This window comes from Setaria viridis, chromosome 3 (genome assembly GCF_005286985.2).
Source record: "Setaria viridis chromosome 3, Setaria_viridis_v4.0, whole genome shotgun sequence".
In the NCBI taxonomy this organism is placed as follows: Eukaryota; Viridiplantae; Streptophyta; class Magnoliopsida; order Poales; family Poaceae; genus Setaria; species Setaria viridis.
The window spans coordinates 41,008,759-41,074,777 of NC_048265.2; the positions used below are offsets into that span (position 1 = coordinate 41,008,759).

At 45.5% G+C, this 66,019-nt stretch overlaps 4 protein-coding genes, 1 long non-coding RNA gene, 5 other non-coding genes and 1 pseudogene across 11 annotated transcripts; 2 read left to right on the top strand and 9 right to left on the bottom strand.

Moving 5' to 3' along the window:
• Positions 1-1,095: 1,095 nt before the first annotated feature.
• LOC117849532 (protein spotted leaf 11) lies at positions 1,096-4,562 on the top strand. The gene is made up of 4 exons (XM_034731105.2): positions 1,096-1,460; positions 2,284-2,400; positions 2,492-2,926; positions 3,020-4,562. The coding sequence occupies exons 1-4, from the start codon at positions 1,167-1,169 to the stop codon at positions 4,211-4,213; spliced, it is 2,040 nt and encodes a 679-aa protein (XP_034586996.1). The 5' UTR covers positions 1,096-1,166; the 3' UTR covers positions 4,214-4,562.
• A 6,870-nt stretch (positions 4,563-11,432) lies between these two features.
• On the bottom strand, positions 11,433-13,790 carry LOC117846898 (uncharacterized). Its single transcript, XM_034728020.2, has 2 exons — positions 13,152-13,790; positions 11,433-12,793 (listed from the first exon to the last, which is right to left on the bottom strand). The coding sequence occupies exons 1-2, from the start codon at positions 13,200-13,202 to the stop codon at positions 11,831-11,833; spliced, it is 1,014 nt and encodes a 337-aa protein (XP_034583911.1). The 5' UTR covers positions 13,203-13,790; the 3' UTR covers positions 11,433-11,830.
• A 2,633-nt stretch (positions 13,791-16,423) lies between these two features.
• LOC117847195 (heat shock 70 kDa protein 4) lies at positions 16,424-20,542 on the bottom strand. The gene is made up of 2 exons (XM_034728356.2): positions 20,199-20,542; positions 16,424-18,411 (listed from the first exon to the last, which is right to left on the bottom strand). Exons 1-2 carry the CDS (start codon positions 20,410-20,412, stop codon positions 16,676-16,678), a joined length of 1,950 nt encoding a protein of 649 aa, XP_034584247.1. The 5' UTR covers positions 20,413-20,542; the 3' UTR covers positions 16,424-16,675.
• Positions 18,589-18,725, bottom strand: LOC117851079 (small nucleolar RNA F1/F2/snoR5a). The gene has a single exon (XR_004639445.1). It is a non-coding gene; the product is annotated as a small nucleolar RNA F1/F2/snoR5a (small nucleolar RNA).
• On the bottom strand, positions 18,783-18,866 carry LOC117851103 (small nucleolar RNA Z196/R39/R59 family). The gene has a single exon (XR_004639468.1). It is a non-coding gene; the product is annotated as a small nucleolar RNA Z196/R39/R59 family (small nucleolar RNA).
• Positions 18,932-19,013, bottom strand: LOC117851102 (small nucleolar RNA Z195/SNORD33/SNORD32 family). The gene has a single exon (XR_004639467.1). It is a non-coding gene; the product is annotated as a small nucleolar RNA Z195/SNORD33/SNORD32 family (small nucleolar RNA).
• LOC117851100 (small nucleolar RNA Z195/SNORD33/SNORD32 family) lies at positions 19,222-19,304 on the bottom strand. Its single transcript, XR_004639465.1, has one exon. It is a non-coding gene; the product is annotated as a small nucleolar RNA Z195/SNORD33/SNORD32 family (small nucleolar RNA).
• LOC117851075 (small nucleolar RNA Z194) lies at positions 19,438-19,544 on the bottom strand. Its single transcript, XR_004639442.1, has one exon. It is a non-coding gene; the product is annotated as a small nucleolar RNA Z194 (small nucleolar RNA).
• A 13,609-nt stretch (positions 20,543-34,151) lies between the features above and the next one.
• Positions 34,152-35,210, bottom strand: LOC117847693 (osmotin-like protein). The gene has a single exon (XM_034728944.2). The coding sequence runs from the start codon at positions 35,143-35,145 to the stop codon at positions 34,426-34,428; it is 720 nt and encodes a 239-aa protein (XP_034584835.1). The 5' UTR covers positions 35,146-35,210; the 3' UTR covers positions 34,152-34,425.
• Positions 35,211-42,002: 6,792 nt separating this feature from the next.
• On the bottom strand, positions 42,003-44,361 carry LOC117849290 (uncharacterized; annotated as a pseudogene).
• A 2,179-nt stretch (positions 44,362-46,540) lies between these two features.
• LOC117850280 (uncharacterized) lies at positions 46,541-49,168 on the top strand. 2 transcript variants are annotated; one of them, XR_004639221.2, is made up of 4 exons: positions 46,541-47,477; positions 48,151-48,274; positions 48,385-48,481; positions 48,582-49,168. It is a non-coding gene; the product is annotated as an uncharacterized lncRNA (long non-coding RNA). The 2 variants fall into 2 exon arrangements; XR_004639220.2 differs by having other exon boundaries at positions 48,083-48,274; positions 48,582-49,165.
• The last annotated feature ends 16,851 nt before the right edge of the window (positions 49,169-66,019 follow it).

Genomic DNA, 66,019 nt, shown 5'->3' on the forward strand with positions numbered 1-66,019 from the left:
AGAAAAGTTAGTTCTCAGAATAAATCCACTTATCATTGCACAATGGGCTCTTAGGAATGGTGCTACTCCTCTTCCTCTTCACCTAGAACAAGCTAAATTCACCTGCTCTCCTTGCAGAGTTATTCACACATTTTGCTTTCAACCTAATGGCTATACTATCATATTATGTACCATGACTCCGAGTATACAAAAAAGTAATTGTTGTCAAATGATCTGGCTAACTATTTAGGCGTGTTGCCATTTCTTTCTCGGTAGAGTAAATCACGACATGCAAGGTGGTCATACTTCGTAAATCTGTTTTCACCACTTGATTTGAGTAATTAAGCCCTACTTTTCCTCAAAATCCTAAGGGCATGATTGGTTTTCGTACCGGCACGGCCAAGCTCTCATGACACATGCAGGTTCCGCTGGCCTGACTCGCCAGATGCGGTAATGTTTTGTTTGATTCACGCATGCGTCTAATCAAGCCGGTCTCAGATTTTGATTAGTTGCCCAGCCAACACTAGGTGCATCTACTTTTCTCCTCAGTGTACGCTTGCCCACGCGCTCACCTTGCATCGCACGAGCTCGACTCAGCGGGAACGCCGAAAGTTCCCGCATCGCGCCAGCCAGGCTGCGAGGCGCGTAATGCATCGCGAGGGTCTGGCCCAATACTTGGTGCAGGCGTCCAATCCGAAGCTGGTTGCATCCAGCCATGCAATCATCCAATCTACTCTTTTTGTGGTTTTAAATGATAAAATTGTAGTTTTGATGAGACAACAAGAGTGCTATGTATGGTTAGGAATGGTTAGAAGACAACCAAAACACCTTGTACACATTTTTTCTCCTTGCATAATTGATCTCACCAACTTTTCCACGAGTGACAAGCCGGGTCGCGGTCAGTGGTCGCCGGTCGGCTCGGTTGGCCGCCGGCCGGTGCACCCACGCCCAGCAGCCTGCCCAACCGCGGAGACGCGAAAATCTGGTGCTGCCGTGGAGGAGCGGGCAACGCCGACGACGGACGACCCCGACCCGGCCCGCCCGCGACGCTGACCCAATTAGACGCCACCACCCCTCCCCTCCCGCCGATATTTACCTACCCCTGCCACTACCACTTCCCCCCTTGTCTTCTGTCTTGCCGCGACGCGGTCCGTGGTTCACGCGGCAGCAGGTCGCCTCGCCACGCCATGGCCGGCGGCGGCGGCGGTGGCCGGGATCGCGGGGCCGCCGCGGAGAGGGTGGCGGCGGCCGTGGAGGCGGCGGCGTCGGGCGGCTGGGAGTTCCGGAACGCGTACCGGCGCCAGCTGCTGGCGCTGTCGCGCCGGATTCGGCTCCTCGGGCCCTTCGCCGAGGAGCTCCGGGAGGCGCGCGGGGGAGCCGCGGAGGGGGAGCAGGAGCGGGCGCTGGCGCCGCTGGCCGACGCGCTGGGGACGGCGCTCGACCTGCTCCGGCTCGGCCGCGACGGGAGCAGGATCTTCCTGGTACGCGCTGCTTGCGTGTTTCTCTCTCAGCTAGCTACTAGTTCCTCATTTTCTGCTAGATTCGTGACGCTTCGCTGCCTCTGCGAGCAAAGATGAACTGACGGCTTGAATCTTGGTAGTAGTGTTATCTGATTTCTGGATAAGAATTGCGCCCTTGTGCTTGACTTACTCTGTATTGAACGTGTAGATCTAGATGTTCGAATCAAAATCCTGGTTTTGAGGTGCCTGCCCTTTGTGTTAGTCTTGGTTAGCAGCTTCCGTCGTGTTACATTAGATGGCCTGTAGTTTGCTCTTCTGCTGTAGATAATATATTTTTTTAAAAAAAAAGTGTTCAGGTTCTAGCTTTACCTTCCCTTTAGGATCGAAGTTGTTTGCGCTCGTAGACTTTGTGTTGATGGTCCTGAAATGTTATATTTTGGTTTTGACTTGAAGATTATTGAGTTGTGCGGTGTAAAATATATGGATTAGTTTCTTAACTCTGTGCTGCACCATTGCTTTTAGATTATTGTAATGCATATCAAAGGTGCAGTAAGAAGATAACCAAGTGTAGTTTATTTTCATCTTCTTATTGAATCACAAATTTCTTGAATCATTTAACCTACAACTTCAAACATTTATTTACAGCACCTATTGATGTTCTTGTTATTTTGTTGCCAATACTATTTTCTTGTTGACCTTGCAATAACCCCTGACAATTTTATAGTTCATGTTCTCATGAGCATGCTTTTCAAAACACTACCTTTTTTTTTCCACTCTCCAAAAGTCCAACCTGTTCCTTAATTAAATTGACTTTCTATTTTCCTTCGGTGTATGCTTTTTGCAGGTCCTTGAGAGGGACAATATAATGAAGAAGTTTCAAGGAGTAATTGCTCAGTTGGAGCAAGCTTTGTGCGATTTTCCATACAATAAATTGGATATATCAGATGAAGTTAGAGAGCAGGTAACAATAATAGCGCTACTGAAAAGAATTATTTGCAGTTGTTGTTAAGCACTTACATCCAGGAGATACTTAGCCAAAAATCACTCTACAGGTTGAGTTAGTGCATGCACAGCTCAGAAGAGCAAAAGAGCGCGCAGATATGCCCGATGATGAGTTCTACAATGACGTGCTGTCTCTGTATAACAAGAGCTATGACCCAAGTGCTGAACTGGACATCCTTAAAAGATTGTCAGAAAAGTTACACCTGATGACCATCACTGATCTCACACAAGAATCACTTGCTTTGCATGAGATGGTGGCATCTGGTGGTGGTCAGGATCCAGGAGAACACATTGAGAAAATGTCCATGCTATTGAAGAAAATCAAGGACTTTGTGCAAATTCAGAACCCTGAGATGGGGCCGCCAATAGGTACCAAGCTAATGGATTCAAACGGGGAGCCAAGACCTGCAAACATTCCTGATGAGTTCCGCTGTCCAATTTCTCTTGAGTTGATGAAAGATCCTGTTATTGTTTCTACTGGCCAGGTGGCTATATCTGATTCAATTTTTTCATACTTAAAGTACAATCCAACTTTAATGCATAGTCTGAGATAGTTGTCCTTTGTTTGTGTTTTGCAGACATATGAGCGGGTGTGCATTGAGAAGTGGCTAGCTTCTGGGCACCATACTTGTCCAAATACTCAGCAGCGGATGGCAAACACGACACTGACACCAAACTACGTTCTTAGAAGTCTTATTGCCCAGTGGTGCGAGGCCAACGGGATTGAGCCACCCAAGCGTTCATCGCAGCCTAACAAGCCTACATCAGCATGCTCATCGAGCGAACGTGCTAACATCGATGCTCTTCTGTCCCAGTTATGCTCTCATGATCCTGAGGAGCAGATGTCAGCTGCTGCAGAGCTACGCCTCCTAGCAAAGCGGAATGCAAACAACCGAATTTGCATTGCTGAGGCTGGTGCCATTCCATTACTACTGAGTCTCTTGTCTTCATCTGACCTGCGGACTCAAGAACATGCTGTTACTGCACTTCTAAACCTCTCCATACACGAGGATAATAAGGCAAGCATCATATCCTCTGGTGCTGTACCGAGCATAGTTCATGTTCTGAAGAATGGCAGCATGGGGGCACGGGAGAATGCTGCAGCTACGCTTTTCAGCCTCTCAGTGATCGATGAATACAAAGTAACAATTGGGGGAACAGGGGCTATCCCTGCCCTTGTAGTTCTATTAAGTGAGGGCAGCCAGCGGGGAAAGAAAGATGCAGCAGCAGCTCTATTCAACCTGTGCATTTATCAAGGGAACAAGGGTCGTGCAATACGAGCTGGCCTTGTGCCGCTCATCATGGGGCTGGTGACCAACCCCACGGGAGCTCTTATGGATGAGGCAATGGCAATACTCTCAATACTGTCCAGCCACCCTGAGGGGAAGGCAGCTATTGGGGCAGCAGAGCCTGTTCCTGTGCTTGTGGAGATGATCGGGAGCGGGTCACCAAGGAATAGAGAGAATGCTGCAGCTGTGATGTTGCATCTTTGTAGTGGTGAGCAGCAACTTGTGCATCTGGCCCGTGCACAAGAGTGCGGCATCATGGTCCCACTGCGGGAGCTGGCCTTGAACGGCACGGAGAGGGGGAAGAGAAAGGCGGTGCATCTGCTCGAGCGAATGAGCAGATTCCTGGTTCAGCAGCAAGAGGAAAAGGAAGCCCAGCTGCTGGCATCGACACAGGCCATTCCTCAGATCCCTGAACAGGTCCAAGAGATCGACATCCCTGAACAATTGGACAGTCCTTCATCTCAATATCCCACGGTCGCATGATGACATGAATATCTTCACGACTATACTACCAAAAGGTTGAGCAAGTAGTGTCTGAGTCACTTGGCTTCCAGATCCATGGTTCAGCATGCTGAACAAGAGTTCTTTACGCTGTCGGATTCGCTTTTCAAATCGGTGATGATCTTTCTCTTCCATGCTCGTGTCGTGTGCTGAAGATCCCATTGCGCCACCTGTTTCTGGGTATGTAAATTAGCCCAGAATGTTGAGATGTGTACAGTCTAGTAAAGATGCAGCTCCAAATGTCATGTAGCTATGATACTACTAGTATATGTACATTTTCACTATGATACTATATAAAAGAGAAGTTCTAGCGACGGACTTAATCAGTAAACCTTTTGCCTGCTACTGCATGTTGCCGTGAGTTTCAAGTTTCAGAACTTTTATGGTGACCTCATATGCATTTGCGATTCCAACCCTGGCAGCACCGCAGCACATGGTAGTCTACGTCAGTGCTACTTGCATTATTGTAAGCAGAATGCCATTTCATGCCCTCAGTGAAATGTGGGAATTTTACTCATTCACTTGAAATAGAACTGTTTAATATTGAATTTACGTGAAATACATCTGGTTTAAACAGATTCTTGCAAACATCTGCCTGACGCGTTTTTCCAAGAGAAGCACATATACAGAGAGCGGCAGTGCCCAAGTAAGAGCGTCAACACGCTCCATCCCTTCACAGGGTCAAAAATAACTGTTGGCATCAGAGATTACTACACTACACAAGAGGAAAGAAGTGTTTCGAAGCAGAGAAGGGCTTTTGTTTTGAAGTGGAGACAGGATTTCGAGCCCATGGGCCATGCAGCCGTGGCATCCTCAAATTATTTCAGTTAGCGATTCTAATTTTCTTGGGATGATTCAGAACTGTAGGAAGGTAATTTTTTGAAAAGAAAATATTCCTTCCAATTTGGCTCTTCATAAATTTTTATACACCAATAAATTTGGGAAATGCTAGCAGTCAGTGGCTGTTTTTTCATTTTTGTTTTGGCGATCAATTTCCACCATTGGATGCCTATCCGATGGCCCATACCTCATTTTCAACCTCCAGCCATTCTACATCATCTTCTTTTGTTAAATTCGACAGATACACTGCAGCTCGCCCAGCTTCCCTGCCTCCCGTCCACCTGCTCGCTTCCCGGTGGCATCACCAATTCACCACAAAACATAGGTGATGGTTGCAGGTATACAACGTGAACATGATGATCCACCTCAATTCCTCACTGGATCCGTTTGCTCCTAGGTTTATTGAAAAGTAGAGGGTCACCACGCGTTGATGCAGGCACACTGGAAATAGTACACAACTCAAACAATGGGCACTCCAAAAGATACTATACCATCATGTGAGTTCACTGAACAGCATTTTAAGATAGAAAAAAAATTGCATTTGCTCTTTGGAGATATTCTATTTTCAGCAAGAGATTTTCTTAGGTGGTGGAGGTAATCGCCGGTCTTTGCACCAACCAAGGATGCGCATGGTTATTCATCTTCTAAAATATATGCACCGGAATTCATGAGAGTTGGTTCTTTGTTAAGCCCAACTTGTCAACACTACTAAAGCATCCTTTCACAATGGTCACGGAAAATCTCGGCAGCAAGAACAGCTCACCAAATGGAAGAATAAGTAAAAGATCCGAATCAAAAAAAATTATAAAGCAGACAATTTAAACAATTTTACAAAATAGCTTCATCTTTGCATGCTATTAAAATCAAGCACATGTATTAGCAAGAAAGGAAACTGTACAGACATAAACCAAAAAGATTGCCTCTTGGCTCTTGTGCAGCTTCTCCATGAGAGACGGGACATCATCCACTCGAAGAGAATCAGAGATAACACAATTCAACCCGTGCCCTACTTGGAATGCTAGAATTTTTCATATTCACTTGCGATGCGAATTCAACTGTTTCATGTCGAATTCACACGAAATATTCACGTTTCAACATGATAAATTCCTGCAAACTTCTCCCGTGAGTTTTTTTTCCCCAAGCTAAGAGAAGCACTCCTGCATGCGTATCGAGAGAGCAGTACGGTACGGGACAAGGGAGAGTCCCTCTGCTGCTCCATAGACCATAGGGTCAAAAGCACTGCTGGTGCCTAGGTTACCACTACATGACAGCACTTATCTGGATTTCTCTGACACCAGCAAACACGCTCGCAAAGACGTCGATAGGCCGTCACATGGCGACACCATCTGAGGAGATGCAAAACTTGAAGCTGAAGCTGCCGCTGCCGCTGCTTTACAGGACTGGACCAGATCGCCCGGCCTGTCTCAGATTCTTCAGAGATTGACGAGCACATGAATGAAAGAGACGAACAACGAAAATTTTGAAAGAAAAAAATGTGTAAAGAAGGAACTGGAATTGTTTGTTTGGCTGCGCTTTTTGTTTTGTCGCGAGCAGGCATCTCCCTGTCTGACAGGCGCAGTCATCGGCCGGTATGCTTCGGAGTCCGTGCTCGATCCCCTTGCATGCTGCAACAGCTCTGCCGTAGGCTTCTATTTGGTCTCGGTGCACTGTTGCTTCCTTTTTTGACTGGTTTATGTGTATTCTATTCATGCATGGGATGGAAAGGAAGGTTACCACTGCTAGCATCACAACCTTAGCCCAGTGTTATAGAAATTCCCCGACCACCCATCAGCAAATACACGTATAGCCAATAGTTTTATAATTTCCAATTGTACATCTTCTATCCTCAGCTATTGTATAGAATGAGCGACGCTTTTTCATGGCTATCCGGCGGCTCAATTAACACGGTCGGCTGTTACTAGAAGTGACCGACAGTCCATTGAAAACCTCCACGAAGTGAGCAGCACCCACGTTCTAAGTATAAAACTTGTTTATTTTTATTATAATAATCAAGTAGCCTTAATCGATTGTAGTGGTTATATGAGGATGATCTTCTCCAAACCCTGTCCATCAAAGCAAAAGCAGGTCAAACGCCGCCGTACTAGTGATTCTGATCTGCATCGCAAATTCGCCACCAACGTTCGGTGCTCCGCCCAACACGGCCATGACCAAGTCATATGGAGCTCCGTCACCGGAGGCAATTTTGAGGTGAGGCAATTGGTGTCGCTACAAGCAGCACTCTGTGTCGCCGACTTGATAAGCACGGCGGCCCCTACAATGGTGCGTATATCTTCCTGATCTCTGCTTCCATATCGTATTCCTCATTACAGATCGTGCAGGGCTTCCTGCCATCGCAGCATTTAATTTGCATCTAATTTGCATCCATGGGATCAGATGTACGTATATTAGGGAAAACCTGCTTCAATAGTCATTGATGTTGATCCAACTTCCTCAATTACGAGAAGGTACTCCTAGATCTAAATCTCTTCCACATTTATGTTACATGTCTATCTGCGTCATTTTTCTAATCCATATACTTTTTTGCATCCAGAATTCCAGATTACCTTGGCGCCAAAAATAGCCATGTGATAAGCTACAATGGTATAAAGTATAAACAATGCATGAAGACGTGATACTTCACGAAGAGATGGATGAACGGTGGTTTCCTCTTATCATTTTTGTTTCCTATGTGATGACTTGTATTAGCGTCCTGTAATTTTTCCTACAGTAGGAGCAACTTTAATCGTTATCAAAGAGTTGAACTTCATGAAGATGGATTAACTGCAGTTTCCTCTTATAATTTTTGTTTCCTTTGTGATGACTTGTACGTTGGAGTCATGCAATTTTTCCTAGAGTAGGAGCAACTTTGTAACCATTATCAAAGATTTAGACTTATATATTGAACAAATGCATGTTTCAGAGCTACTGTACATTCTTTTTTTTCTATATCCTGGAAACAAAATATCTGAGAAAATGCCAAAAGTTGAATGCGGTTAATATTATTGAGCACGTATTATCCTTTTGGAATTGTAACTACCCAAATAAAAAAAGGAAATATATCAGAATATTTTATTTATAAAATAAAATACCATGATGGCTAAGAGTACCACAACAGTAGGCAAATTGGACATATGTCCACATGCCAGTGCAGTGGTAGCTCCGCCTACAAAATAGGCGACTGTGGACGCTCGGACATTTTCCGTTGGCAACTCAAAGGCCGACTACCTATCGGTGATCGGTCAAATGGCCGACCAAGAGTGGCCGAGGGAAAGTCCCCGATGGTATACCGTCAGCTATTAAAATCCCCGAGTGTGTTAATATATAGCCAACAGTATAAAAACACTCTGTTAAAGTTAGGATTCTAGTAGTGCAGGAGGCTATGGAGATTGAACTGATCTCAAAATTATCTCAGGATTTCAGTAACTCCTCCTAGTCATTGGGGATCCTAAAGTTTGGTCAGAGGATGATCTGTCTCTATGTGAAATTCATGTAAATTCCCTGGAAACAAATTAAAACTCACTGCATTTGAACATTGGCCTGAAATGTAGTGTTTTCTTGCTTTGATCAGAGTAGTGGATCTCGGTGATCGAAACCTATCAAGCAGCAGCTGCACGGTAACTGCAAGTACCCAAGGCCGTGCCACTGTAGTCCAAAGCATGTGCACCTGAGTTAGCAAACTTCCAGCCTACAGCTTTTGTCAGCACATTGTCCCTTCCAACACATCTGCTGCTGATGATGCTGGTAGCCATCATTGTGTGTGATCCGTGTAGGCGGATAGGGACGTGGGCCCGGGGGAGCAGGGCTCACCTCTTTCTCTTTCTTTGATGTGATATCTTGCATAGGCTTGGGCCAGCCGCTTTATTCCCTGGACCTGGCCGGCCTCCTCCTCACTCACCCCAGGAGAAGAGAGAGGGTGGCTAGACTGCATTGGAGTTTGCAAAAGCAGATCTCTCAAAGCACACCAGATTCCCTCTGATGGTGACTGCAGCTGCATCACTCACCACTCATCTTATTAGTTATAAGGTTTTAATTAACACAGTCTTTCCAAATTGTAAATTGTTAGAGGCATAAATGTTGCCAAACTTCTAGGCAATTTTGCCACCATACAAACATGTTTTGTAATATGCAAACGGCATGCAGGAGAGCCTTTGGCATCTCATGCATATATGTACATATATGTACTCCCTCCGTTTCAAATTGTAAGTCATTTTGTTTTTTCTAGGTTCATAGATATTATTATGCATCTAGATATAGTGATATAGTGATATATTATTATGCATCTAGAAAAGTCAAAACGACTACAATTTGGAACGGAGGGAGTATATAGACACACACACATACATACATAGCTGAAAGCTGATTTCAAGCAATGATGTTCATGTTGTGTGTACAAGCAAAGAGAATCATTTCCTGCATCACCTTTGCATCTCCTACCAAACATGGCTCTCAAAGCAAGTGATGATTCTGTTAAGCCATCCCTGCCTGTCTCTACACCATACTACCTTTGCAAATACCAATTAGGGGTCCAGAAGTGCAGTAGTACACGTCGGTCAGTGATCGACCAGCTACCTGATTGGTGTGAGATCCGATCGACGCCACCATCATTTGATGCGAAAAGCAATATTCCTCAATCGCCTGACCTCACCCTCATCGAATGCCCGGAATTTCATGCATGTCCCCTCCTCGATCGGCCGCGGCACATTGGCACTTGTATTTTTATACATTCTACATAGTTTATATGCATCTTCTTTTCGAGTGTATGCCATCTTCTTTTCGAGTTTGGACGATCAGTTCGTTGCTGGCAGCAAGCACTGACATTGACTGCTTTTCCACTGGTAGTTTATGTGCAGTTCTTCCAGCTAGAGGGCTGCATGAAAATGGTCTCTTGCTCGATCTGATCAAGTTGAATGGATGTACATAGCATTGCATTAACATAATAGTGAATTGTACCTGCATTATCTGAAGAGTGAGACATGCAAATCTTGGCAGCACACTCCCCAGATAAAGTGCTTCCATGTCCCTCCCTCCCTCCCTCTCCCTCTCTCTCTCCAGCTTTAATTTCTCTCTCGTTTACACACACCATATGTCTCAAACAAGCTAGAAACGGGTTGGTTCTTGCTTTCCATAGGGAGCAAGTGTCAGATCTTGCAGCAAAGGAATTGCTTACAGCAGCTAGCTGACCACACAGCCTTGATCAAGATGCCATCGTCCTATCTGCATGTTGATCTGATGAATTGTTTAATATGATGATCGGACTGAGATCATAGCTAGTCATCATCACCAACATCAAGAAAGGATTTTAGGGGCATAAATAAATATGCAGTGAAGATCACGAGGAACAGGAGAGACACCATAGCTAGTTTATTGGGATCTTAGGAGTAAACATTAGCTGCTAATCATGTGATCGGCTGCTTTATACCACCTGCACCTGGAACATATTGTCTAGCGTAGGGAGCAGCAAACTCAGAGTACTGTAGCATATATTAGCCAGATAATTGGAGGTGCTGATCTACTTGTCAATTTATACCACTAGCAACGGAATCTAGAACGCTAAGACTAAATAATATTCAAACTTAAGAACATGATTTTGATGGATTCTGCACAAAACACGATGAGTGGTTAACTTTACATAACCTTAAATTTGTTATATTTAGTTTCTGTACCATGTTTAATTAAGCATTGCAGATGAGTACGAAACGTAGATTATATTCCAAATTATTAAAACCATTATAAATATCAGCACAATTGAAAATTTCTTTAAAATTACGCACTTGAGTGCCTTTAACTTTCTCTGATATATCAGAACTAATAAGGGAATTGTCAGTCACACATCAAGAGTTGATATATGGGATGAGAGTTTATCGAAGTAAGACTCAATTTCGACGAAATGAAATATGTGATCTTAACCACCAAGACATCACATCTGCAAATTTGAACACGAGAATCCATGCCCATACGTCATTTTTTTCAGTTGTTCGCTGGAGGCTATCAGAACTAAGGGATTTCATTTGCTTTATTTGAGAGGTGGCGTGGATGGAGCGAATTTCATTGAATTAAGATTTAATCTTCAATATACAACACTTTAGAATTTGAACGCAAGGACATAACCATTTATGCTCACACACAATTTCTCAATTGTCCTCCGGAGGTTATTGGAGCTAAGGGGATTAGAGGGATGGAGCGAATTCCATCAAATTAAGATTCAAAATCGATGAAAATGAAAAGGGTTAGTCTTACTGCCAAAACATCACACATTGATCAAAGAGTGCTCTTGATAAAATTTCCAATGTGAGGCCATAGCCACTCATATGCTCACACACCAATATAATCGTTCCATGACATTTCAGTCGACAAGCAGAGATGAAAAAATCCAAACACACATTTGAAATTTTGAACTCGCACTAGTACAACCATGATCAAGTTCCCATTGTAATTAATTAAACATAGTATATAGTTAAGTAACTTGACACATATCACCTCCATGAGTTAACACATGCATGCACCTCCCACCACTACATGCAAAACTACCAACTACACGACATTAACCAGCTCGAAACTCTTAAAATGAGAAGGAAAAGAACATGTAAAACCCCAACACATGATTGATCACCATCCTAATTGACGAAGAACAACTCTGATCAAGTCCCCAAATCACATAAACCCTAGAACTACTTTAAGGGTGAGCCAGTTCAGTTTCAGCAACTAGCATCCATGCATGGCCCCCATGCATGCATCCCCATCTGGACGGCCACATGCAACTCACAACACATTCCCCGACGACGACGAGCTGAACCCCGACAGGAACTCCGCCGGCCACCCGCTGCCGCCGCCGTTGCTGCCAGCCCAGTACGGCTGCTCATGCGCCGCGACGGCGCCTCCGCCGCCGCCGCCGCCGCCGTGCTCCTCCATCTTCACGGCGGCGAGCTGCGCTAGCAGGCCCGAGGCGACGACGCCCCTCGGGAACCCGTCTGCGAGGACGCCGCTGCCGTCGTCAGCGAAGTGGTAGCCGTGCAGGCCAGCTTGCTGCAGGAACTGAGGCTGCAGCTGGAGCGGCAGGTAGTGGTGGTACCCCTCCAGCGACGCCTCCAGGGCGGCGGCGGCGGCGGCAGGCGGGAGGCCGAGGTGGGGCAGCTGCGCCTGCATGCTGGCGATGGCCTCGGCCGCCGCCATGGCTGCGCTCGTGGTGGCGGTGGTGGTGGTGGCCGTGGTGGAGGTGGAGGTTGTGGAGGAGGAGGACGTGGCCGCCGTGGCGCCCGCGCCGCCGCCACGGGAGGACTTCTTGCTGGAGCGCTTGGTGTTGCGGCGGCACCCGCCGCCGACGGGCACGTTGCGGAGCGCGCCGCCGCGGGTCCAGTATCGGCGGCACGCCTTGCAGAAGTGGCGCGGCTGCGAGAGCGAGTAGTTGTTGAAGTAGCAGAACTTGGTGTTGGTGGAGTCGCAGCGCGGGCACCGCAGCGTGCCGGGCTCCGGCAGCGGCACGCGCGCCAGCCGGGCGCGCTCCGCCATCGACACGACCGGCCGCGGCTGCGCCGCCGCCCCCGCAGCGGCCTGCATCGAGGTGGACGAGCCGCCGCCCGCCGGAGCGCTCGCCGCGGTGTCAGCAGGGCCGCCCGGCAGCGGCGCCAGGCCGGACGGCGGAGGCATCAGGTGGTGGTGGTCGCTCCCGCCACCGCCGCCGCCGAGGAGACACTGGAGCGGTGGCTGCTGCTGCTGCATCTGCATCTGCATAGCAAATCGAAGGAGGAAATTATGTTAACAAAGACTGGAATCCAAAGCACGGTATATTCAAGAACATGCCTCGAATCATGCCCTTCTCTTTGTGTCTACCATCAATTGGGTGCGAACAAAGGCAGTAAACAAAAACGGATTCAATCAAAAAAAGTTTGAGGTTGATACTAGAAGAAAACCCCAGGATTCACTCTCGAAAAAAAAAAAGAAAAGGTAACCAGAGATACAAGAAAAGATGCACCAGTTCATCTTGTTTGTGCACACATAATACATGATGAAACTAAAAGTAAGGTGATGAGAAGTTGAGAACTAGCAGTAGTAGAGAGGAAGAGCAATAGGGTAAATCGATTACCTGGCCCCAATTGGGAGGGTCTAGGAAGATCGGGAGGGAGGAGAACACCATGATGATGGACCGACCGACGCGGTGGAGAAGAAGCTCTTGCCCTCTTCCTTCCTTGCACTGACCGTGACTCTTCGAGGGGGAAGAGAAGGCACGAGGAGGAAGAAGAAGAAGAAGAAACCACAACTTTCCTTGGCCCCTGCCCTCAAGTGGCGCCTTTTATAATTTATGTGGCCTTCCTTAGCTGCTAAGAGAGAACGATCGAGCCGGAGCTATACCAGGAACAGTGCAAGCCAAGAGAGACAGAGGCCGAGAGAGAGGGTGCTGATGAGGATGGGGCTAGAGAGCTAGTGGGGATGGATGTGTCATGAGTCACCACAGAGAGAGAGAAGGGGGGGAGTAAAAGGCGATGGCTCAAAAAAGGAGAAGGGCCATGGGCAAACCCTAGCTGCTAGCAGCTAACAGTAGGAGAGAGAGGGAGGGAGGGAAAGAGACAGGGAGGGAGGAAGAGAGAGAGCTCAATCAGTGTGCAGGAGGAGGAGACATGGACGGCGCCACCAGCGAAAGCGAGGAGGGCTCCAGCAACGAAATGGAATGGGGGAACGAGAGGGCTGGCTGGGGGACTGGGGCGATGAGCGAGATGAAGGCCCCCTGCTGGTGCCCCGTATTTATACACCTCCGAAAGCGAGAGAGAGAGAGAGAGAGAGAGAAAACAAAGTGAAAGCGAGCTGGTCTCTGGTCTGACGATGCATGGTCCGCCTGCCTGCGGCCTGAGCTTGACGACCCAGTGTTTGTTCGCTGGGGCCCACCCCGAGCTGGTAGCATGGCGTAGTACTGTAGAATTATATTCGTATCCATGTACGAACGTGCTGATGCTTACGTGTGATTGTGCAGGGAGAATTTGGCTCAGGCACATTAGGTTAATTTCTGATTTTCTCATGAACCATACGATGTATGGTGAGTAATTAATACCGAGCTATAGGCTCAGATAATTGGGGAAATCTAAACCATGCTCGAGCATTTTCTTGACTTCCCACACTCAGAAATTTTATGGGCAGCGATTGGGTGCCAACACCTCCTCCTCCGGTAGCCCAATTTAATTCATGAAACCATCCATGTGTTCATCACTGGAGCACCAATCCTGAAGTTGTTTGCTGTCTAGGAATGACCTGAAACCATTCCTGTGCTCATCACTGGAGCACTTTCTGAAGTTGTTAACATTGTCTTGGTCTTGTATCTGATTAGCTGTGGTCTGGTGGTACTATTATCTTTTCGGAACGTGGTGAAGAAATATCCATATCATTTTGAGTTATATGATTTGGAATTTTGATGGGCCTTTGGCAAAACTAACAAAGAGGTTGTGCTCCGGTCTCTGATCTAAAGTTTTTTTTCCCTGTTACCTTCTTAATTAAATCTATCCTTTTATTTAAATCTCAATCTTCTCTATATAGTTGCATTTTTATTCTATTCTACTATCTTATCTTCTCTTAGATAATCTGTATCTATTTGTTTTACAACACTGTACTTTCCACAGGTGACACTAATTCTATAAAACTCAATAGAAGGCCGGTGTGTATTCTGTTCAAAATCTGATATGGGTAAAAATATGATTGACCATATATGGTTACCAGAGGGCAGGACTAGCTTAGCTCAGATGCTCTGCTCTGCAATCGATTCTCAAAGGTGCTGGTGGCGCAGACATTGCCCAAAGTTTTGTGCAGCTATCAATTTTCCTGAAGAATGGAATTCATGGAATTGCAAGACCATAATCCTCCACTCTTTCTTGTACAGTACCAAAACAATGTAAAATTATCTCCTTTCTCATTTTAGTTGAAGAGAGTATTTCCTTCCGCACAAGGTAATTATTTATTGACCTCAATTCATTTCACTTCCAAAATGACCAAACTTTTGCAAAAATCTATCTCAAGTTACTACTACATTTCTATGGACCAGAGCTCTGTACCCTATTATATGATTAGGTCTCTTCTCAGAAAGAAACTATGCTGCTATTTGTGTGTGTGTTTTCCCTTGTACACCAGAGTGAAGGTGTAGGTGAGAGCCCAAACTCAAGCCTGAATGTCACGCTTCTACCCTGGCTCCAGCTCTCTGAGCTCGTCAGCTTCACTTCTCCTGATTAACGTTGCTACTGCCTGCTGGGTGTGCTTCATCAGTTTATCGACCAGCTAAAATTCTAACATAATAACCACAAACGAGGTCCTTTGGTGGCATCATTAGTGCAGGACAGGGGAACAGAGCAATTGCTTGATGAATTTCTTGACTGTGACACAAATCTTTCTTTGCTCGCTTCGGACGGCAACAAATCCGGGCCGGCGCCTCGCGTGTTCAGACGGCGGTGTGCATCACGTATTCACGTTGATCGTTTTGATCGGGGACGACGGCACTATCTCCTTAACAGCTGCAACGTTTAACTCTGGTAAGCAAACATCGAGTTGATTGACCAGCAGACACCTAAACTTAACTAAAGGCAGTCAGCCAGCAACATCACATCAGGCAAAGCCGAGACATCAGCGTCGCAGATATTCCCCCTCCCTCCCTCCCTTGATGCCACCTACTCCTACTACCCAGGGGGGCAGGGGGAGGCGTCAGCGAGCACTCGGCCGCCGGCCGGCCGCGGCCAGCGAGCGCGCGCGGCGCGACGCGCCGAGTCAGCAGCCACCCCCAGCCAGGAGCCAGGAGCCAGCAGCACGGCACCTCCGGCTGCGGCAACGTGCGCGCGCGTCTTGGCCTCCCGTCAGATTTGTATAAGCGCAGTCAAAGATGACAAAAACTAAAGGCGACCCTGCGCCGTTGCGCGGCCCATGTGACGCCGACGCGATGCGCGGCCGGCGACGGCCGAGGCGCGAGAGAAACATCACGGGGCTCCCCCGGCTTCGGCACGTCTGACGCGCACCCCGAGGCCGGCCGGCTTTGGCGGGTGCCGGGGCTAATTAGGCTAAAGCGCAAGCGCCGGCCGGCCAGGCCAAGGAAAGCGCGAGCCGAGTGCCACTGGCCGCGCCCAGCACAGCCTTGGCCTCGCATGCTTCGAGGCCAAGCAAAAGCGCGGCGCCGAGCTCCTCTTGGCTTGGGTCTTGGCCGACGTGACGCCGCGGGCGCCACCGCGCCGACCGCCTCATGCCTAGTCCTGACAAACACCCCTCCCCGCGCTGACCGCGTGAATCCATCCACGTCCAGTTTGGCACAGGCCATGACATAAGTGTTCAAAGCAGCAGGAAGCGACAGAACAAGAAATCCCAAGCACACAAACAAAACAAAAGGGACAAAGGTAAACAAATATCGTATCACTTAGACGGCTCGACTGGTACAACACAATCGAGCCACCGAGAGACATAGTTCACCATCCAACAGACGCTACTAACCAACCGACCGACCGACCGACCATCACGAGGTCCAAAAATTTACCACCACAAAGTACCAACCGAACCGACCATATATTAAGTGCGATAAAACAGAGCAAAGATAACTCGCGGCAGCAACCTCCACCTGGCGCCACCGCAGACGACTCAGAAACGAGTCGCTTAGTCGACCTCCTCGATCTTGGGGCCGGGGCCGCCGCTTCCCGCAGGCGCGTCCTCGTCCATTCCCGCGGCGCCGCCCATGTCCGCTCCCGCGCCCTGGTACATCTTGGCGATGATGGGGTTGCACAGGCTCTCCAGCTCCTTCATCTTGTCCTCGAACTCGTCCGCCTCGGCGAGCTGGTTGGCGTCCAGCCAGCTGATGGCAGCGTCGATGGCGTCCTCGATCTTCTTCTTGTCGTCCGCCGCCAGCTTGGACGCGATCTTCTCGTCGCGGATCGTGTTGCGCATGTTGTAGGCGTAGTTCTCCAGAGAGTTCTTGGACTCCACCTTCTTCTTGTGCTCCTCGTCCTCTGACTTGTACTTCTCAGCGTCCTGCACCATCTTCTCGATCTCCTCCTTGGACAGACGGCCCTTATCGTTGGTGATGGTGATCTTGTTCTTCTGGCCCGTGGTCTTGTCCTCAGCGGAGACGTTCAGGATGCCGTTGGCGTCGATGTCGAAGCAGACAGTGATCTGGGGGACACCACGGGGAGCAGGGGGGATGCCGGAGAGCTCGAACTTGCCCAGGAGGTTGTTGTCGCGGGTCCTAGTCCTCTCACCCTCGTACACCTGGATCAGCACACCAGGCTGGTTGTCCGAGTAGGTGGAGAACACCTGCTCCTTCTTGGTGGGGATGGTGGTGTTCCTCGGGATCAGCACAGTCATCACACCTCCGGCAGTCTCCAGACCAAGGGACAGAGGGGTGACATCCAACAGAAGCAGGTCCTGCACCTTCTCATTGCCCTCACCGCTCAGGATGGCGGCCTGGACAGCAGCACCGTAGGCAACAGCCTCATCAGGGTTGATGTTCTTGCACAGCTCCTTGCCGTTGAAGAAGTCCTGGAGCAGCTGCTGCACCCTGGGAATCCTGGTGGAGCCACCGACAAGGACAACATCGTGCACAGTGCTCTTGTCCATCTTGGCATCCCTCAGGCACTTCTCAACAGGCTCCATGCACTTCCTGAACAGGTCCATGTTGAGCTCCTCGAACCTGGCACGGGTGATGGTGGAGTAGAAGTCAATGCCCTCATACAGCGAGTCAATCTCAATGGTGGTCTGGGCAGTAGAAGACAGGGTCCTCTTCGCCCTCTCACAGGCAGTCCTCAGCCTCCTGAGAGCCCTCGGGTTGCCAGTGATGTCCTTCTTGTTCTTCCTCTTGAACTCCTGGACGAAGTGGTTCACCATCCTGTTGTCAAAGTCCTCACCACCAAGATGAGTGTCTCCAGCAGTGGCCTTCACCTCAAAGATACCTTCCTCAATGGTGAGGAGGGAGACATCAAAGGTACCACCACCCAGGTCAAAGATGAGGACATTCTTCTCACCAACACTGGTAGCCTTCTTGTCAAGACCATAGGCAATAGCAGCAGCAGTTGGCTCATTGATGATACGCAGAACGTTAAGTCCAGCAATCACCCCAGCATCCTTGGTGGCCTGCCTCTGTGAGTCGTTGAAGTAGGCAGGAACGGTGACAACAGCGTTCTTGATGGTGCTGCCAAGGTAAGCTTCAGCGATCTCACGCATCTTGATCAGAACCATAGAGGAGATCTCTTCAGCAGCAAACTGCTTCTCCTCACCCTTGTGCTGGACAACAATCATGGGCTTCTCACCCGGTCCAGAAATGACCTTGAAGGGCCAGAGCTTGATATCACTCTGGACAGAAGCATCACTGAACCTCCTGCCGATGAGACGCTTGGCATCTGCATGAGAACAAATTTGTCAGAGATTGCAACATTTCAAATGCTACAGAAGCATACAAATAAATCACACTGTACATAACTGAACCTAACTAATCAAATGTGTGCACATCAGTTTTGCAGTCAACACTACAACAACATATTGCAAAGATCTGACCAAAGATATCATAATACTAGTATTAATGTAAACGGGCATATAGTAACTGGAAGCTCATAAATGAGTGACCAGTGTCGCAAGATCCGTTCCCCCTAGTTTTTTGCCATGTTTCGAGACACACAGCCAAAAAAGACTGTGCATCAGATACCAAATGGCATTGATTGCAAAATGTAAAGAAACAAATAGCATGTAATTTAAGACAATGTAACTTAGGTTGTGCAATCTCAGCCGAAAGATGGTGATTTTTTTCATAATAATCACAGTGATTCATGTAATGGGAATAGTTGCATCACAGATTGCACATAAAAATGAAACTTTTCAACTCAAGTATTAAAAAATTAATAATGGAAGTAATATGGACAAACAAGGATATCAGATGGTAGTGCATGATGTGATCATCATAATGAATGCAGATATCTCGTGTGGATATGGTATCATCATTTCCCCATTAAGATTGAACAGCAATGTGTGAGTACTATCCTAGTAAACTTTGAGATGAATGTCAGACTCACAAGAACATTTAAACCAGAGAACTTATTAGGAAATGTGGTGTTGCAAACCACATAAGCCGAATACCCTTTAAATTTACTGGTCAATATTCAAAGAAACTAGGGAATCAAAAGTTTCTAATGAAACCAAAAAATTAAAACAGTGATGAGAGATCAGATGGTAGTGCATGATAGTGATCATCATAATGAATGCAGATATCTCGTGTGGATATGATCTCATCACTTCTCTCATTACTGAACCCAAGAGATTCCAAACATTATACTAATAAACTTAATTTTGTTTGACACAAGAGGAAGAAGCAAAAAAATACTAGCATAACATCAAAGGAAAAAAATTGAAAAGTTAAGTAATGCTTGAACTGCAGATGTTTCAGATTGAAAACCACAAAAGCTATGATAACATAGCTTTCCATCACACTGAAATCAGTGGAATAAAGCGCTTGGGGTAATTGTTTCATCATTAATCTGCCAGCTCAAGAGTTGACAAATAAAATATGCTACTCTTTAAACAACTGATCAAATGCTTTTATAACAAATCGTCTACATAATCACCGAAATGCAACAAATCCGAGTCAACACAATTGGTGGTGGACAAATCATTCAGACAAGAAATAATCTAATAATGATGCACTGATAACTGTCAACTTTTATCAAGGAAGCAAGCATAACAGACAAAAACAAATGCTTTAACAAAGTATCAGGCTACGTGGTTTAAACTTTGCTTAAGATAAGATATGGCAGCCCTTTAAGTATTAACAGATCTAAAATAAGAGCAGCATAGGACAAACAAATTTCACAAGATCTACTGTAACAACAGATTGAAGTGTTGATGTCAGGTACTATAAAAAATTATGGCATCTGACCACACACGACTAGGTGCTACAGACTACGGATCTCGATATCAACACAAACTTAATCCAAGTAGCAACGGATCTAAGTCAAAAGGAACTATGCTAGATCCAAGCAAAAACTATATTGGATCTGACCAACAGCATAAACAAACCTAGCACTAACACAGATCCAGCCAAAGCAGCGACAGATCGACCAGATCGAAGTACAAGTCGCGCCAAACAAAACAGATCTGACGAAGAGCAAGTAGCGAGGGGGATCGAGGAGGTGCTCACCAAAGACGGTGTTGATGGGGTTCATGGCGACCTGGTTCTTGGCGGCATCTCCGATGAGGCGCTCGGAATCGGTGAAGGCGACGTACGAGGGGGTGGTGCGGTTCCCCTGGTCGTTGGCGATGATCTCGACGCGGTCGTGCTGCCACACGCCGACACACGAGTAGGTGGTGCCGAGGTCGATGCCGATCGCCGGCCCGTCGCCCTTCCCCGCCATCTCTTCTTCTCACTACCGGCGGTCGCGGAGCTGCAGCGGCTTTGCGAGGGACCGGAGGGTGGGGAAGATGGGACGCGGAGTTGTGGCGGCGGCGGGTGGAGGACTAGGGTTTCGAGAGGGGGAGAGACGGACGCGGGGGAGGGAGATTTTATAGCGGGGCAAGGGCGCGTCAGCGCGTGGGCAGTGGGGTTCTAGAATGTTCCGGGCCGCGGCGCGGGGAGATCCGAGCCGTTGAGATGCGATCCTGCGGCGAGGGGCGCGTGGCGGTGTCCTTTCCGCGGGCGCCTTTCGGCTGAGCTGGTTCAAACGGCTCTTTTTTCTGATTGGGTTTCTTTCAGATGCCCAAAAAGGAATCTTTGACGGAGGAGGGGTTGGGCTGTGATCAGATCTCAGCCCATAGCACGAGGGCGGCCTTAATAAAGCACAAAGAGAGAGAGCCCAAACGAAACTCGCAAAAGTCCTGCTTGGGCTGAAACATGTACCAGTTTCTGGCCTAATCTGTGTTCAAATTTCCAACAAATCCCACCCCCTCAAAAAAAAAATCCCACCCTTCCTTCGTGTCTCCTTGATATAATCGAGTAACAGTTAGGAATTCCGTATAATCAAGGCAAGCACATTGATAATGTGCTATATACGATCACATAGTGCCGTGCCACGTAAGTTTAAGATGATTTAACGGACAATCTCAATATATCACGTTACTCTTAGAGTTGTTACTCTTTAGAGTTGTCTTATAGGTACTCCACAATTCCGTAACATACGCATAAAAAGGAAGGAATGACGTGAAAAAAATCTTCTTGTAATTTTGAAGTTATATTAGCTTATAAAGTATAGTTGCTTCACGAAACAATGGCTTCTCCTCTCATCTCTCTCTTTGTTCTTATTACATGGTCAAAAATTACATGGCACCAACTACCACTGCTCCCAGCAGTCTATAGGTGGTACATTTTTATGTGATTTTGTTCAATTTGATCTAGCTCAACTTCCTAGCTTTTTCGTGGGTTTGCTTTCTTTATGTCTAGGGTTTCCATCTGGTCATTAAAACTAGCTAGGTCTAGTATATATGCACGCATTTGTCTAAATAGTCGTTTAGCCTATTTACATACTATACTCTATCCAACGATTTTCACTTAATCATTCTTGTAGCCCGTTTAAATGGTTGTTTAGCATGACAATTGATTGACTGTTTTCCGTTTGCCATTTAGGATAATACCGAGTATGCATCATCAAACTCGATAACCCTAAGCACTCAAGGTCAAGCTACTAGATCTCTATTGATTGTGCTGGCAACAAAGAGAAATTAGACCTAGCTATAAGAGTCATACCTCCAAGGTTGCTTGTCTAAACATGCCGGACATTATATATATCTTTGTGAAGATACCCGTAAACATGTTAGTTCCATTGATCATGTTGACATGAATCAGACAAACCATGTATGTACATAAACTTGGGTCAATGAGCTTACATGGGAGATGTACGGTGGTATGGCAAAGTCGATGATTCATCAAAGTATAAAACCACCGGTTTCCTTCCTCCTAGGAGAACAAAGCATAGGACGGGGGTATTACTCCAGGGTTGTAAAGATTATTGGTCCAGTGCAACACAACTTTAAAACCTATTAGGTCTATTTAGCACAACCATTACAACCCATCAACCTTCCTCTACATATACTATTCAACATTTCCTTATACTTAGATTCAAAAATCCGTAAATTCTATGTCAACATTTTGAATAGGCTAACTCAACATTGCACGGAGATGAGATATGTATGTTTGACTTGCTCCCCCCACCTCACCAAGATTTTTTCACGTGTGATGCACGCTTCAACATTTTCTTACAACTGATTCAACAAACCACAAACTTGATACAACATTTCAAATAGACTAATTCAACATGTTTTTATTTATAGTTGGCTTGGGAGATGTGTGTTTGTGTATAGCTGGATTGCCCCTCTACCTTATCTTAGCCATCCATATACTATAGCACGGATCTCAAACACAAACACTGGAAGCCATGTAAAAAAACTTGTGGAAGCGATATAGACCTTGTTTGGTACAGCGGTGGGAGAAGCGCTTCTCAAATTGCACTAATATGACAAAAAGCACTTCTCTGATAATCGGATATGGTCCGGCTTCTGTGTTTTGGTACAAATAGGAGCAGTGGAAAGAAGCGCGGTCAGTAGAAGCTAAAATAAAGCACGTCGTTTGGCTATTAGTTTCAGTTAACAGGGCCATAGATTTCCCGGCATAGGACTGCAACCCAAATGTCAAACGGCCCGCAAGGGATGGCTGGGCCAACACCTTTGGGCCTAAAAATTGCTGCTTCTTTTTTGCTCGAGTATTTTCCTTTTAATTTTTTTAAAGATAGTTTTTGTTCTGTTTTGATGTTTTCATCTCAGATTATATTAAACATTTAAGCGTCGATACATGCGTATACACGAACAGTACACTGACACGCTATACAGACGCACACGTACGATTCGCGCACGCATATGCAATTATGCATGCGTTATTCCGTTGGCACGTACACGGCCGGACGACGAGGACACGACACGTACGGCAACCGAAGCCAACCAAGACCACAACACACCCCCACAAGCTACCATCCGTCCATGGAGTGCTCGCCGCGCCAACAAGCTAGGCGACGGCGACGGCGGCGCGGAGTGGTTTTCGGGCAGAAGATGACCTTGAGCTCGCCGGGCGCGACGCACCGCTGGTCCACGTCCACCGCGTCGCCGCTCCACGTCAGGGTCTTGGGACACCGCTGCTTGAAGTACCCCCCGGGGGCCGGGTCGCTCCTGCACGCCACCACGCCGCCACCGCCGGCCGCCGTCACGCGCCGCCCCGCCGGGCACCTCGGGTTCAGGTCCTCCGTGCACCCGAGCACGGGGCACGCCGAGCCCGTCGGGAACGCGTGCGGGGTACACCGTCGCCGGCACGTTGAACCCACCCGACAGGCTCACGCCGTACACGGCCACGTCGGCGCGCCCGTACGCGTGCACCTGCAGCTGCACCACCGTCGCCGGCAGCTAGCTCCTCCCCCGAGGCGCACCGCGAGGGGCAGGGCGTCTCGACGGCGCACCCCGCGCGCGCCACCACCTGGCCCGACCAGGCGCTGCTAAGCGGAATGATGAAGGCGGCGGCGCCGCCCCGTCTGTCGAGGCGCACGGTGTTGCCGGAGATGGGGGAGGAGCCGTCGTTGGGAATCACCATCGGCCAGACGGGGTAGTTGCAGTCGTTGACGAGGGTCAGGTTGGCCTCTCTTGATGATTCCGCCGCGGGGACAGCGGCGGCGACGACGACGAGGATGCCGAGGAGGAGGGCCTTGGCCATGGCAGAGTTGGTGGGCAGCCTACCAATTTCTTGGATTTGGAGCACAAACTAGCTTGTTGGATGGTGTTGATGGAGCAATGAAGTGAACAAGCTCATTTCAGTAGTGTGTATATATAGGCAAAGTGCCAAAGGTGGTTGCCCTTCTAGTCTAGAGAAGTAGAGAGCTAAGCAAATTAAAGTGTGCGGGACCTAAAATCTGTACACACTAACAGTTTTTTGAACTGAGCATTTATAAATCAATTTAAATCGGCCATTTATAATGAATATATATATATAGCAAAATCTACCGTAAATTTTCAATCTAAATCAATCTTTATACAAAGTCAAAGGAGGTTTGACCGATAGAAAAATCCTAAAACAACATACATTTGTGATCCGGAGGAATAATATCACTTAAGCATCAACATTTTTTTGAGATGCCAACCGTATGGTAAAATGAATCAAGTTCAAAACCAATGGGCCACGGTGACCCCAAGTCCCCAACTGGCCACATCTCCTTCGTAAAAGTAACCTTGGGTTTTGACACAGATGACATAAATCCGCTTGCTCCAACAGTATACACAAGTGTGGATGATCTTTGTTTCCACGTGTCTGTATTCGGAAAGTGTGATACAAACCAATGGGCCATGGCAACTCCAATAATTGGCGTCCGAGCACGTGGTGGCATGCACTGCAAGCCATTTATCTCGCATATATGTTTAAGAGTACAAATTGTATAATTTTAGCTTGATCCAGCTTTTAAAATTAAGGTCCGTTTGGCAGGACGTTTGCACTGACCAGCTTCTCTACCGGCTTTTGGTAATCGCATGCCAAATATGTAAAAAATAATACCATTTTCGATGTGTATGACTCCCCTATATAAAGAAAAAAAACATGTGCCCCAGTTGTGTATATCTAGAGTATATTTTCTATTTAGTGGCTTTTTAACGAAAGAGAAACAGAAATCTTGGTTTTGATAAAGGAACGATGCCACCTAGGCTACTTGTTCTTCGCAAATAATTGCCGCTGAATCCACTTGTTCATTCTATATTGTGGAATGTGATCCTTTTGTTCTTAGAGAGGTAATACAGGTTTATATGTTAGTCACGGCACCTTGATCAAATTAAATATTCCAGGGCGCTATCTAGAGGTTCTGCTTTTGATATGCTTTATTCGCTTCTTGGCTTTGTTGTCACTAGTGCTATCTATCGGCCAACAGAACGAAATTCAAAAGTATACTTCCTCTGATGAACAGAAATAGAACATCGACACTTGGTTCTTTTTTTTTCAGTAACACTTTGACTAGCTACATGCCTACATCTATAAAAATATCTAGTAATACCAATCTTATTCTGTTTATCAATATAATTGTTAGTCTAAATTTTTTTAAGTATTGATAGCCAAAGTAAAAAAGGCTTGAGAATTGACAATTTCAGTCTATTTGAGTAAGATATTGAATGTAATAACCAATGATATGTCGGCAAGTAGAAAGATACTCTGGGGAAACATTGCAGTGTTGAATTAATCAACCTAGGACTATGATTTGAAATGACAAGAGTAACGCTGCAGTAAGCCAATACTAGGTGTCTCTAGTGACCACTTGGTGTTCTTCAGGTATACTATATTCTTGTAGCGTTCAACGAAAATTTGCCTATGATACTTTGCTTTGTTGTTGACAGATCAAAAGTCCTTGTTGTAATGATACCTGTCATTACCTGTACTTACATGCGAACAATTCACGAAACTAGTCAAATATATTCTGTAGAAACCAATTAACCAAGGTATTACAGTACCATTTTGCGAAATGTCCGTGTCCAGAGTACACTGTTCACAAGTCCATTCCTGCATTGGCAGTCTCCTGTAGAGGAGCCAGTACAAAGATGTGATTTGTTACTTGCATTTGTTTGTAAACATGGCTCAGCAGATAAACTTGAAATATAGGATTTTGTCCACACGATTAAAGCTTTGCTCGCATACCTGAAATCTGACAAGCTCTAGAGGAACATTGGTCGTCGTTTCTTGATTCTCTTTGTTTTCTCGTCTGCACTATTCTTCTCTGCCTCAGTTTGTGTGGGCTCAAAAAATCCTGGGCCGATTGTACTGTCGAGCATCGTGAGTTGGATCCGTGGCCCGTGTAAATTGGCTTTTATTTTGAAGACAGTTTTCTTGTATAAATCATAAATGGGCCCATGCAACAGCACCAACCCTGTCCTCCCCACCCGCCGGCACGGCCCGATAAGGATAGGCACGATCCAGAGACTATCCAGGTTGCAGGCAGGGCCGTGCCCGACCGAATGGCCGGTTCATCCTGGGCTGGATTAGATAACTGAACTGGGCTTCTGAGATGGGTTTGTGCAGGAACAAAGAGCTCCTCTTCTAGAAATTTCTAGAGGTAGATTTTAGAGGGTGTTCGGCAGCACTCCACTTAAAAAACATTTCCACTTCACAACTCCATCCTTTTACAGCTCCACTCCACCAACTCCACGAAAATATAGAGTTGTTGTACGTGTTTGGATGATTGCAGTGCTTCAGCTTCAGAAATATGATGACTTATTGTGAATAGTCTATTTTACCCTTTATTAATAAATCCATATGTCAGTCTCTTCCCTTTTTCTCCCCTTCTTTTCCTCTCTCTTCTCTTTTCAGTTTTGGACAGTGCTATATGTTATATGTATTACGAGAAATGAACACTGCAGCTCAGCCTCAAACAAACAGCTCGTTCGGCAGCGCTTAAAGCCGCTGCTGCGGCTGCGGCTTCTCTTTTCCGGCTGCGGCTTATCAGCGGAAGCCGTTCGGATGGCTTCGGCTGCTAGTCACGAGTGGAAGCCGTTGGTGTCTAGCTAACGCCGCACCGACGCACCGTCCGTCGCTTGCTCCCCACTGTGCCTCGCTCAGATCCGCCGGCGCTGCTCCCTCCGCTCCCCGCTCCGTCCCTTCCGCCCGGTCTGCGCCGCCGGCGGGCCCTCGGCGCCCGCGCTCCGTCGCGCTCGCCCGCCGCTCCCTCGCTGCCGCGCGCTCCCTCGGTGCCTCGCGCTCGCTCCGCCGCTCCCTCGCTGCCTCGCGCCCCCTCCGTCCCTCCGTCCGGATCCGCCGCCGCCCGTCCCTACGGATCCGCCGCCGCGGCTCCGAGCCGGCGCACGCGCTGCCGCCGCCGGTGGGCCGTCGGGTGGACGGACCCTCTCCCACGCCGTCGCCCCCTGCATCACCTCCGCTCACAGGTATGGATGCTACCCCATCCCCTGAGCCCCTAGTGAATGAATGAAACCTGTTAGACATTTCACTAGATACAAGATCTGGTCAAGTACATACCTTATTGCGTATTGTTGCCCATTGTGATAAAAGGAAGGCCTCAAACTAGGATTGAGGTTATTTCATGGGTTATTCCTTACAGCTAGCGTATCTGAAAGTGAAACATCAGTTTATAGCTTGAATGGTTGATTTAATTTATCCCCTGGTTTGTGAGGCATATACTTTGTTCTCCCTGTTTCCGTGTGACATACTAGACTACTTCATAGTTTGCTGACATAAGTATATATGCAGTATGAATTGACAATGTCTTCGACACTTAGTTGGAGTAGACATTAGTTACTTGTTAGCTCCAGGAATGTCAGCTAAACAAAAAAGGTCCTGATAACATGCACTTCCTGATTTGTACTTGGATCTGAGAGGCAGACTGAAGCTGTAGGTCATTATTGAGATTGGAGTGGACATTTTTTTTGTGACAATTGTATGAAATCAAAGGGGCAGCCATCTAAATGATGGATGAAATGTGGATAAATTTGATAGATAACCTGAATTACCTTCAACCAAGAAGTGTCAATATGTGTTTATTTCACTAAAGGGCTAAAGTCCGTTGTTCTGATGCCTTTCTCGATGAAGTGTTAGGTTCTGTCCTTTATCCAGAATTCCTGATTCTAGTTTTCACTAGATTTACCTCTGCTAGATTTCTCTTTGTGCCTTGAATTTATTGCTATGCCATATCTTTATGCATCCTACATGTGCAAGGCACATTTAATCAGTACAAATATGTCTTCCAGATGCATTTTTAATAGCTTCACATTCAAATGCTAATTGTAGACCCAGCATTTGGTCCAATCCCAGTGGTTCTTTTGACTCAGTCTACACAGCTGGGACTGCAGTAGGAGTAGCTAGTTCGTTTTAGACTTTTGGTGACTACATTTTTTTTCTTCAAGTGCAGGTCGTTAGCCACCTTATTGTGATGATTTTGTGCCTTATTTTTTTAATTTTCTAGATCTGCTTCATCAAAGAATCTTTGCTTACCTTTTGATTTAATCAAATCATCATCATTGGCAGCTGAAGACGGCTACACTTACCCTATAACACATACAGCCTAGACCTAGTCCTGCTTCTGTTCTGAAATATATTATCATGACTTGAGCATATTCCAATATTCCATACTTTAAGAGTGCTAATCTGTATCAATTTTTTCAAGTTTCCCTTTGGCAGTAGAGCATATTCTGTCCTACATGTTTAGAATGTACTTAGACCCATATATGTGTAATCTGCCCTTCTGATTTATTTTTGTCACCTTTCAGGCTTGAGGAGGAAGGGTGCAAGGACCACAAATCTGAGGCAGATTCAAGGGTGCCCACACTGGCATCGTCATCGACTGGTTCCTGCTCTCCCCCCCCGTGTGCCCGTACAATTTTCGCCACAAACGCCACAAAGCACCTGCTAAGGCAAGTAACAAATTCTTTTATTTTCCATTGCTTAGTTGTGTACGTAGGTCGTAGTTGTCCATATATCGGTGCCATATAATTGCAGCTACTGTGTCCTCAGATGAATAACCGTGCCAGCTGGGACGAGCCCACGACAAAAATTTTGCTGGAGTTGTGCATTGAACAAAAGAACCAGCTAAACTGGAGCGATAGATGCCTCACTAAGTTGGGATGGAGGAATGTCCACTCCAGGTTCAGGGCAGCAACTGGATTGCAACTGGGAATGAAGCAGCTGCAGAACAAGCTCAACAACTTGAGGAGGCAATTCTTCGGCTGGCGGGCTTTGGAAACCTCATCTGGTTTAGGGCGCGACACACAAACTGGTAGGGTGTCTGTTGATGCCACGTATTGGGAGCAGGACCAACAGGTACGGACTTTGCGACGTCCCTAACTTACTGATCGTCATACTTGTAATTTATTAAATTTCCGATGCTGATATTTTCCTTTTATGGGACTTTGCAGGACACCCATGCGAGGTCACAGCCACATTCTGTGAAGCCTCCACCTCTCCTGGACCTGCTGTTCGAGTTGTTTGGCCACGAACCCCAAGACAGGGGCACATTGCTGTCGGCCGGAGGGATTCGTGAGGGCACACCTAGCATGGGGACTGAGGGCAATTTCGTGGACTTGAGGACGACCCCGCCCCTGCTACTAGTGCTCGTGTCAGTGCTCCTGCCAAGTCAAAAAGGCCGGTCCGAGAGTACTCAGTGGACAGTCCCACCAAAAAAAGAAGTGACAACTTGGAGCAGTACATTAGGGAACTATCTGAGAGTGTGGCCAAGCGGAGCCTGCTACGTGCGCCGAGTGCCCATGAACAACTAAATCGTTGTCTTGAGATCCTAAAAGAAGATGGTATAGAGCAGGGGTCGGAGCTTCACAACCAGGCCATGTTTTCTTGTGGGCAGAGTTCGGAGTGTCGGACCACGTTCATAGGGTTAGACACAAAAGCTGCCCGATTGAGTTGGATCAATTTCTACTGGAACATGATGCACAAGAAGTGATGGTGGCCTGGTTCTTCCTTAGCTTAGTTGCACTTGTGTTGTGTTGAACATTGAATTTAGGTTCTATAATTTGTAGATGAGGTTGAACCTTTCTATGTGGGCTGAGTTGAACATTTTTAAGTTAATAATCATTGAACCTTTCTCTGGTATGTTAGTGGTTGTTTCTGTTCAGGTGTATCTGACTGTTGACCAATTCTATTAGTTAGTTGTATCTGTTCAGTTGCACGTATAAGTTATGTTGCTAAGTTACTTTGAGGTTAAATTACGTTCAATTTTTTTGCAAACTAGTTGTACCTCCTCTCAGTATACAGAACGTGGTTCACCTTGTCTTATAACCTGTGTTTTCATTTTTGACAGGTATTTCAAGTATGAGTGCTCCAGAGGATCACAACAGTGACACCGGCAGCGACAGTAGCTCCGTGTTTGATATGAGATGTTTAGGAGGAGCTGCAGCCGCATATGCGGAGCTTCGCAGCATAAATCGTGCTAGACGGAACCCACCTGTTGACTTGCCAGTTGAGCTGCCACACCTGACGGGTCGGCAGTGGGTGGAGCTGAACCTCCGGGACAGGAGGCGGTGCTACGACAATTTCCGTATGTATCCCGACACGTTCCTTCAGTTGCACGACATGTTGGTTAGCAACCATGGGTTGAAAACGTCGCAAGGGGTAGAATCCGTTGAGGCGTTAGCTATGTTTGTGTGGGCATGTGCGACACAGCAGGCGTGCCTGCAGATTAGAGAAAGGTTTGACCGGAGTCTGGACACAGTGAGTAGGAAGATGGCGCATGTGGCGAATGTAATGTATTCGTTTGCCCAGCAAGTCATCGCTCCAAAGGATAGAGCGTACTCTACGGTCAATCACAAGCTGACCCAATATGCACCGTTCTTTGATGGGTGCATAGGTGCTCTAGACGGTACGCACATTCTAGTAATTGCCGGCCGTGAGTCCCGTTTGGATTTCCTAAACAGAAAAGGATTCACAAGCTTCAACGTGTTAGCCATATGCGATATGGACATGCGGTTCACGTACGTAGGAGCTGGGATGGCAGGCTCCTGTCACGACATGGCGGTTTTGCGTGACTGTATGTCGGCAAGGACGTACCCACATCCACCTGCAGGTATGTGACTTATAAGAGTGGCACATGTAGATTAATCAACAAAATGTGGTGCACTAATGTTGATTTTTTGTGATTACCTGCAGGCCGCTATTATTTGGTCGACTCGGGGTACGCCGTTCGCGAAGGGTATCTGGGCCCGTATAGAAATACCAGGTATCACCTCGAGGAGTTTAGCAGAAGGGCGGCCGACACATTGGAGGAGAAATTTAACTTTCACCATTCCAGTCTTCGGAATGTGGTGGAACGCGCCTTCGGTGTCCTGAAATCGAGGTGGCACATTCTGCGGGAAGTGCCACTATATTCAAGAGAACGGCAGACCAAGATTGTTATTGCTTGCTTTGCCCTGCATAATTATTTGTTGGACCTTGCCAATGACAGTTCTGCAGGATCGTCCAGGGCGCGAGAACCGGACTATGCGGTGTCCGAATGGGTGGCAGCTAATGCTACACCTGATATGGGCAGTGTCCGAGATTGGATTGCGGCGGGAATCTCGTTGATGTAGACGCGGGATGTCTGTGTGTACGTTCATGTTGTAATTTGTATGTACGAAATTGTAATATGTTGTGTGTACGTTCGTAAGCTCGAGTGTGTTTGTTATGTTTGACGGCCACCATTTAGATGCTGTAGTTGCATTTGCCGCTACAAATTTTATTTTCGAATGTAGCAGCGTATCAGTACGGAAACCACTTTGGAAATTGGTAAGGATAAGTTGTTACCGCTCCCTCGCTCGTTTCAGTACAGGAACAATTTAATTTCTGTTTTTTTAACAACCTTAAATTTTACAAGTATCAACAATTCTATTATTATTTGTAGTCCCACACATTTTAATTGTTTCATTTTGTAAAAAAGAGTACGCAAATTAGGTTTGCTTAATTGGTTTCCTGCATAAATTTCATTTGCAACCGGACTAAATTTAACCTTGCAACTAATGTGGCCCAAACGGCCCGTTAGCACGCACACCCGGCGGGCCAAACGGCCGTTACCTGGCTTAGCGGCGGCAGCAGCAGCAGCTGCAGCGCTACAGCAGCGGCTGCGGCAGCCAGCAGCCGCAGCAGCGGCTTTAAGCGCTGCCGAACGAGCTAAGCTTCGGAATTAAAATGAACAGCGAAATTAAAATAATGATCACCGGACAGAGATCTGGGTGCAGAGAAAAATCAACAACAAAAGGATCGGTTGATCTTGATTTTCCATTGCTGCTGCTGCTGCTGCCAGAGATTGGCAAATCGTAATCTGTTGCTACATGTTGAATCTGATTCTATCTATGGGGAAATCAATTGAAGTCTATGGGGAGATCAATTGAATTGCAGAAGAAAAAGAAAAGAAAACAAAGACAGAGAAGAAGGGGGCTGCCGGAGGAGGATGACGTGCTGCAGCTGCCAATGCTGGCTCGCTGCTGGATGCGCTCTCCAGCGGCGGCGACATGGGATTGGCCGCTCGATGTGCTCGCTGCTGGATGCAAAAATGTACGAGCAGCCATGACACGGCTCCGCGGGCTGCGGTGGCGCGGGCGCGGTCACGGACCCGGCTGGCAGACATGGCGCGGTGCTGACGGGATGCGGCGGCGCGGCCCGGTGAACGATGGAGGCATGGTAGAGGGTTGGCAGCGATGGCGCGGTCCATGGGGAACGATCGGAAAACGGACGGGAGAAGGGAAGGGGGCGACGGGAGGCCGAGCGCCTTTTCTTTTCTCGAACCGGTACTTTGGGTAGCACGGTGGGTAATTACTCCACAGCTTCATAAAAAGATATGAATCTGTGTTCTTAGCATCACTTGAGGTATAAAAAAATGTGGATCTGACCTCTAGCTCCACGTTTTTTTTGAGCTGCTAGGGAATTTTATGGAGAGTAGCACTGTAATTTAGTCAGAATCCACCTCCTCCGGCCAACTACCGACCACGGTGACTGGCTGGCTGGCTCAGTTACCTGCGACAATGGTGTGGATGCGCCCGGTCTCCCCGTTGGTAGCCGTGGCGTGCCGGCGTTCACCATGGCCGGCTGGCAGAAGACGAACTTGAGCTTGCCGGGTCCAAAGCACCGCTGCAGCACGGGCTCCACATCGGCAGGCGCGTGGTGCGCGTCAGCAGGCACTGCTCTACGGGTATGTTTTTTCTCGCCACTATCTATTTTTAAAATATTTTTTTTCAAAGATTATCACTACTGGTTCGTAACTTGGATCGAGGGTGATAATTATTTTCACCGTTGATTTCGAAATCGGTGGTGATGTAGCACCGATCACCGCGCACTTAAATCCAACGATCCACAAATTAAAACCGGTGATGACAGGTCCTTACGAACCGGCGGTGGTAGTCAAGATCCAGCTTTATCCCTCGTACGCATAAGACTTTCCCCGCCTACATATATTATTTCTATCTACGACCAGATTCGATCATCACCGAGCCTCAACTCTACCACGTCCTCCGTCTCACCGATAACCAAGACTACTTCACCGCGCTTTTGTTACCTCCACTGAGTCACATCATCATCCTCTCTTTGATGATCATGATGAGTTGCTCCTAGTTGCAGTCTACCCGTGGCTTTGTTTTCTCATCAATGTCACTAGGGGCAGACCACAACGGTGCCCAACGAGGGCACATGCCCCCACTCAGATTAGATTTTGATTCTAGTGAATTTGGACAACTATTTGATGAAGTTACGCAAGCCCGCATACTAGCACGCACTCTCGTGTTTTAGTCTAGTCCACCCTTTGAATGTTACCAAGGGTGTAATTCACGTGAAAACACCTCAAATGATTAAAAAATGATATGCGAATCCATTAAAAACACTTCCAACTTCATATATAAAAGCTCTGAAATTTTGTTGAGAGTATTGGAGTGGAACGAAGGGGATTGAGTTTAAAATGAACTAATTTTCCCTCCAATTCCTCTCATTCCACTTCAATCCACTACTACCCAAACAAGCCCGTAGGGCTTTTTTTTCCGAATCTGCACTAACCCAAACTGACTCACCTAAGTAGTCTTCCTCATGAAAACCCTTTCGTATATAATACAATATATCATTTGCAGGGTTGCTCCACCTTGGGAAGCAAATTATGAGTTTGTCTTTCCTTTTTCTTTTCTAATCCCTCTGTTCCAAATTGTAGGTTGTTTTGTCTTTTCTAGATTCGTAAATGATTGTATGCATAGATGCATACAAATATCTAAAAAAGTTAAAACGATCTACAATTTGAAAAGTACTCGTATACAAATATCTTGCATCGTTACCGCTACTATTTGCAAAATATCTAATTAATCATATCATTGCCCTTGCTTTCACTATAAACTAGCAGGGGCATCGCGCAAGCATTTCAGGAAACGGTAGTAATAAACGGTGAAAAGTGAAGAATGGGGAGCAAACTCGTAGCCGGGTGTCGAAGCATGAACAAACCTTTGGTTACTACAGGCTAAGCACGAACGACAACATCTCCCCCTATACCCCACATTTCTCACGATCATACGAGTACTCTTCTACCGCGCTCGTGCTGTGCCGTGCTGCCTGCCTTGGTGCTTGGCTGCTTGCACGTAGGCTTGCCCGTGCTTGACTGCCTCCAGAACACGCATGAGACACGACACATGTCACAAACCTCTGCTGGAAACGAGAGATGGTACATGATGCATGCGTGTGCTCAACGCATTATTCACTTGGCACGCCCGGCCGGACACTTGGCAACCAAGCCTACGACAAACTGCCACACCCACTCACACATATACACACTCTTACTCCAACAGTAGCGCGCGCTTAATTACCTCCTTAATCTACCTTTATTACGCACTAATCAGAGGCATGGCAGGCCACCTCCTCCGGCCAACTACCCGGCCACCGGCGGCAGGGCTAGCTAGTACTCGCTCTAGTTGTCTGCGACGACGGTGCGGATGCGCCCGGTCTCGCCGGCGGCGGCGGCGTTCACCATGGCGGGCTGGCAGAAGACGATCTTGAGCTCGCCGGGGCCAAAGCACCGCTGCGGCACGGGCTCCACGTCCGTCGGCGTGGTGCGCGTCAGCGGGCACCGCTCCTTGAAGTACCCGGCGGGGCCCCTGCACGCCACCACCACGGCGCCGCCGCGTCCGACCACGCGCTGCCCGCGGGGGCACCCGGCGTTGAGGTCCGCCGCGCACCCGAGCGCCGGGCACTGGCCGCCGCCGCCCACCGCCTGCGGGCTCACCACGGCCGGCACGTTGAACCCGTCCACCAGGCTCACGCTGTACGCCGCCAGGTCCTGCCCCCCCTCCGCCGCGTGCACCGCCAGCTGCACCACCGTCGCCGGCGGCGCGCCGCCCGTCTCGCAGCGGGACGCACGCCCCGAGCAGCCGGTGCGCGCCACCACGCGGCCCGCCCAGAAGCTGGGAGGGAAGCGGAAGGAGACCAGCCCGCGGCCGCCGCCGTCGAGGCGGCCCGTGTTGTCGGAGATGGACGGGAAGCCGGTGTTGGGGGTCACCAGCGGCCACACCGGGTACGGGCAGAGGTTGTGGAGCGTCAGCGTGGTGGCAGCCGCCGGCGTCGACGACGAGGCCGCCGCGAGAGCGAGGAGGAAGCCGAGGAAGAGATGCTTGGCCGTGGCGGGCGCCATGGTGTTACTGGTTTCTTGGCTTTTTCTAGGAGTAAAGGCGTTTGCGGAGACTGAAGAGTGAAGACAAGCTTGCTAATTTTATAGGAAAAAGTGTGGTGGCTGTAATAATGTCCTAGTACCTTGCTCCCAAACGACAAGAGCAAGCAAAAAGAGTCCACAAGTAATTACAAAACCATGGGCTGCATTTGATTTTCAATTTTTTTTAATGGAACATTTGATTTTTCCTTTGATTTACAGTATGTTGCTACGATGCTACTTGCGAAAAGGTAAGCAACATCGTAGATATGACTAGATCTAAATTTTTCAGGGTTTGCTATGCGTCATCCGGTATGACCAAGTAACGAGGATAATGGAGTTGGTGGAGGCTTTGACTTGCAACATGCAGATATTAAAAAAAAAAACTTGCAACATGCAGATTAAAGCGCGGGGTTCCACATTTTTCTTTTTTTTCTTTTCATTACAAAACATTTCGCACACGCAAACTGACGTCAGCCGGTAAAATTCCTTATGATGGAATCCATTGACACGGGTGCTCGTATTTTTCTAAATTTATTTTAAGATTTAACCGGCACTATTTTTCAGTGATAGACGACATGCCAAACTTCGTCCATATCAAGGATGTGCCGAATCAGTCTCTCGGAGATGCTCATAGGGTATATATATTCATAAGTTTGAGTGTATGTGCGTCTGCATCTGTAGTGTGTTCGTAAAACATTTCACACACGTATCAAATAGGATAGCTCACGGAATAACAATAATTCATCAGCTTTTTATGAAAGCAAAAGGCCAAATAACGAGGATAAATCTCGAAGATCCCTTAGAAATTTTTCCCGCCAAGTTGTACATAAACTTGATTTGTGTGTACATATTCAAATCTGAAGCACAGGGTTGCACCATTTCATCCCATGGATCATTTTGGGTGATTTATTGGTTTTCAAGAGAATATTACCTAGAGGACGTTATATTTTGAGAGTGTGTTTCGCATGTATGTATTACATGCCATGGCATGGCAATCTAACAGAATTATTTTGTTTATTTAGCACTCTCTACTTGCGCAACTAGCTCACAGCCAAACTATGTGTTTTTAGGGAGGGAGGAGGGGATTGTTAGTTTTTATTTTTATTCTACTATCCGTGTATGTTTTATCCACGTTCTACCACCACTTTACCAACCTGCACCAATTGAGCAAGCTGTCTGCACCTATTGCCATATCGCTTCGTGCCGTCCATCTTCATTACTCAACTAGTGCTTGATGTGCACCACACCCATCCACTTCTCATCTATATTCCATCCACCCTACGCTCTACTACCAGAGCTGGCTGCTCGCCCCGACGACTGTGCACCTTTATCTTGCATATGCATTTATCGTTCCAACCATCAACCGTTGCTAGCCATCTGTATAAACTCCCGACACATACTCAAGCCAGAACCCTAGTGAGTGGAGGGGAGCAAAATGGAGGAACATGACCAAGACGATGTAAGGGGGGTGGGGGCAAGGGCTCCCTAGCAAAGAGATTCTAGTGACCTCGTACCTGGGACACTTCTCATGTTTTAATCTCTACCTATATACTTATAAAGCATCCAACAATTCCGTCTTAATTTTTGATTTCGTTCCAATTTTTTTCACCGATATGGTGGGTCCTTCCTGCTCACCACTCCACCACATCCGCCATCCCACCCTTCTTCCCCGCGTGACGCCAGGCCATGCCCGAGTCAAGGTGAGGGGGAGAAGGATGCGATCTCCAATAGGTCGGTCGTCCATTTTTTTTTTGCAACGTGCTGATTAAGGAGGCGTTGGAGATGACCTTATTAACAATTTGAACGGGTTTGGACCTTGTGGATAAATAATAGTATGAGATTAGAATTCCATTGCATCGCTCACTGCTAGTTGATATCATGGATGCACCGCTGTTAGTCGTTTCTGCGGTGCAAACGTGAGGAGATGAGGTTCGGTTCATGTGGAATGATCGATTACTTCATTTACAAACGTGAGGTTGCTGCTACCAAGGACACGAGGAGACCTTCGGTCTATGGAGCCATTGCCATGAACCCAAGCATAGTTGGTAGTTGCTGTTGCTGTGTGTTTGGTGACTCCAATCGGCGTGCGGGCGTGCTTCACGTGCAACTTTTTTTTTTCAGAGGGACAAGTGTGAGGCATCATGGCGACTAGTCCTTGCGGAAATCATCAGTGCGCCGCGGCCGGCGCCCGGCAGCGCGTGCACACGCGTGCCTGCCCTGCAGGTACCTTCAGCAGTCTCTAGGTACTTGTTGCAGAAATCTCTAAGGAGGATGACTTCACTGTGACAGGAGTGGATATGCATGCCAAGGAATCTTGAAAACCTACCAACCCAAGTTTTCATTGTACACGGGGCACGGGCCTAGCAAAGGAACGAGTAGTGAGTGTCGATCTCTCCTTTGGCAAAGTAAAAAAATGTGGTTAGGTCGATAGCTACGTTTTACAACCTCAGTCAAATTAACCTTCACTTTAGTTGTTGGGTGGGGCAGCCATGTCGCCTAGAACATGGTTTCTTCGCGTCTTGCAACACTTCCATCGTGTAGTAAGCATAGCTTTGAAAAAATAATTTAGAGTTGCTGATTATATTAAAAAAGAGATGGAAGTCTAATTTAGACAAATAACAAATGAAAAAACAAAAATAATTTAATAAGTCTAATTTATAAGCGCATCTCTGTCTAGACAAGGGAGTGGCCTCAAATGGATTCACTGCATTACTGGTGGATATTTTAGCAACGTCAGCATGCACCTCGAGGAAGGGACTATGTTCCCTAATCATGCTAACCATCCGGGAAATTTGGAAAGATCGCAACGCACAAATTTTCGATCATAAGGAATCGATGAACACCCTGAGTTCTAGCAAGAATTCAGGAGGAATCATCACAATGGATGATGGCTGTAGCAAAACATCTTGCTACTCTGCTAAGCAGAGCTTTAGTTTTTTTCCTTTTCCTTTCTTTTTTTTCCTTTCTATCCACAGTTAGCGTTGGAAAGCGAGGAAGAGTTCCTCTTGTACATATATTTTTTTCTCATCTGAAATTTCCTTATTTTTAATGTAATTGGCAGCTCTATTTCTTTAAAAAAAATTAAGTATAATGAGTTTCAATACAAGCACCGGCACACGGGTATTCCTTTGAGTTTGATTCCTTATTACGCGTAAGTGAAATGTCATGACTCATGAGTGTTATACCTCGCAAGAAAGGCCATTCGAGGAAGTTCTTTTCTTTATTAGTTTTTTTATATGTTCTTTCTATGTTACTGATTATTATTATTTTGAAATGGAGGCAATTGCATTCTATATTTGTTTCTTTCGGGTAGATGGGCCTCTATGGGCTGGGCTTTCATCATGGGCCACAACGCGAACCTATTGGCACAACAACATTTCTTGTGGGGCCTGTAGTTTGTGTAAAATCGATCATGGTACGTTTAGTAGAGCTTCCGGAGCTGATTCTCTGTTGATTCCAGTAGGAGCTCTGCCAATTAGTTTTTCAGAGAGAAGTGATTCTCTGCTGATTCTGTGAAGTGATTCTCTGAAATGAACTAAGAACAGTTTTTTAGAGAGTAGTGATTCTCTACTGATTCCATAGAGTGATTCTCTAAAATGAACTAAGAGGCTGTGAGCTGGAAAAAAGTAGCTTATCCTGATTATGTGAAGTGATTCTCCATCCTAGTTTTAAGAGTTTATTATGCTAGAGAATCAAAAAGAATCACTTTCAGCTACAGAATCACTTCTCTCAGAGAATCAGCTCCCATAGAGAATCAGAATCAGATGGAGCTCTACTAAATAGATCCTAAAACAGATACCTTTGTTCCGCTGTCCATGCATGTGAAATAAATTCATGGTCATAAAAAAAAAGAATCCATGGATACTGCGCCTGATTGTTTCAGTAAACATAGTAGTTACGTTCACAAAAGCAAACACGTGTGGCAACAGACACAAACACTGAAACACTTGACACGATATACATTTTACGATGCATGGCTCGCAAAGTCACAAATCACATCAATTTCAGCCATATATGACCAAACCAGAATAGCATGCAGACACGACGACAACGACAAACACCTGCACCGATGCCCGGGCGGCTCAGCGACAGCTCCCCTTGCTCGCACGCCCGCGTTCCACGCGAAAAAGCGGACGCGTGGCGTTCAGCCGCGGCTCCAGCTGTTTTAAAGAAAATCTTCCAATTTTATATAGATCGCAATCCGTTGAACAGGTCCAACCTGTAACCACGTGCATATATTTTACGAATAGACCATCGTACTAAAATTTATTTCGACACAAAGAAGAGAAAATTCGATGGTTTTGACATCACGGGCACGTATGGACAGTTCAGCGAAACAACAACACCTGCACTGATCGATCAAAGCTGACGAAGGACACTAATCAGCTTGATTAAAGACAAATCCCCTTTGCTCGCACGCCCGCGTTCCACGCGAAAAAGTGGACACGTGGCTTTCAGCCATGGCTTTGGCTGTTTTGCAAAAACATCCTTTTATAGGGATCGCAACCTAGTTCAACGTGTCCAACCGTACAACAACCACGTGCATATATTTTACAAATAGGCCCTTGTACTAAAATTTATTTCGACACGAAGAAGAAAAAATTCGATAGTGTTGTCATTTTTACAGAAACCACCCCAAGGCTGCTTTTCGAACACCCCCTCCCACCACCCAATCGGCCAACACCCCCCTCCCCGCGCGCAGCTTGAACCCTAACCCTCCACTCTCCTCCCCGCCGCCCTCTCTCCCCTTTCTCCTCCTTCCCGCCGGCACCCTCTCTCGGGCGCGTCTATACGTCGCAAGAGGCGACAAAAAACAAATCATCACCTTAAGCGTTTGAACAGGTGCGCTTGAGGGATAGTTAAATCAATATCATGGATCAATAGGGGAGTAGTATGATTAACTAGCACAACAAATAGAATACGGTGCATGCATGCAAAACACGACAAAATTGATAATATCACTCACATGCAAAGCATTTTACAAATAAAAAAAACTATAAATCTTAAACTGTATATCCAAATTAAATTTTGATTACATTTACGATAAATACTTTAAAATAGGATCCCACTTGACTATGTTTTAATAATATTTAAAAAAAATTAATACATAATAATTGATTACAGTTATTGCGAACAAATGATTAAACGTGGTGAACAAATAATTATTTTATGCAAACAAATAATTAACCATGCGAACAAAATAATAGCATACTGTGAACTAAAATAATTAGAATCACAAACAATTTATTGTACAGAACATCATAAAAAATGGATACCACGGAACAAATAAGTACTAAAATAATTAGAATCACAAACAATTTATTGTACAGAACATCATAAAAAATGGATACCACGGAACAAATAAGTACGCATTGCCGAACAAAGATATATAAATTTAGAATAAATTATGCGAGTTTACAAAATAAGATGTGTACATTTCGAACAAATTATATGAACCTATAGAACAAATCAACTATACACGTCGAATAAATTTTACGAACTTACAGAATAAAAATGTATAAATAAATTATACAAAGTCATAGAATAAAACTTTATAAATTAGAACAATTTATATAAACTTACGGAACAACAGAGTTGTGCATATCAAACAAATTGCATGAACTCATAGAATAAAAGAATACACCTAAACAAAACAATTTAGTATCCATAGGAAAATTAAAGTATAAAATAATATGAAATAGATATATTGTAATCACTAATAATAAATTAAAAAATAAAACTAAAAAGAAGAGAAAATAATATAATAATCAATAGTAATAAATAAAACAAAAGAATAATGCAAGATAGGAATTAAACTAATAAATAGGAAAATGAAATAAAAGAGACAAATAAGAAATAAAAATTAATGAGAAAAAAGGGTGTAACCATAAAGTGGTAAAGAAAATAAAAGAAGAAGAGAGAAAGGAAAAGAGAACATGGAAAAAGGAGAAGGGATGAAAATAAATAAATAAGAGAGAAGAAAGAAAAAATAAAAAAAATAAAAGAATAGATAAAGGAAAAAAAATGGGACAAGAAAACAAAATGAAAACAATGGAAATAAAATGAAGAAAAACAAAAATGAAAAGGAGAAAAAAAGGAAAAGAAAACTTCGTATTAACATGGTCTGTGGTTCAACTAATCACAAAACATTGAGCAGTGGTGTGGGTCATGATTGCTGTACCAAGCATGTGGGTCATGATTGCTTTACCAAGCACGTCGCTAGTGCAGTGGTGGTCGAGGAATCAGTCAGGCTAGAAAAAAAAAGACAGGCTGAATTTCTGGGCTGAATCTCCCTCTCCGCCGCCCCTCCCGCACTCCCTCTCTCTCTATCAGATTTGATTCTCATCTTAACTTTTCTCTTACAAATCCGGTGCGGGCCAAGGCGATGGCGGGCCAGGAGAGCTCGCTAGGGCTCTAGTGCCATGGCTCGCCTGTTGCTCCACCGCCGACCCGGCTCAAGCGGTGGCCGACCCGCAAGGGTCATCTCGGCATAAACTGAGGCCCTGTACCGAACTATAAAATGAGGCCTACGATGAAATAAAGTAATAAAATAATATATATAGTAGAATATATTACATAGAAATATGATACATTAAGAACCATACCTATTTAATCTTGGTTGCATAATCTTTATCCAAAGAGCATTATTCTTTTGGTGTTCCTTGAAATGAAATTTTCAATAATAAACTCATATTCAATCTTCTCCAATATGTCACTCTCAAGTCCTATCATGGCAAAATCATTTAGTCTTTCTTGTGTCATTGTAGAATGCAAGTAAGACTTCAGTAGCTTCAATTTAGAAAAGCTACGTTTTGCTGATGCAATAGTCACATGAATGGTCAAGAGAACTCTATATGCAATAATAGCATTGGGAGAACTCTATATGCAATAATAGCATTGGGAAAATAATCATGTCGCTTTAGAAACTTTAGAATCTCAACAAGACCCATATTTTCTTTTGGAATGAAATCTTGAAGAAACATTAACTCCACATACAGTTCATTAGCATCAATATAAGATTTACCATCTCTTGTAAGGCCCTCAAGACTTTCACAAGAAGATTTCAAGCTATTCTTATCCAATGAGTTCAATGTGTTGGAAGTAAATAAGAAACCAAAAATATTCTGGTAACCTTGATACTGTTCAAATCTCGTTGTAAGTGAGGAAATAGCTTGATCAACGATATTTAGAAAATAGTTGATTCTAAATGATTCCTCTGCAGACTGTGTGGAAGCATTTGTGTCATCTGGGTTCTCATCAAAATGTCTCTATCTTGTAATCTCTTGTTTCTTATGAAACTCTATACCAATATCCATCTCAAGTGCAATTCCTTTGGCTGTCTCCAATGCCTCTACGAAACCAGTTTCCCTGTACCCTTTGAAGAACGCAATCAACCCCTGTACTTCCTCAATAACAACATCAATAAGCATATCCTTTGATTGCAACTGTTTGCTTACTAAATTAATGGCATATAATACTTCATACCAAATTACTATTGCCATTATAAATTCATACTCTCCAAGTTTATTATTTGCTAGACCTTTAGCCTCGCTGCTTGTTTTTACATCATTTTCAATATCAAATACCTGAGATTAAAAGAAACAACATATCATTAGATTTAGACATAGTCAAATGAATTATGACATTATTAGTATAATATGAAAATATTGAATACCTGAAGTAGAGCCTCCCAGATATCTGCACATTGAAATCTAATAGCTTTAACACTTTCAACACGACTCTCCCAACGTGTAGCTGACACTAACTTGAGAGTCCATCCTGTTATGTTATCTTTGAGAATATGCCATTTCTTAGTGGAATTAGCAAATGTTGTCTAGATGTGCTGGATGATCCCAAAAAATTCTTTAGCTCTACCACAATTCTTAGCCATGTCACAAAGTGTCAGATTAAGGCTATGACAACCACAAGCAGAATAGAAAGCTCTAAGATTTACATCCAAATTTTTTGTCTTTACCCCTTTGTTGCATCCTTTCATATTTGCCCCATTATCATAGCCTTATCCTCTCACATCATCTATATTAAGATCAAGTTGCTTTAGCTCATTCTATAGCACATTAAAGAGTCCTTGTCTAGTCATATTGTTTACATCTAAAAATCCTAGAAAGGATTCTTTGATAGAAACATGACCGGAAGATGTATCCACATATCTTATAATTAAAGACATTTGTTCTTGGTGACTTGCATCAGGGGTACAATCAAGAATGACAAAGAAATACTTTGCACTCTTTATTTTCATGATAATTTCAGACTTAATAGCGGAAGCAAGCATGTGTATCAACTCATTCTGAATCCTAGGACCAAGATAATGAACATGTGTTTCATCATTTGTAATACGACGAACATGCTCTTGAATAACTGGATCAAATTCAGCCAACATCTCTACCAAATCCAAAAAGTTCCCATTGCTATCATCATATAGTTTGCTGTTACTAACACGGAATGCTAGATTATGCTTGGCAAGAAATTTTACAATGGCAACAATTCTGAACAGAACTTTTCTCTAGTGGTCTTTTTCTTTCTCAAGTTGTCGCTGAGCAGTTTTTCAATAGTTTGATCCTTTTGCAGTCTACTACGCAACTCATACCAAGCGGTCATATTTAAAACATGATCAGCACTTGTCTCATGCTCTTTAAGTCTAGTACCAAGATGTGCCCAATCACTATACCCCTCATTTGCCAGATAACCTTTCCGGTTCCCTTTTGTGAATAATTTACATCTGAAACAAAATACTCTATTGAGCTCTTTAGAATAAACAAGCAAATCCCTATCGCAATGCTGCTCTCCATTTGATAGTACTCTAGTATAGAATAGTGCAGAAAACCTTCTAGAATATCTATCCCTACGATCTTTCTGAATTGATAAGTCTCTTTTAGGTCCCTTTTCTGCTAAAATGTCAATTTATTTAGAATCAAGCGAATCCCAATACCTAGGATCAAATATATCAGGCTGAAAAGAATCATCAACATCCTCAACGGGATTAGTATCCAAATTATCACCATTATTATCCATTTGCTCATTTGTGTTGTCATTAAGAGCTTCCTGTATCTCAAAATTATTTTCAGTCTCTGTTTGCCCATCTATAGGATCACTATCAGCATTATCATCAATTGGATGACTCTGATCAATGGTCTGATTATTGGAGGACACTCGCGATTCTTTTCTAATAAATCTATCCATAGCTCCTTTTTGAGATTGATTTAATTCTTCCATCCTTTATTTTTTCTTACGCTTTTGGTGACCTGATTCAAATTTTCTAGATCGGTTTGAAGAAGACATGGCTTTGATCTTGGTTCTTGGAACACTAATCTAGACCAATTCATGCACATGTATACAAAACATAAGAAAATTTTGATTCAGTAATCCACGTGAAGCAAGAAGTAGAATCGATCAAGTAAAGAAAATTAATATTACCGTCCAGGAACCAAAAGGCCTCACGGAGTCAAGCTCCACAGCTTCACGCCTCCTGCTTTATCAAGCCTCTAGCGGACATGCACTTCAGCGATCGATGATGACAATTACCAATTAGCAGTAGTAGCGGCTGGGCGGCCGGCGCAACTATGCCCTAGACTAAAGAGACGACGAGATGCATGATTGGAAGCTGCGGAGTTGGGGAGATGAGCGAACAATTAGACGAATAGATCTTTGGGCTTCGGCCTTCCTTCTGTGAGTTAGATGACTATGAAAAACAAGTTTAGGCCCAGAAATTTGGTGGGCATGATGGGCTATAGACCTGGAAAATGGAGGCCCCTAAAAAATGGAGGCCCTGTACAGTCGCACAGATCGCACACCCCCAGGGACGGGCCTGGCATGATGGGCTGTAGACCTAGAAAATGGAGGGCCCTAAAAAATGGAGGCCTGTACAGTCGCACGGATTGCACACCCCCAGGGATGGGCCTGTCGACCCGGCACGGTGGGCCAAGCTAGCGGGGGCACATCGCAGCAGGCCGGTCCTGACTGGTGGTGGCGGGGCGGGACGGCGAGGCACTCCCGGCCAGTCACTGCGCGATGGCTCCAGCGTGGGGAGCAGGTCCAGCCAGCGCCGAGGCACTCCCGGCTGGCCGTGGCGCGGAGGCCGTGCCCACGGTGGAGCCACTGCGATGAGGGATAGGGCGGGCAGAGCTTTGGAGACGGTGTGCTGCATCGTACGGAGAAGTGCACGCCACTGCGAATAACGACGTGCTCCACGCGGTGGCCAGAGATCTCACGGGTGGGGCAAATTTTGGACGCCGATGTATGTGTATCTAGGTGATGCCCTTTCCCTTCCCCTTTCATATTTTGTATTGGATCGCGTTAACGCGTGACCAGTCGCGCACAAGGCAATCGCGCGACTTGTTGTGCAGCAGAGCAAACTAGTAGATTGCTAGGACGAGCAGGTTAGGCGTTTTGTCGTCATGCGGATCCATTCACGCAGGAGACACGGAAGGAGTAGGACTGGGAATATAGAAGGTGAAAATGACATGAATTTACCTTTTCCGTTTTCTTTGAATGGCGATAACTTTCTCACTAAGCGTCCATTTTCAGATCCATTTTCACCGTTATATTCCTTACGATTCTATCTACAAAATGAGACCCACTTTTCGTAGGTTCCGAAGTAATTTTGTTTTTATTGTCAACTTATGTACAATGGTAGTAGCAACTTATCTAGATATTTATCAATTTATCAATTTGTATAGATGTTATATGACAACTATTTATATCATCATGTTCCGGAGACTATGTGTCAACTTACTTATAGTATTACTAGTAGCTTACATTGATTACTTTTCGTATGGTAGAACATATCGACTAAAGCTAGAAAGTTTTGTATGAAAGACACCAACCTATTATTATCAAATTGTGTTTCGATTAAAAACATAGTGTACAAGACCAAGTTGTTGTGTCTCGACATACATATTTTTAGATACAATATAACAGCTTATGTGTAGGCAAGTGTATCAAACTTACATAGAGATTATGTAACAACTTATATTGTATGTCTACTTTTGGTGAGATAAATGTGTCACGTTGTGCAAAGAATTGTAACAACTTGTATAAAGAAAATGCGGCATCTTATGTAGACACCTCGGATAACTAAGCAATATGAGTGCAATTTTTTTAGCAATTTATATACATAATTTTCTAAAAGTTTTATACATAAGTCGCTACATACTTAGTACATAAGCAACTGCAGTACATTCAAATAAGTTGCTAGTACACAAAAATACTTCAAAACATATGCATCATAGATCTTATTTTGTAGATCTCATCACAAGAAATACAGTGGTGAAAGTGGAATTGAAAACGAACGCTCAGAAAGTTATCGTATTTTTTAAATGTGACACACAAAGGAAAATGCATATGGGCCATAGCAGTCCACCTCCGTGCTGCCAGGCCGCACGGGTCGCGCGCTCATGCACTGTCGCGACCCGCACGTAATAGCTTTTTCCTTTTGTATTTCCTATTGTTCGTTCCCAAAAATCTCAGATATCATGGCGGCTTCCTCTCCTCAGATTTGACGGCTCCTGCTTCCTGCTGGTCCCGATGGCCTCTACGCCTCCTCCATTGCTCTAGGTCGCTGCGGCCGTTGATGTGGGTGGGGAGAGGATGGACAAACTCCTATGCGGAAGGAGGGAGGACTGCTCATGCCCATGAGCGTGGCTGCTAGAGGATCTTGACGCTGGTAACGAAAAGATCGTTGCTTGATGTGGGCCTTCATTGGTAATGCCTCCTCATTCCTCGCTCTTCTCACTTAACTAAGGTAGTGCTCCCCTTTCCCTTCCTCAAGTATAGCTTCCTGATCTGGTTTTTTCCCTGAGATTTGTACGTCCTTCGCTGTGATTGTGAGCATATAAATCGTAGCTGCTTGCTTTGTAATGAATGTACGGCTACCTTAGCTGATAGCTTGTGTATATATGAGGGTGATGACATCGTTATTAGCTTAATTGTGAATAAGCTCTGTGTTACAACTGATGGTTACTTATTAACTGCTGAGGATTTCAGTGTGGTTGTTGATGAACTCAATGTAAACTTCATAGTTCGTAGTTAATAGCTTGAGTATTTTAGAAACCTTGACATAGTTAATTTGTCGTGGGTGTTAGTACTACATGGAAATCTGTACTTTGACCAGGAACAAAAAGGTCTGGTTGTTGGTGCTCTTGTATTTTGGTTATTTCTTCAATCTGAAATAGCTTACTGAGTAATGATTCTGTTTGATTATGTTTTTATGTCCTTTCTATTTATGCAGTGACTTGTGCTTCCATGGGCAACAATTTGTTGAACCAAAAGGTTATTGTACAGGCCAATATCTTTAGAAGGTAAATTTCGTACCCCTTAGTTCCTTATTGCATTACTTTCCAAACCTTTTGGCCACCTGTAGTGACTTTGGAGCTTGCAGTACACCATCAATTGAATGGCCAGCTAAGGTTATCTTTAAGTGGCAAATAGATAGGTCAGTGTTTGAGGATTCTTTCAATTGAGCCTGTTCGTAATTTAGACGTTCAGTGGAAGAATGGTGAAAGCCTACAAACCGCAGCATCATATCCTATTTGCATCGTGGTCCTATGCTTGTAAAAGTAACCATCACTACTATTGCTATTCCTTTGCTCAATTGTTTTACAGACTGCAGCAAATCTGTGTGCTCCTCAGGTGGTGTTTGTATATGTTCAATTGGTGATTTTTTAATTTTGCCATTCGTAAGTGAGCAAGAAAAATTAGTACACAGGAAAGAGGTTGGCCTCACTGACATGATAATTTTAATGTTAATTTATCAAATAGACAGTACACTAAACAATTTTTACTCTACCAGATGAGCATTGTTAATGTATAGACTCTTGAGTTTTATGCAGTCTAAAACTAAACAGTTTTTTGTACCTCTTTATATTGATGACAAATTTACTTTCATCAATTTATTGGTATGCAGTAGAAGAAGGTGATCATTTTCTGTCCATTTGATTTTGGTCTTCGGAAGCTCATTACATATGCCTACAGTGGTGGAGCTGCTGCTTGAATCGATGGGAGATGGAGGAGTTGGCATGTTGCTGCTTGTGATTTGTGTGCTCGAGAGGAGCTGCTGCTTGCTTGCAGTGGAGAAAAGAAGCAATCCTTAGGCGAGGTATGTATGTGTACGTTTCTGACTAAATTGCAATCCGTATGTGATACTTACGCAGGAAGAATTCCAAATACTGACTGCATAGGGTGATCACTATGATTGTTCTATATCAGGTTATGATATGGAATGTGGGGAACAGGAACTGCATTGGTGTCTTGATAAGACACACTATAAGCATGAAGTCCCTTTCATGCCATTCTTCAGATCCTGGTAAGTGGAGTACTGTGCAGTCTTAATGACTGAATAAATTCAATTCTGTTTTAACATTTGTTCATCAACGAATCAGATATTCGCTTGACTCTCCCAACAGGCTGGAGGTGAGATAGCTGACTTCATCATTGTTCCGAGGAATACTGATGCCATCAGGATATTCAGTGGAAAGGCACATCCATCTGTTGGTGCTGGTGTTATTGCTTCTGCTGGCCATGTCGGACGAGTAGCTGAGGCTGACTTCCGTGCTGGTGATGGCTATGCTAGAAAATGAAATGAGATCAGAGATAGACAACAAATTCAGAGATACATATTCAGATTTAATTTGATGAATAGCAAATTCATATTTCTAAAAAAAATAATATTTAGGTCCTGTTTGACATGGCTCCAACTCTAGGTGGAGCTGCTCCATTCCAGAACTCCAGGTGGAGCCAGAGCATGCTCCACTCCAGAACTCTAGGTGGAGCTAGCTCTGGGTGGAGTTGGAGCAGTCTAGATGGCGTGTTTGGCCAGAAGAGTGCTCTCAGCTCCAAAAAAGATCGATTTCAGTGTGGATTGCCATTGTTGCCCCCAATTCAGGCTCCACTTGTCATCCTCTCTATCCCCCATCTTCTTCTTCCTCAGAAGGCGCGGGTAGGGGTGCGGATGGCGGGACCGCGGGGTTTGGACGGCCGACAGCGGGGTAAGGGGTGCGGACGCGCGGGAGGCGTGTCTCAGGGCGGCGGCCTGGTTCGGCGGTGGAGGAGCCCCGCCCAGGCAAGATGGGGGCGGCGGGCTAGCGGGGCGCGCGCTCGTACTGGCGGGTTGGATGGACGGCGGGACAGCGAGGTGGGCGGCCGGGGCGTGAGGCAGGATGGTGGGATGGTGGGATGGTGGGATCCACAGCGGGGCGAGCAGAAGGCGGGGTAGCGGCGGACGATGGACGGCGGCGGTGGTCGGGAGGGGTAGCAGGAGGGGCCGCCTAGCGGTACGTTGACGGACGGCGGGGGAGGAAGACAGGCGCGCTGGAGGGAGTCAGGGGAGGGGGGCTCAGGAGAAAAGAAACGAACTGTTTTTTTTAACCAGTGGTATTGGTGGATAATTACCCACCAACTCCACGAGAAGGTTCATATTCGATGGTTTTGGAGCTGCAAAAGAGGTACTCTAAAACTCCACCTCATTTGCACTACAGCTCCATAAAATTTTGAAGCTAGGATGTTTAGCTGGAAAATTAGTTGGAGTTGCTATGGTTCAGCTCCATAGGCATGCCAAGCATGGCCTTAGAGTGTTGACTGATGCACCATGTCTAATCCTGAGGGGCATGTAGTTTGTCGTCTTTCGTTCCTTTCTGTTTACTTGCATTTGATTGCGCGCCAAATGTTCCAGTGCTTATAATAGATGATCTTGAGCTCGTCGACATTGCGGCAGTCGCGGCTCGCCTCGTCTTTCCGGGAGCACCGCCCGTGTCCGGCGCCGCAGCCGACGGTGGGGCAGTGTCCCTCCAGCCGGCCACAGTGTGCCGGGTCCGCGTGCGGGGTGACCTCGACGTGGACGGGCTCCAGCTGGGTGAAGCCTGCCTCGTACCATGCGCCGTCGTCGGCGCCGAGGTGGCCTCCAGCCGGCCACCGTGTGCCGGGTCCGCGTGCGGGGTGACCTCGACGTGGATGGGCTCCAGCTGGGTGAAGCCCGCCTCGTACCACGCGCCGACGTCGCCGCCGAGGTGGAGCTCCGGCGGCGGAGAGACGCCCCGTCCACGAGCACACCGGGAAGGACTCGTGCGTGCCGTGGCGGGGTCCGCCGACCCCCGATGAATTTGTAGAAAACAGTGGCAAATCACTGTTTGTAGTTCAAAATGACCCCATCCTCTTCTACATAAGACCCCGGTGATCTTCTAATCTGGCTTCGCCCCTGGTTCTGCACCGTGATCTTACGGACCCGCCCGCACGCCGGGACGCCGCCGCGCGCCGTGGCCGGCGATGCGGCCGCCGTGGCGAGCACGGCCAGGAGCAGTGCCAAGGACAGCTTGCACGACGCCATGTATAGGCTACTCGTTCTTCCTTCTTAGCTTAGGGTTTAGGGTGGGTATTTGTAGGCTTAATCAGTGGTGCGTTAAGCTTAAGCAACGTGCTTTAGGAATGTTGGGTCATTGGGCGTGGTTAAAAGTTAAAAACTGCCACTATGGCCTGACTTGAATGCCTGATCGAGGAGGGAGTTTGTAATGTAGCCGGCCTGTTGCAAATTGGCAATAAAAGTAAACAAAAAGAAAAAAAAAAGAGAAATCATTACACATCACTCCGCATGCTAGCTTAGTATAATTTTATGGAGATCCGAGCAGTGCTGAGATTCGAGCAGCACGGGCGCCCCTAGGCCGGTCTTAGTAGAGTTTCATAGGCATTAAATTACATGCCACATCGGTTATTTTGCTAACTTGACAAGATCTTTATAAAGAAAGAGAAGAGAGAGTTTCATCATATGTGAGAGAAGTTTTATCCCTATGAAACTCAATAGGTACAGTTACCTAGTTTTTAATTTTAGTAGTTGTGCAATGAAATTGTGCACTGAGACTGACCTGTATTAACATGTTTCGTGCTTGGGGAATTAGTATATATGTAATGTTTGCTCGTCGTAATTGTATATACTTACTGCTTGTTCCAAAGACAATTGGTGTAGTTAATTTTCTCCAAAGCATAAATATTCTCTTTGGTCTTAAATCGGTGATGTGCTGTGTTGTTTTTATCATTTCAATGCTTTTTTATGTGCTTTATTTATATCGCGAAAAGGGCCATGGATGTAGGTGGGCCTGGATGGGCTATGACGGTTAGCTTATTCTTAACGGCCCCAAAGGCCGTAACCAAACTTTGCCTCTTTCTCTGGGCCTCTGCCGCTGTCTACGCACGTGAATCGATGAATATTCTGAGCTTCTTTTACGAACATTTTCTGAAATTTTATTAACGGAAGATGCGCCAAGAAAAAAAAAAGGCATACATGGACAGACGCAACTAGAACTAAATTAACGAAAGCCTTGTAATCGTGGCTAGCTCACATGGAAATGGTTTGGACTTTGATGTTGTCGTGTAGCCGGACTTTGGTACGTGGACAGGCTACATGCACAACGTCAGTCGCGTATACACGCTGCCAAATTTCAAAGTTTTAATTTGACTCCAAAATATTTGTAGAAAAACTGAGCATTGTTCTTTTTTTATACCGGTTAATTTTTGACCCGGTACTAATGTGGGTCTAACGACTAGTTCACCAGGAGCCCCCCTGGACCTCCTTTAATACTGGGTGGAGCTCCCAACCGGTACTAAAGGCCCTCAGGCACATTATTATCGGGTGGAGGCTCCATTCGGTACTAATTGGTGATCTCGGTTGGAGATACCAACCGGTACTAAAGAAGCTCCCAATACCCGTCGCCCCACACCTTATTTATCTCCCCCCCACCCAGTCTCTCTGTCCTCTATCTTCCTCCCACCCGCTCCTTGTCGGGGATAGATCCCCAGTCACCGTAAGGAAAGAAGAAGATACACTGCTACTAGGATTCCTATGTAATCCTACTAGGAGTTATACCATGTAATCCTACTAGGACTCCTCCTTGTATCCGACTATTAATCTTACCTTCTGGAGTATATAAAGGAGGGCAGGGGTACCTAGATCGAGGGCTCAGAACCATCATCAATAGCCAACAATTTGGCTACACAACACGCAAACGCAGGGCGCAATATACAACATCTCAAACATGATGTAGGGTATTATGCTACTCTGGTGGCCCGAACCTGTATAAATCCATGTCTTGTGTCCTCACTTTTACCTTCGAGTTCCAGATTCGACGATTCCCCTGTTGGAGGTATGCCCTAGAGGCAATCATAGAGATGATGATATTCCATTTGTATCCATGATTTGTATATTGTGTTCATTGAATATCCATTAAAGGCTACTTGAATTGATTTGCAATTATGTGAATTGTATGTGAAACTTTTTACTTGTATGGTTATTCTAAAGTTGTCCCTAGTCGGAGTTCATGTGAGGACACACATGAATATTAGACTAGCACATGTATTAGTTGATGACTATGTTTCACAAGTCATGGACATGAAGATGTTGAACTAATAATGTGGACACATGTGGAGACATGTGTTAGGACTGACCCAACACGAGGACACATGTGGAGACATGTGTTAGGACTGACCCAACACGAGAAGTAGTTCTCTCTTTAAACAACATATACGCTTTGTCCTTAGACCTGAGATTGTCGCATGTATTCTAGATGTGGATCGACCTACTTAGGGGCTATCAAACGCTACGCCGTAACAGGGTAGTTATAAAGGTAGCTTTCGGGTTTGTCAAGAAGCATGCTATGAGACATGGTCAATCAAGATGGGATTTGCCCCTCTCTGATTGAGAGTGATATCTCTGGGCCCCTCGAGTGATCGGATCCAAAAATGCATGGCCATGCTACGTACGGTTAAGAGTTAACCTACAAAGGGATTCCGAATCACAGGATCGAGAAAGAGCGGTCGGCTTGAAGCTAGACCAAATATCGTGAGGCAAAGGGAATAGCATGTATATTATGTTGTGATGGTTCGTCTGATATGATCTTCGTATGCGTATAGGAGTTGGCACGTCTTGCTAGAGGCCGCTACTGACTATTGGGCCGAGTAGGAGTACTCGGGCCATGTCTATACGTATCCGAACCCATAGGGTCACACACTTAAGGGGCTGGAAGCCCAATTCGGATCTGATCCGAGTTGGATTAGGTTTAGGAGTACTAATGGGCCTCGGATCCAGAGGCCCATCAGGAACCTCTATAAATAGAGGGGTGGGGGCGCCCTAGGGTTTACACCTTTTGGCTGAACACACTTGCCGCGCCTCCCACGCCCTCGCCTGTTGCAACTCGCGGATCTAGCAATCCGACTTGCGACGCTTCCTCCCTGCACGTGTGGATACCTTGGAGGTGTTGCGCCTGCAGCACTTGGACGAGCCATCGACGAGCCGCCGACGAGCCACGACGAGCCGACGACGGGCCGCGGTACCGGAGGCGATCTTGCTGTGCACGTGGACGAGCTGCTGAGGAGCTGCTGGACGTGATCGACTACGTACGACTACGTTGATCGACTACGTACGACTACGTGATCGTCTTCACTGCATCGACGCATATCTACATCTTCCGCACCAGTAGTGCGTCGAGTGGTAATCCCGTGATCCTTATACGGCAGTTCTTCCTGGTTATACGCGGTAGAAATTTTGATTTGCGCTAGCGTAGCCTACCTCGTATCCCAACAGTGGTATCAGAGCCGTAGCTGCTTAGTTTTGGATTCGGGATGTGTGCATATGGAGATATGCGAGTTCTCTGTTTGATCTATGTCCTGATTTCGTGCCCTTGCTGCAATGGTAGTGTAACGACATACTCCTACCGGTCGGTTTCCGCCATCGGAGTTAAGTGATACACGTAAATCCAGTTGCAGTGAGCGAAGATCAATATGATTGGTCGAATCGAGATCCAGGGTCATACGCCAGGCGCATTAGATGTGCAATGGTAGATGGGATCTACTGCTGGGGTCGGGATTTTGCCGCATGCGTATGCTTCGGTAAATCAGCCGTAACTTTTCGGTACGATCTCGGATCGAGGCGATTTCTATACGAAAATTGATCTACAGAAAAAGTTACACGTGAATTTCAACCGCTTTGCCGTTTTCGGCGAAATTAGATTCCCCAAATTCGGCTTGGAAGATGGAGTTTCGGGCCTCCAAAGTTTGGAACGTTAGGACGCCTAACTCTGTTTTGCAGGATGTATGTATGTATCTTGTGATCAGTATGGCCCCCTTGTGTATGTGATGCATGTGTGTAACTCATTCGTGACCTGCGTGTCATTCGTACGGCAACACGGCAGGAGCCATATGTGTTGTCACTTTATTGTATTTAATGGTCTGCGTACCAATCTGTGATGATCCAAGCAACTATGTAATCTTCATTATTAGATTCTTTACTAGCTATTAGGCGTAATAGCATGCTCTAGTTCTTGGAGGACTCATCACCAGGAGGATGGCGCACATGGAACATGGAGATGGAGATCACCATGGTGAACAGGTTCTATGGAGATGGAGATCACCATATGAAAACGGGCCATACTGTGTCACAAGCTGTGTGAATGCTATTCTGTTTATGTTTTACTTTCTGCATGCTGTGATGTTAGAAGTAGAACGATCCCTCGCAAATTTTAAGTTAGTATGCCCTCCCAACTAAAACTTGCACCGTCCCATGTCTTGTACAATTAGTGGTGGGTCTATGAAATTAGGGTGCCACTAGTTTTCTTTGACTAGACGGGTTTGTGTCGGACACTTACACGCATAAGGGTTGGTTTGCTTAACAAGGTTATCTTAATGGTTAAGGACCTTGGGGCATAAAGGTTGGGCGCCGAGACATAGAGATGTCACCCAACAACAGGAGTCATATGTGATATGATTAGCAAAAGTTGCTTACCGATCTACCTCGTTTGCTAGCGGTGATGCTAAAGCTCACTAGTGGACTTGTTAGTTATGGATCCTGAATCACTAAGTTTCAATAGAGGGATATTGATTTTAGTGGGAGTAGATTCTGTTAAAATAGTTTAATGTAATTTTCTCTATCATGGATACGTTTGTCTTAGTGTATTTTGCATTACTTTGTTGTAGATTAAATGGCACCTAGCAGCACTACACCGTTTGCTTTGCGTTCGGTCCTTGAGAAGGACAAGTTGAATGGAACAAATTACTCGGATTGGATCCGCAACCTGAGAATTGTTCTCAGGGCTGAGAAAAAGGAAGATGTTCTAGACAACCCACTACCAGAAGAACCTGCTGATGATGCACCCGCTGCTGCTAAGAATGCTTACAAGAAAGCATGTGATGCTAACCTCGAAGTAAGCTGCCTTATGTTTGCTTGCATGGAACCCGAGCTGCAGATGCAGTTCGAAACAAACCATGAGGCGCACGATATGATCGTGGCGCTTAGAGACATGTTCCAAACACAGGCCAGGACTGAAAGGTTCAATGTGTCTAAGGCCTTTGTTGAGAGCAAGCTAGCAGAAGGCGCAACAGTAGGACCACACGTAATCAAGATGGTTGGTTACACTCAACGGTTGGAGAAGCTAGGCTTCCCACTGGGCCAAGAGTTGGCCACTGATTTCATTCTTTCCTCTCTTCCGCCTAGCTATGGGAACTTCATCTCGAACTACCATATGCATGGGACGGAGAAGGGATTGAATGAGCTGTGCGGTATGCTCAAGACAGCAGAGGCTGACATCAAGAAAAGCGCTAGTACCAGCCATGTGATGGCGATACAGAACAAGCCCAGCTTTAAGAAAAGGGGCAATTCTTGGAAGAAGAAGGGCAAGGCTGGAACGTCCAAGCCAAACCCACCGCCCAAGTTTAAAGCTGGACCTGGACCTGCTCCAGACAAGGAGTGCTTTTACTGTCATGAACTTGGTCACTGGAAGAGAAACTGCAAGCAGTACCTAGCTTCCTTGAAGAATGGCGGAAGTAAGAGTACTCCTACCTCAGGTACGCTTGTTGTTAATGTTATAGACAACATATTTCTCGCTGATACAATTATTAATTCTTGGGTATTTGATACCGGATCGGTTGCTCATATTTGCAATTCGATGCAGGGAATGATAAGAAGTAGAAGCGTGGAAAGAGGAGAAGTTGATTTCCGCGTGGGCAATAATGCAAGAGTTGCTGCTTTGACCGTCGGGACGATGCAACTCCACCTCCCGTCAGGATTTATTATGGAGTTGAATAATTGTTATTTTGTTCCTAGTTTAAGTCGAAACATTTTGTCTCCTTCATGCTTGATGAAGGATGGTTATTCATTTGCGAGTGAAAACAATGGTTGTGTGATCTCTAAGAATAATATGTTTATGGCTTTTGCACCCATTGTGAATGGATTGTTTGTTTTAAATCTTGATGGTTCGCCTGTCTGTAATGTAAGTGCTAAAAGGCCTCGGCCTAATGATTTGAGTCCTACCTACTTGTGGCATTGTCGTTTGGGTCATATAAGTGAAAAACGCATGAAGAAGCTCCATTCTGATGGACTTCTAACTTCGTTTGATTTTGAATCATACGAGACATGTGAGGCTTGCTTGCTAGGCAAGATGACCAAGACGCCTTTCACAGGATTTTCTGAGAGAGCAGTAGACTTGTTGGAACTCGTACATAGTGATGTATGCGGACCAATGAGCACGACGGCTAGAGGAAGATTCCAATACTTCATAACTTTCACTGATGATTTTAGTAGATATGGCTATGTCTACTTGATGAGGCACAAGTCTGAAACCTTTGAAAAGTTCAAGGAATTTCAGAATGAAGTTGAAAATCAGCGTGGCAAGAAAATTAAGGCCTTACGATCTGATCGTGGAGGCGAGTATTTGAGCCACGAGTTTAGCAATCATCTAAAGAGTTGCGGAATTGTTCCACAACTTACGCCGCCTGGAACACCTCAGAGAAACGGTGTGTCCGAGCGACGTAATCGAACTTTGTTAGACATGGTTCGATCAATGATGAGCCAGTCGGACCTACCGTTGTCATTTTGGGGATACGCTCTAGAAACAACAGCTTTCACACTTAATAGGGTACCATCTAAATCCGTAGTTAAGACACCATATGAGATGTGGACTGGAAAGGTTCCTAGTTTGTCTTTTCTAAAGATTTGGGGATGTGAAGTGTTTGTCAAGCGACTTCAGTCGGACAAGATCACACCCAAATCGGATAAGTGCATTTTCGTGGGATATCCAAAGGAAACTTTGGGATATTATTTCTACAACCGATCAGAAGGCAAAGTGTTTGTCGCTCGGAACGGGGTTTTCCTAGAGAAAGAGTTTCTCAAAGGAGAAAAGAGTGGAAAGACAATGCATCTTGAAGAAGTTCAAGATGAGCCAATCGGGCAAGAATCAATGAGTGATGCTAACGTAGCAGAACAAGTTGAGATACCCATGGCAAGAGAAGCACCGCCACAACCACGAAGGTCAGCAAGGCTCCGCGAAATGCGAGAAATATTATTGTTGGACAATGATGAGCCTGCGACATATGCAGAAGCAATGATGGACCCAGACTCCGAAAAATGGCAGAGTGCCATGCAATCCGAAATAGAGTCCATGGGAGACAATCAAGTTTGGAACTTGGTTGACCCGCCTGATGGTGTTAAAGCCATAGAGTGCAAGTGGATCTATAAGAAGAAAAAGGACATGGATGGAAATGTTCACATCTATAAAGCACGACTTGTCGCAAAAGGTTTTCGACAAGTTCAAGGAGTTGACTACGACGAGACCTTCTCACCCGTAGTGATGCTTAAGTCCATTCGGATTATTCTAGCTATAGCTGCATATTTCGATTATGAGATATGACAGATGGATGTCAAGACAGCTTTCCTGAATGGAAACCTAGCTGAGGACGTGTATATGATACAGCCCGAGGGTTTTGTCGATCCGAAAAATGCTGGAAAGGTATGCAAGCTTCAGAGATCCATTTATGGATTGAAGCAAGCATCTAGGAGTTGGAACATTCGTTTTGATGAAGTGGTCAAAGGATTTGACTTCACCAAGAACGAAGAAGAGTCTTGTGTTTACAAGAAGGTTAGTGGGAGCTCTGTAGTATTTCTAATCTTATATGTGGATGACATATTACTGATTGGAAATAACATTCCTATGCTTGAGTCCGTAAAGACTTCACTGAAAAATAGTTTTTCGATGAAGGACTTAGGGGAAGCGGCATATATTCTGGGCATTAAGATCTATAGAGATAGATCGAGAAGGCTTATAGGTTTGAGCCAAGATACTTATATTGACAAAGTGTTGAAGCGGTTCAGCATGGAAGAGGCAAAGAAAGGGTTCTTGCCTATGTCACATGACATACATCTCAGCAAGACTCGGTGTCCTTCGACTGCTAATGAGCGGGATCGCATGAGTAGAGTGCCATATGCCTCGGCTATTGGATCCATCATGTATGCAATGATAAGTACTCGCCCAGATGTTTCATATGCGCTAAGTATGACAAGCAGACACCAATCTGATCCAGGTGAGAGTCACTGGACAGCGGTGAAAAACATTCTTAAGTACTTGAGAAGGACTAAAGATATGTTCCTCGTCTATGGAGGTCAGGAGGAGCTCGTTGTAACAGGTTACACCGATGCTAGTTTCCAAACCGACAGAGATGATTCAAAGTCACAATCAGGATTTGTGTTCACGCTAAATGGTGGTGCTGTTAGTTGGAAGAGTTCCAAGCAGGAGACGGTGGCCGATTCTACGACAGAAGCCGAGTACATCGCGGCTTCGGAAGCCGCGAAGGAAGGTGTTTGGATAAGGAATTTCCTCATTGAGCTTGGTGTGTTCCCGAATGCGTCCAGCCCATTGAATCTCTACTGTGATAACAATGGGGCAATTGCGCAAGCAAAGGAGCCAAGGAACCACCAGAAGAACAAACACGTAATGCGGCGATTTCATCTCATTCGAGACTTCATTAACCGGGGTGAGATCAAGATATGCAAAATACACACGGATCTGAACATTTCTGATCCGTTGACAAAACCACTCCCGCAGGCTAAGCATGATGCGCATGTAAGAGCTATGGGTATTAGGTACCTTCTAGATTGACTCTAGTGCAAGTGGGAGACTGTTGGAGGTATGCCCTAGAGGCAATCATAGAGATGATGATATTCCATTTGTATCCATGATTTGTATATTGTGTTCATTGAATATCCATTAAAGGCTACTTGAATTGATTTGCAATTATGTGAATTGTATGTGAAACTCTTTACTTGTATGGTTATTCTAAAGTTGTCCCTAGTCGGAGTTCATGTGAGGACACACATGAATATTAGACTAGCACATGTATTAGTTGATGACTATGTTTCACAAGTCATGGACATGAAGATGTTGAACTAATAATGTGGACACATGTGGAGACATGTGTTAGGACTGACCCAACACGAGAAGTAGTTCTCTCTTTAAACAACATATACGCTTTGTCCTTAGACCTGAGATTGTCGCATGTATTCTAGATGTGGATCGACCTACTTAGGGGCTATCAAACGCTACGCCGTAACAGGGTAGTTATAAAGGTAGCTTTCGGGTTTGTCAAGAAGCATGCTATGAGACATGGTCAATCAAGATGGGATTTGCCCCTCTCTGATTGAGAGTGATATCTCTGGGCCCCTCGAGTGATCGGATCCAAAAATGCATGGCCATGCTACGTACGGTTAAGAGTTAACCTACAAAGGGATTCCGAATCACAGGATCGAGAAAGAGCGGTCGGCTTGAAGCTAGACCAAATATCGTGAGGCAAAGGGAATAGCATGTATATTATGTTGTGATGGTTCGTCTGATATGATCTTCGTATGCGTATAGGAGTTGGCACATCTTGCTAGAGGCCGCTACCGACTATTGGGCCGAGTAGGAGTACTCGGGCCATGTCTATACGTATCCGAACCCATAGGGTCACACACTTAAGGGGCTGGAAGCCCAATTCGGATCTGATCCGAGTTGGATTAGGTTTAGGAGTACTAATGGGCCTCGGATCCAGAGGCCCATCAGGAACCTCTATAAATAGAGGGGTGGGGGCGCCCTAGGGTTTACACCTTTTGGCTGAACACACTTGCCGCGCCTCCCACGCCCTCGCCTGTTGCAACTCGCGGATCTAGCAATCCGGCTTGCGACGCTTCCTCCCTGCACGTGTGGATACCTTGGAGGTGTTGCGCCTGCAGCACTTGGACGAGCCATCGACGAGCCGCCAACGAGCCACGACGAGCCGACGACGGGCCGCGGTACCGGAGGCGATCTTGCTGTGCACGTGGACGAGCTGCTGAGGAGCTGCTGGACGTGATCGACTACGTACGACTACGTTGATCGACTACGTACGACTACGTGATCGTCTTCACTGCATCGACGCATATCTACATCTTCCGCACCAGTAGTGCGTCGAGTGGTAATCCCGTGATCCTTATACGGCAGTTCTTCCTGGTTATACGCGGTAGAAATTTTGATTTGCGCTAGCGTAGCCTACCTCGTATCCCAACATCCCCACCAACTAATCTACTACCTTGGGATACCTCTCGGTAGGTTGCTAGGTTTAAACATCGACATCTGGCATTCTAGGTAGGGGTGATCGTTGAGATCATCGGCCGAGCTTGAAGGACCTCATCATCAAGATCAATTTACTCGACAAGAAGCAAGTTGTCGAGTCAGAGTTCCAAGTAGACAAATCTACATCGTGACATAATTGATGCGCTCCGCGTTCCAATCAAAAACAGAGTTGGTTTTCGCTGCAAGCTGCTGCATACGGCTCGTCGATCAAGTCACGCGCAGATTGAGGCAAATAATCAAGTCGTCGATGACTACTTCGACTACTCGTCTCGATTAGAAAACAAGTCGATGACGATCTACTTTGACTACTCGTCTTGACTAGAAAACTAGTCGAGGACGGACTACTTCGACTACTTGTCTAGACTAGAAAACTAGTCGAGGGCGGTTTCCACGTGATCAACAACTAGTCGGAATCGACTCCAACTAGTCGGCTTCATCAACAACCGTCGCAGCTTCATGACGACCGACACGGTTTCGTCGACAATCATCCACGAATCAAGCTCCGTCACTTTTTAAATTATTTTCCGTCTTGTTTTCTGCATGCAGGGCAACGCGCCGACTACCTATTTGTGTACGCCTATCAACAGGAATTACCCTCTAGAGCTACATTTTGCTGATTGTTCCTGGGGCATGTTGACCGAAAACCACGGGCTTGGTACACCGAATTACGGAGGCTACGGCCACGGGTTTGGTGCACTGAGTTTTGGAGGCCCCGCCACAGGTTTGGTACATTGAATTTTGGAGGCAATAACCACAGATTTGATATACTAAATACTGGAGGCTCACAACGGCTACACGCTAAGGAGGCACAAATCTTATGCGCACAACACACACTCTTCTCGCCAAAAGGTAGAAAAGTCTCAATGACTACTTGATGCCCAATCGCGCTCTCTTTTTGTCGCAATGCCGACTACTTATTTTAAATGTCTTCTCTTAGCAGTCGCCAATATCCTTGAGCAGAACACACCTCAATTCGTGATAGCCTCAGATCTTCTGTCATGCCTAAATGCTAGGACACGAGACAAAGATCTCTGTAGCAGCAGTGTCAGTACGCGTACACGAGACTAAGACTCACACGCAGTGGCAATGGCCAAGCAGGGATTGAGAGTCTAAACATAACAGGCTAACTACTCGGGACAAATGTGACCAAAACAAAAGCATGACACACAACATTTACATTATATTCATCCTGAATAAAAATTCGGTAGTTCCAAATTCTACAAATATGCTACATAATGTATGCATTTCTTTTTTCAGGTCAAGTTTCGGCGATGACTCTCCAAGACGCTCAGCGTACCTATAATGGCTCCTCTAGCTCCCAGGCTCGGGGGCTAAGCGCTAATTACTACTTAGAATATCTTCGGTAGCTCCGCTAGCTCTCAAACTCGAGGGCTAAGTGCCAATAACTACTTGATTTGGCTCCTACGGCTCACTTGGTGCATAAGCTCGGGGGCTGGACGCTACAAAACTACTTGGATGATAACTTGTGTGAAGACTAAAGACCCCCGGATTGATTAATTAATCATTCCAAGGTTTAGGGGCTGATAAGCTACACCCAATAGTTGATTTTTTCAAGATCAAAGAAAAAGAATTAAAATTTTATTGACCCTCAGCCTGATTCTTCGATTCAACCTAAGGCTCAGGGGCTATTCCATATGGAGTGCGACTTCTGCCACCCTCCATATCACATTCCAAAGATGAAGATTACAAAATCAAGACGATCAAGGGCTTGAACACACTATAGCCTCATGGCAACTTTGAAGATTCAACCAGACAAAGTACTCGAAGAGCACCAAAACTACTCAGCGAGGATCTGAAAACTACTCAAGGCTCCTGCATTCAACTATGAAGCGCTCAGGGGCTTGTCGGGGATAGATCCCCAGTACCCGTAAGGAAGGAAGATGATGAACTCCTACTAGCATTCCTCTATAATCCTACTGGGAGTTACACCTTCTAATCCTACTAGGACTCCTCCTTGTAACCGACTAGTAATTCTGCCCCAGTTACACCTTCTAATCCTACTAGGACTCCTCCTTGTAACCGACTAGTAATTCTGCCCCCTGGAGTATATAAAGGAGGGTAGGGGTACCTAGATCGAGGGCTCAGAACCATCATCAATAGCCAACAATCAGGCTACACAACACCCAAGCGCAGGGCGCAATAGAGAACACCCCAAACAGGACGTAGGATATTACGCTACTTTGGTGGCCCGAACCTATATAAATCCGTGTCTTGTGTCCTCACTTTTACCTTCAAGTTCTAGGTTCGACGATTCCCCACCAACCAATCTACTACCTCGGGATACCCCTCGGTAGGTTGCTGGGTTTAAACATCAACACTCCCATCTCTCTGTCCTCTCTCTATGTTCCTCCCTATCTTCCTGTAACACCAGATTATTAAAGGCTTAAGAATGATTCTTAAAAGTGTTAATGGTGAAATTGGGATGAAAGGAAGATATTATGGCCAAAGTCAAATTTGGGTCAAAATTTGACCAAAAATGCAAATTTGAGATTCAAAACTGAAGAAATGTGACAAAAATATGAAGCTAAGCCTTGGAGGTATTTAGAATTCAAAGGAATCAAGTGGAGGTCAAATTCAAGTCATAGACATCTCAAATGCCTAGTCAAAGTGGTTGACTTGATGTTACCATTCACCATCTGAAAAATGCCAAAGTCTAAAACAATGACAGTGATCCAACTCGAAAATGGATTTATGGAGGATTTTTCATCTAAGCTGTTTGATATTTTGGACTATAATGGGACTTGGACCATCAGTGTGTAATGTGGAGGAGTTGTTGTTCAAAGAATTCAAAGGATTAAAATTTTAAATGAGGCTCAAAGTTTGCAACTTACTGACAAACTGAATGGCCTTGCCCTTTTCAGCTCTGAAAAATAGTAATAAGTAGCCAACTTTGGCTCAAAGTCTGAAAAATTTCTACAAAAGAAGTTTGGCCAATAATCTGCAAAATGGATTGTAGAATCTATGGTTAACTAATGTTAGTAGTTGTTGTACAAGAAAACTTGGTTTGAATATTTAAATTGGAGCTCAAAGATTGAAAACGGAACTGTTTCAACATTGGAGGTTAACTGACGAACAGATTCAGAGAAAGCTAAGTGTTTCCCCAAAGTTCAGAGACTGCTATCTAAAAATCCTTTGATCGTTGGAACAAAAGTCCTATCTATGACTTGTAGCTGAGTGAACCATCTACATTTTTGGTTAAAGGCTCGGGACGATTTGATGAATGGTTTGGTCGTTTTTCATCAAGGAATAGGCTGGTTTTTCCCAAAATGCGCCCTGTTACCGCCTCTTGCTCTAGTTTCTTGCCTACCTTCTTGCCGACAGCGGCGCCGCCTTACCTCGTCTAGCCCCCACGCAGCCGCTGCCTCGCCACCGGTGCTCCCTACGTGTCGTGCTCAAGCTCGTCACAACCGCCTCCACCTATCCATAAATAGTGAGCCACCACTGCCGTTTGTTCCTTTCCCCATCCGCAAGAACAGAGCAGAGCAGAGTCTGTCTCGCGCCCGATTCCTTGAGCCCCACAGCCTCTCCCTTTGATTCTTCATGCCCATAGCTCCATCACCATCCAAGCCTCACTCCCCGCCCCTCAGTTCAGAAGCTCCGTGCTGGCGAACTCGTCCCTGCTTTTCTTCCTGTCCGCCGGCCGCCATGACCACCCTCACGGTGAGGACCTTGCTTAAGCTCTTATCCGTTTGAGTTCTTGGCCCGGATAGCTTGAGTAGCATCTGTTGAAGCTCGAGAGTGAGTCCATGGCTGGAGTTTTGCCGTCGTCGCCGCCCGTGCCGGCCATCTCCCGGCCGTGTCCGTCGCCACCGCCGCAAGCCCCTGCACAACTCGCCCCCATGGACAATAGCACCACCAGTGGATGCGCAAGAGCCTAGAGGGCATCCCCAGCTAGTTCCCATCGCCGGCGAGGCCACCAGCGGTGAGCTTTTGCTTTGACCCGCCGGGCACCCACGGTCAAGGGTCGAGCAACTGTGCCTTGACTCGGGGGCCCGCACATCTGTGACCGTGGGTAGGTGGAGCGCGGGTGAGAAAAGGAGGTCTCCACGGGGTTTTCTAGGAAAATGGTTTAGGGTATTTAGGAATTAGTTTTAAATCAATTTTTCATATTTAATTCATTATAATTTATAGAAATGTTCAAAAATAGTGAAACCAATTTTGTTAGTTTTTTTATTTTCCTTTATGCATTAAAAATTCTTAAACCCTAGGATAAAATAATAAAATTTAAGTATTTATTAAATACCTTTGATTAAGGTATTTAAATAAATACTTAATCTTCATAAAATGAATAAAATCCTGAATAATGTTTTATTATTCACAAATAATTATTAATCCATAGGAATTAAGTTTTTCAGATTAGAAATTAATTATAATGCTTTTCTAAATAAAAGAAAATGCTTAAGTTAGGATAGTTAAAGAAATTAAAATTGTGGGTTATTCTTTATTAGTAGATTAATGTTGGCTTGTAAATTTATCATGAAGAAAAGTTGTATAGTCTCTTGTTTCAAAAAATTTGCATCTTTAACTAAAGCATGCATCCTATCGTAGACACCAAAGCTCCAGAAGTGGATTTCCTGAAAGTATCTGAAGGTTGTTGAATTGATCCCTTGTGTGGGAGGATCTTCTAAGGATACTAACTTTTTTTGGATCAAGGTAAGCCCCGGTGCATCTAAGCCTATCTATTTTCAGAAATTATTATTTATGAGTCCAATTATTGGTTATTTCCTTATGAATGCATTTAAGTCTAGGAGTTGATTGCAAACCACTCTTGTGCATGATCCTACCTTGTTTATAGGATATCTTTGTCACCTGTTCAATTATTTAGTAACTATCCTATGCTTAGCAATGCTTAGATACCTTTGAGTAACTTTTGTTACTCAACTCTAAGGTTAATTTTGTCATACATGTTAATCAAGAAAAAATTCACCTGGAATTTTGGAAAGGTGGATAGAAGCTAGAGATGGTAGTTCTGTCTACTAATGTAACAACTTAGCCTAATTAAACCATGTTTAACCCTAAGTAAGACCATTAGAGCATAAGAAAACAATTAGCAGCTGAGTATACAAGTAAAAGGACACCTTTGTCCTCAAGAGCTTAACCGAGTGTTTAAGCCTTAATTCAAATTTTTGTATGAGAACTTGAAAATTTTCCCAACTAAGAGTTGTAGAACCCACTAATCCTAACAACTTTTATAATTAGCATTTTGTCTGAATCTGAGCAGAAGACCTTCAAAAACTCGAAATTCAAATCTATGCCAAATTAAGAAAAACAAATAAAGTCCCAACTTTGGAGCTTTTTATCTTAAATTTTCTAATGTAAACTTGACTCAAGCCTTATATGAAAGTTTTAGTGCTACAAGCCCTTAAAAACTTTGATTATTGGAGTTAGACCAAAATCTGCACAAAAGATTTTCAAAAATGAAGTCAAAC

What these genes read in the sequence shown, in the direction of transcription:
- LOC117849532 (XM_034731105.2), top strand. Translation starts at nt 1,167, where the DNA reads ATGGCCGGCGGCGGCGGCGGTGGCCGGGATCGCGGGGCCGCCGCGGAG. An exon ending in CAGATGAAGTTAGAGAGCAG is followed by an intron (nt 2,401 to 2,491) that starts GTAACAATAATA and finishes ATCACTCTACAG; the next exon opens with GTTGAGTTAGTGCATGCACA. An exon ending in TTATTGTTTCTACTGGCCAG is followed by an intron (nt 2,927 to 3,019) that starts GTGGCTATATCT and finishes TGTGTTTTGCAG; the next exon opens with ACATATGAGCGGGTGTGCAT.
- LOC117846898 (XM_034728020.2), bottom strand. Translation starts at nt 13,202, where the DNA reads ATGGTGTTCTCCTCCCTCCCGATCTTCCTAGACCCTCCCAATTGGGGC. An exon ending in ACCCTCCCAATTGGGGCCAG is followed by an intron (nt 12,794 to 13,151) that starts GTAATCGATTTA and finishes TTTGCTATGCAG; the next exon opens with ATGCAGATGCAGCAGCAGCA.
- LOC117847195 (XM_034728356.2), bottom strand. Translation starts at nt 20,412, where the DNA reads ATGGCGGGGAAGGGCGACGGGCCGGCGATCGGCATCGACCTCGGCACC. An exon ending in CCCCATCAACACCGTCTTTG is followed by an intron (nt 18,412 to 20,198) that starts GTGAGCACCTCC and finishes GTTCTCATGCAG; the next exon opens with ATGCCAAGCGTCTCATCGGC.
- LOC117847693 (XM_034728944.2), bottom strand. Translation starts at nt 35,145, where the DNA reads ATGGCGCCCGCCACGGCCAAGCATCTCTTCCTCGGCTTCCTCCTCGCT.